General features: G+C 55.8%; 2 protein-coding genes across 4 annotated transcripts; both read right to left on the bottom strand.

Moving 5' to 3' along the window:
* Nucleotides 1-892: 892 nt before the first annotated feature.
* On the bottom strand, nt 893-21,741 carry ZNF385A (zinc finger protein 385A). 3 transcript variants are annotated; one of them, XM_058558064.1, is made up of 8 exons: nt 21,672-21,741; nt 15,093-15,229; nt 7,152-7,262; nt 5,366-5,528; nt 3,253-3,495; nt 2,732-2,901; nt 2,394-2,489; nt 893-2,244 (listed from the first exon to the last, which is right to left on the bottom strand). In XM_058558064.1, the coding sequence occupies exons 1-8, from the start codon at nt 21,679-21,681 to the stop codon at nt 2,014-2,016; spliced, it is 1,161 nt and encodes a 386-aa protein (XP_058414047.1). In that variant the 5' UTR covers nt 21,682-21,741; the 3' UTR covers nt 893-2,013. The 3 variants fall into 3 exon arrangements, with proteins under 3 accessions (XP_058414047.1, XP_058414049.1, XP_058414048.1); XM_058558066.1 differs by lacking the exon at nt 21,672-21,741 and adding an exon at nt 15,353-15,410; XM_058558065.1 differs by lacking the exons at nt 15,093-15,229; nt 21,672-21,741 and adding an exon at nt 10,399-10,504.
* A 3,661-nt stretch (nt 21,742-25,402) lies between these two features.
* Nucleotides 25,403-46,374, bottom strand: ITGA5 (integrin subunit alpha 5). The gene is made up of 30 exons (XM_058558063.1): nt 45,945-46,374; nt 39,296-39,426; nt 37,855-37,967; nt 37,620-37,740; nt 37,356-37,417; nt 37,221-37,266; nt 36,833-36,958; nt 36,533-36,577; nt 36,348-36,391; nt 34,529-34,585; nt 34,308-34,360; nt 33,765-33,973; nt 33,297-33,488; nt 33,023-33,068; nt 32,747-32,848; nt 32,493-32,548; nt 32,235-32,389; nt 31,783-31,920; nt 31,582-31,649; nt 31,074-31,224; nt 30,897-30,989; nt 30,672-30,751; nt 30,463-30,543; nt 30,247-30,352; nt 29,683-29,835; nt 28,734-28,820; nt 28,510-28,623; nt 27,805-27,906; nt 27,120-27,242; nt 25,403-26,474 (listed from the first exon to the last, which is right to left on the bottom strand). The coding sequence occupies exons 1-30, from the start codon at nt 46,328-46,330 to the stop codon at nt 26,391-26,393; spliced, it is 3,324 nt and encodes a 1,107-aa protein (XP_058414046.1). The 5' UTR covers nt 46,331-46,374; the 3' UTR covers nt 25,403-26,390.
* Nucleotides 46,375-60,130: the final 13,756 nt, after the last annotated feature.

Raw genomic sequence — 60,130 nt, 5'->3', positions numbered from 1 at the left:
GAGGGGGAAGTGAGCAAAGAAGATGCAACTCAGGGGGACCCCGCAGGGATGCTGGCTTCTGGTCTGGCTTCTCTGTTTGAACTTCTTGCCACTCAGGAGGGCTGGAGGGAGGGGGTCACGGAGTCACCGGCTGCTCTTGGTGTTGTGCTGTTGAACTGAATTCTGGAAATAAAGAGGAGACTCCTTCCCCCCACAGCAGGTGAGAGGAAGCTGAGCAGAGTGTGCTCCCCGGACCCACAGACCATTTAGGGGACAAGATGAGATGGTATTCTAGCATATCCGTAAATGGCACGGTCCCAGTTCTTTAGTCTTGGACACATGAAGTCTCACTGAATTTTTAAGAGAGACCCAAGTCTGCTCATTTTGCAGATGGGGAAACAGGGGTCCACAAAGGGGAAGGATTAACCCAAGGTCACTATGTATATGGGGCCGAGCCGAGCCTAGAACCCAGATTTCCCAGGCCCTGCCCCCACTTATTCCCGTGCCTTGCGTGTCATTGGCGTGGGTTTCCCACCAGAGGCACAAAAGCCCGCATTCTTTCCTTTGTCTGAGACTGGGTCGAGACCTGTCTGCCTAGATGTAGACACACCACAGGAGCGGCTTAGCCTAGGGGGGACGCCTTTTCCATGTCGTTGGCGCCGCCTGGTGGAGCCGCCGAGAGTTCGCAACAGCCCTGGCTGCAATCCGAGACCTGGACTCGAAACAATTCCCCAGGGCCAAGAGCTGGGCGGGAGAGAGAGTGGGTGGGACCGGAGCCTCTGCTCGTTTTGCACAAGCCTCGGGTTCCCCTCCTCCTTCTGGCCCCTTTCCTGTGTGCCGGCCCGCCTCACCATACAGATACATCTCCCCATGGAATTGCTCCCAAAACAGCAGGCCAAGTTGCGAGTCTGAGTCTGGGGGGCGGAGGGCAACGAATCCAGACTTTATTGTCAGGGAAGGGGAAAAGGGAAAGACGTCGGTAGGGGGCCGGGGTTGCTACATCGTCAAGCAGAAAGAGTTGATGGGGAGGGGAAGGCCAGTGGGGGCCGTCCCGCTCCCGGGTCGGCTGCTGGAAGGGCTGACGATACGGAAACCACAGAGGTTGGGGGGAGGTCACGTCCCCGCCCGAATTGTGCAGTGGAGGTGTCTGGTGGGAGGGGACAGCCATGAGGTCTATAGGAGGTGGGATGGGGGAGGCTACAGACTCTGCGAATCCTGCGGAAAGGGGAGGGGCGGGGGCGAGGCTTCTATTGCTTTTTGCTCACAGTTTTGCGGAAGGCGAGGCGGGGGTGGGCTTGGACTGGATACCCCTTGCCCCCCTCGGTACCCCTTGGGCGATGGGTGCTGGTGAAAAGAATGGAATCCGGACTGGGGAGGAAGAAGGTGAGGGAAGGGTCTATAAGGGCATCTACTTGGTCCCACCCAAGTGCCAGAGATGCCCCCAAGTACTGCCCCCTGCGACGGGTCCGGCTAGACCTGGGGCTGGGGCATGGTGCGGGGCGGGCAGTGAGGTTGCAGGCGGTAAAACCAAAGTGCTTTATGAGGGACCCAGGATCCCGCCTGCACCCCTCCCCCTGCGGAGGACGGGGGTGTTCACGGAAGCGCTTCAGTTTGGGGATAGGGGGCCGGAGTCCCAGAGTCCGCTTATTGCCAAGAAAATCCATTTCTGCCCCCTGGACCCCGACCATGGCTTGTGAACCCCGTTTTGTGCTAGGTTTGGGGGGAAGGGCTGGATGGACATGGCTTTTGGGGGGGGTGTCTCCAAGGGGGCTCGGGGGTGAGACGGCCCCCCCTTTTCTAGGGGAGAGGAAAAAGGGCAGGGGGCGGGGTTCCCTGAGATCTGGGGTGTTCCCCCCCTTCTGAAGCCCCCCTTCCCCGCTACCCCTCCCCTTTCCTGGAACCCCGTACCTCGGGGTGGGGGGGAAGGAGAGAGATCATTCAGGGAGTGCCGGGAGGAGGGGCGGGCTGGGAGCCCGGAGGCCTGGGTCCCGGCTGGAGGTGGGGGGTTGAATGGGAGGGGGTTCAGGGTTCAGGTCAGTAGGGGGAGAAGAGGATGGGTCCGTGCGCAGTTCGGATGGGCCCGGGGGCCGGGTGGAGCAGGGGGTGGGTGATCGGCGGTCCCTGGAGAAGAGGTGCGGCTGGGGCCGGGCGCAGAGACAGCGGGGAGCCTGCTGCCGCTGCCATCACCGCAGCCACCGCCAGGGGGCTGGGGAGCAGGCCGCCGGCCAGGGACTTGGGCAGCTCCTTGGAGAAAGTCAGCGTGCCCTGCAGGGGGGAGAGGGGCGGGGAAAGAGAGAGAGGGAGAAGTCATTCTGCGATCTTGCAAACCGCCCCCTCTCCTGGGCCCGCCCGCATCCCTTCGCCTCCCCGCTCCGGTCCCTCTATTGCCGAATTCTCCAGCGCCCAGGCCTCACCGCCAGCTCCCCGGCGCCCCTAGGCTTCTTGTGACGGCTCAGTAGCGGGTTGGGCTTCCCGGCCACGCCATCTCGGTGCCGCCGGCTGGAAATGTGCTGCGGGGGCGAGTGGGTAGGGGCCTGTGAGCCACCGGGAAAGGAGCAACCGCCAGAGGACAGGGCCATAACGCCGGGAATCCCCCCGGGAATCCCCCCCCCCCCCCCCGGCACCTGGCCCCGCCCCTTCTGTGGCACCACGGGAAGACCCTGAAGAAGAGCCCTCCCCCAAGCTCCCTGTTCACCCTCGCCCCTTTGCGGGTGGAGCTGCCTAGAATTCCTGGGAAGGGCCTTGCACACACCTGTTTCAGTTGGACCTCCGAGTTGACCTTGACATTGCAGATCTCACAGTGGAAGGTTCGGTCCTGGGCAGGGGCCTCTGGTTCCCCGGGAGTGGGAGGCCCCAGCCGCGGGTAAGCTTTGATGGGGCCCAGGCCACTGCGGGCCTCCAGAATTGTCTTGTGCTTGGTACCTGGAGCCCACAGAAGGCAGGAGATAAGGGGTGGAGGAAAAATTCTCCAGGCCTAGTAGGCCTGGATACCCACGTTCCCAATTACAATATGGGGGGGGCATCAAGTGTAGGGGTTTGCCAAGCCCCTTGGGATCCTCCCAAACACAAGGTGGGTTAGGGGAGAGTCGAAGGTAAAAGAAGGTGCGGGACTGAGGAAGGAAGGGGCTAAGGAATGGGGGAGATGATTAGGGAGGGAGATAGGCAGGTAGGTCTTAAGGGTCCAGGGATGGTGGAAGCCAGGGGAGTTAGGATTTAGAGAGCAGGAGTGGGCTGAGGACAGGGGCCTGGGGGTGGGGGCAGGGGCGTCCGTACCTTTGTTATGCGCCTCCAGCTGGGACAGGGAGTTCACTGCCACCTTGCACAGAGCACAGTAGAGCAGCCGCTTGGCCTTCTCCTCCTCTTCCTTGCTACCTCCAGGCAGGGAAGCTGGGGCTGGAGTGCCCCCTTCCCCCTTGGTTGCACCCTGACCAGTCTCCGGAACGCTGGGAGGGGATGGAGAGCCAGGCTGTTTCTCTGGGGATCCTGGGGCTGGACCCAGTCCATTCTCCATGGAAACTGTTGTTGGGGGAGAAACACAGGGGTCACCCCAGGTGGCTTTTGGAGAGGACTCTTTATATGGAGGAGACCCACCCCCATTTCCTGGAGGGCAAGGGCCCAGGAGTCCCCACCCTGTGACAACATGCATGCTCTCATGCCCTGGGCCAGAGCCAGATGTGGTCCAGCTGCCGTAGGCTGGGTGTGAGACTCTTATGCCTGGCTCATTCTCCATAAGCTGGGAATGGCTGAGGGGTCCCGCCCCACCAGCCTCCTCTTCAGGGTGAAGCTGGCAGCCAGCCTAGCCAGGGGGAGAGGTATGGAACAAGGATTCACCCCTCAATGGCCTGCCAGCCTGGGCTTCCTGCCCTGCCAGCCCCTTCCCAGAGTCCTGCCCAGTCCCCAGGGAGGCATGCCAAAGAGCTCTAGGAAGGGGCAGAGGCAGGATGAGGAGAGGTCGGGAGAGACAGACACAGACATGGCAAAAGGGAAACAGAAACAACAGAACCTGAGAGGGAAGAAACAGGGATGCGGGCTGCTCTATAATTCATGGCTCGATTAAAGATGCACAGGCCCCAGGCCTCAGTGCTGGGTTCTGGCCTCTGTACAGGGGAAACTCGAGCGCTCCCATTCCTACTCCAGCAGCCGATCCAGTTTCCGGGTCATGAGGAGGCTGGCAGTGGGGGTGGGGAGCTGGTGGGAGGGGACCTCCTGACCCCTGCAGGTGTCCATTTGCTTGTCCATCCTGTGATCTTTCCTTTTATTTCTCTTACTCATTTCTGACATTCTTTACCTCCATTCCCAATCCAGACAGCACATTCACATCTCATTCTGGACAGGACTTCATGGCTTACAAAAGCAGGGCAGGTATTATTAACTCCTTGGAGAGATACTGTAGGAACTCAATGAGGTAATATGCATACAGTCCCTAGAACAGTGCTATTCAAGAAACATTAGCTACCACCACCACCACCATCATCCCCATTTTCCAGAGATGTGAATAAGCGTTCACCCAAGATGATCGGGCTAAGAAGCAGCCTGAGCACAGTTAGAACTCAGCTCGCCTGACTGCCCTATCTGTGCATCCCTGAGGGGGTGTGTGTGGTGAGAGAGGGGGCCTGCTTCCCAAGCTGGTGGTGCAGATGCTTGGTTCTCATCCTCCTCAGGGTGGGGCAGGAAGGACAGGCAGGGATGTGGAGGAAATGGGGATGGGGGTCTCGGGAGCTGGCCATGACTGACATGTGACATGGCAATCCCAGGGTGGGGGGGCTCGTATCTTCCTGTCTTGATATTCCTTCTTCCCAGTGTCTTGGCTGGGAGTATGGTTGAGGATGGCCACCAGCCATGAGGAAGAAAGAATCTCAGAGCTGCTTTTTGTAAACCTGGAAAAGACCTCACAGATCTTAAAGTCTTACTCCCCTATTTCCCAGGAAAGAAAACTTGGGCTCAGAGAGGTCAAAAGATCCACCCAAGATCATCAGGGGGTTGCCTGGGTTTTTGGACTCTGGGTCCTCCCCCAGGGGAGCCCCAGTGGGCAGGCCCTCAGATATCCTGATTCCCTCCCCTGCCCCCTCCTCAAGATGAAGGGTTCTCTCCCTGGATATGATGGCTCCCTTTTTCTTGAGGAAGTTTGCCAGGTGGCTTCACCCTAGCCCCTCTCTGAGTCACTGGGCGGTGGGGAGGACAGACAGCGGGGCCTCTGTTGAGAGGAGCTGGGGTAGGAGTGGGGGTGACAGGATGGAAATGTTGCATCACTGTGCTTGGTGCCAGGACTCACCTTGGGGCGGGGGGGATGAGGAAGGAGAGACGAAAGCAGAGGAGAGTTCTGGGAAGTGGAGAAAGGACAGAGGAGATGAGCTAAGGGGAAGAATGTGGGGGGAATCAGACACACCTGGACGGGGGGCTACGCCATCCCCATTTGGGGGGGTGCTGCCTGGGGGAGCTGGGTCGCCAGGTTCCCGGATGCCAGGCTCCCTGCCCCGGGTCTTGGCAGCCTCAATGCCTTTGACTCTTCGAGCATGGCGGTTACCCTTGTAGTGCGCCTCGGCCTGGCTCTTTAGGGATGGAGGAAGAGAAAGGAATCTGAGATTACCTTTCATCTGACCATTCTCCCCACAGAGCTCCTTCGGGTCCAGGGGTGGTCCCGGGAGGCTGCAGTGAATCTCTCCCTACACCAGCGAGATGTAAAGCCCCATGCCAAGGAGCCCTGGTTACTCCTGGGGTTCAGACTAGCTTCTCAAGCTTGAGTTCTTGGGAACCTGGATCCCCGCCTAGCCGAGCTCCACCCCACCACCACACCCGGGGCCTGGCCACTGACTCAGGCTTCCCACCTAGTCCTGGGGTGAGGCGGGGGGACCCCAAACCTATAGTAGACTCCTAAATGGGAGAGGCCTAGCAGTCCAGCCAGTCAGCATCCTCTTAGACCCCCAGCCTCCTAGATCGCTGGCCCAGGATCCAGCCTTCGCTGCTTCCACTCGCAGGCTGGGAGTCCCAGGAGCTCTGAGGCCTGGGCTCTACCCTGACTACTCCCCGCTGGGTCTCATTTTCCCTGAAGCCTCTGTGGATACCCTGGAGGACCCTGGCCCCAAGCCCAGCTCTGGAGACAGAGACAGCAGCAGAGACAGCTGTCAAAACAGAGCTGCTTGGTGGGGGAGGGAAGAGGAGGACAAAAAGCAGGGGGGCTGCCTGCTCGTGGCCCCCCCGCCCCTCCAGCCTTCCACCCACCCCCACCAGTGAGTGGAGCCAAGGGCGGGAGAGGGGAGGCCTGGGGTCCACGTGAAGGGAAGGCCTAAAACTGGGTTGGTCCTGGCTCCCCCCTCCCCCTGCATATGACCCCCTGCTAAGAACATACAATCCTGGAGCCACAAGGTCACCCAGACAAGGGGAGAGTAGAAATAAAAGGTGTGGATAGGCAGGAAAAGAAGACTGACAGCCCAGGGGTGGGGCGGTGGTGTGCAGAGCCTGGCAGCATGGTGTGTGCGTGTGTGTGGACTGGGTAGAGAAACAGAACATGCTTTATTTTCCCCCTCTCAGCGGAATGAGGCTCTGCTGTTTTCCTCAGAACCTACACCCCACAAAGCCCTCTCTAGACCCACACAGAAGTCCCAAGGGAGCCTTAGAGGGAGGAAATCTGGGAGGCCAGACACCTAGGTTCTGAGTTTTGGGTGGCTTCTCCCCTTCTGAAAATCCCATGGGAAGGGAGTCAGGGCCAGGCCTTGTGTGTGATTTGGAGGGAGGACGGTAGAAAGAGGAGGAAGCTGGGAGGTCAGAGGGAAGTGGGTGGCCGGGGAGGAGTTTAGCAGAGGCCAGGGAGGGCACAGGCTCTGTCAGGGGGCCAATGACCTAACTCAGCCCTGTGCCCAAGGACCCGTGGGCCAGAGGCCACACTCCCACCCAGACACTGACGGCTACCTGTGTTCCAAGAACTTCTGAGCCAGGGATGCCCCAGTCCCCAAGGAGGGAGGGGTCAGCCTTAGAGGACTGGTTTACTTCATGTCGAAATATACAGCCACCTCTTGTCCCTCTCAAGTGCCTTCCCTCAGCTCCTGTGCCTCCTGCAGTATCCCCATACCCTGCTCTTCCCCTGACACCCCCTTAATCCCTCACCAGAGCTCCCCCAAGATCCCTTAGCTGCCCCTGCCCCACCTGATAGGTGGGTGAGCAGCTGGGCTTCTTACCTGAGAATTGAAGCGGATCTGACAGACATTACAGGAAATGATGGGCCGCTTGGTCTTGAGCAAGGGTCCCCCAAAAGTGTGGGAGAGCACAGCCTTCTGCACAGGGTCCATCTGTGGAGGCAGGCTGGGGTGAGCCAGGAACCCCAGCACAAGCTCATGTCCATCATCCCCCCACTGGCAGCAGCTGGGTTGAACCAAAGTCCCCAGAACCTCCTCCCTATCCCTCAGCATGCCTGAGGGCGCTGGGCCTCCATCCCCTGATGTCTTCCCAGCCCAATCTTCATAGCACTGGAAGGGACCTGAGGGATCAACGGGCCCAATGCTCCCATTTGACAGTAAGTAGAAGTGGTTTGCCCAAGGTCACACCATGAGTTAACAGCAGAGCTGGAACTTGAACCTGGACTGCTGTCTCTGTCCATCATACTGTGAAGATCCAACTCTGGCCCCTTGACCTATCTCCTACAGCTAGGCTGATCCACCAGAGGCCCACTGACGGGAAATCCCAAAGCACTCCAGATTCTAGAGCCTTCAGCTGAGGCCTTTGAACTCTTTTGGCCCCCTCTCTGAGGCAAGGCTGTCTACCAAGCCAAGCTCCTGGTCCCAGGAGACAGATGTTCCCAGCTCCCCATCTCTGGGCCCCGGGTTGCCCTAACACACTCCCTCCCTGGACGTCTTTAAGGCAGCAGCTTCTAAAGGGAGTAAAAGAACTCGGGAGAGAGTAAGTGGCTCTAGCGAATAATGGGGAATAAGTGGGGGGAACCTAAGAAGCTGGGCTGGCCTGAGGCAGCCCAGAGATGATCTGAGCTCTCTCTCCGGGATCCCAGTGCTTCTGGGGCAGGGCTCTGGGGCTGGGCGGGATCAGGAACAGTCTCTGCCCCCACCCTGGGTCAGCAGATGTCTTTGCAGTCTCCTGCCAAGAGTTCACATGAGGAGGGGAGAGGATGGGAGTTGCTCTCTGAGGCCTTCTGCTATCAGGGGATGAAGCCAGGGGCCTAGAGGCATGAAAACTGCCTCCCTGCACAGTCCTCCTCCCTTCTGGCCCCTAGGCAGCCGGGGGAGAGGCGAGACTGGAATGCAGCTGAGGCTGAGGACGATTGGGTGATGGCTGGGACCTCTCTTAAGAATGGAACCAAATTAGAGCCGAAGCCTTATCTTCCAGGTGGAAGGATCAAGTAAAAAATAGTTGCTGAGGACTTAGGGGTCCTTAGCTCCTCAGCTGAGCTCCTCCCTTTACCCCAGGTCTTCATGGTTCCCCGTGAGACACCGGTGAGAGACAGGAACATGAAGCAGGGGGAAGAAGGTTGTTGGAGGCTGGAAAGCCCATGTGTCCTGGCTCCCCCCTGCTCCCCCCTCTAGTCTCATGGGCTGGCTGGGGTTAATGTCAAGAAAGGGGCTTTAGCATCCCTGTGAAATGGGCTGCCTTGTTTCGTAGTGGTGCCACTACCTAGCAGCCACATCCAGGTTCAGGTAACTGGTCTGACTGACAAGCGTTCATCTCTTGGCCTGCCCTTGGCTGGAAGAAGCCCCTCTCGGAGACTCACTTTTCATCTCCTGGAAGCCCAGGTCCTATTCAAAGAAAAGTCAAACAGGGAAGAATGGGTGTGTCTGTGTGCGTCTAGGCAGGCTGTGATCAATCTGTGCATGGGTGGAGTGTGAAGGAGTGTCATGTGCTGTGTGTACATCATTTATGTATCAACATTTCTGTGTCAGGGGCTTTGCTGACGCCATGAATGGTCAGGTTGTGTAATCTTCAGCTGTGTGTTTATCTGTGTGAATGTATGATGTGTTTGGCAGAAAGAAAGACAGACCAAGTTGGAGATAGGCTTTAATCAGAAAGGGGAGACAGATGACTGCTCTCAGCTCCCAGTCTCCAGGCGTCAGTCCTCCCTTCCAGAGACCCCCAACTCTGCCCCAGGTTCTCCTCAGCCCCCTGGCTTCCACATGCTGGGTGGGGAGTGGAATGTAGCCCAAACAGAAACCCAGTCTGGACCAGGAAACCTAAGTCGATGAACACAGTAGGGAGAGAGGAGTGGGATGGAGAGGGGAGAACAGAGGCCCCTGGTTCTGTCTGTGCTCCACCCCATCACCCTGGCCTGCTGCCCAGCGTGGCTGAGGACCCAGTGCCCTGAGGATGACTCGTGGCTGACCATCCCAATGTCCATCCCCTGAGAATGGTCCCCGCCCCACATGGGTCCTTCCTCCAGGGTGAGAGCCTTTTCTCTTGCACAACCCCCGCCCCAGGTTTAAGTGCATAAATACCAACTAGGGGTGGGGGTGGGCGGGGACAAGGGCAGTAACCCAGTCAGGTGGGTTCTCCTACCCTCTCCTCCAGGAACTGAGACTTCAGGCTGAAGAGGAGGGCTCCCTGGACCCAATCCCTGCACAGGTGGAATGTGAGCCACTCAAGTGCGGCTCCAGGCCAAGGTCAAGAGGCCCTGGTGACCTAGATGAGGGCTCTCTGGGCAGGGTGGAGGCCAGCTCCCAGAGCCCATCTTACTCCTGAGCCCCTTCCCAGGATTTTGGCCTAGACACTGCCTGGACAGGTCCACAAAACAGTCCCCTCCCACCTGCCCTCCAACAGCAGACCTGAAGGGGAATCATCCCGAAGCTGGGGCAAAATGAATCAGGAAGGGCAAGGGGGAGGGAAGGGGGAAACCAGATCAGGAACACAAGGGGGGGCTATGATTATATTTCCTTCCATTGCCCTTTATCTGATGGCACCCGCTGCCCCTTGTCTGACCACCCCACTTCCCCATCCCCCCCAAATAAAGGCAAAAAGGGAAGGGAGTGGAAGCTCAGGGATGAGAAGACCTGAGGGACAGGAAGGATTGAAATAGGAAAGAGAGGGAGCTAGGGGGTGTCTAAAGGGCAGGTGGAAGCTGGTGGGAGAGGGATGCTGGGAAGGGGAGAGAGACTGGGATGGGGTCAGGGCTGGATAAGAGGGATCTGAGCAGCATGGTAATTTGAGGGTCAGTGTAGGACCTGGTGGGAAGTCTGAAGATTTGGGGGACTCCAAGGATCTGAGAAGCAGAGGCCGGGGTATCCAGTATGGTGGCAGCAGTCTGGGGGCGCCAGCTGGGATCCAGAGATTGGTTGGGGCTGCGCCGGTTGTGGGGGATGGGCCGGATAACCCGAGGACCGGGCGAAGGGAGAGGTAGCCGGCCGGGCAGGGGCGGGCGGGGATGGGGTGGGGGGGCGCTGCGGCAGCGGCGAGAGCCAGGGAGAGAGGAGGGGCCGGGTGGCTTACCCTGCGGGACCCCGGGGGCCGCGGCTCCATGGCCCGGGGTGGCGGACCCGGGCGGGGGACCCGAGCCTGGCCGGGCCGGGCAGGCCGGGGACGCGGCGCTGGTTGCCCGGTTGCCCGGGTGGCTCAGGGCTGTGCGGCCGGGCCGGTCCGGAGACTGGGAGGCGGCGCCGGCCAGAACCGGAGCCCGCCCCGGAGGCGGGGCCGAGGGCGGGCCGAGGACGGGGGCGGGGATAGGGACCCGCAGAGGGATGAAGAGGGGCTAGGGCGAAAAGAGGAGAGGAGGGGGTGTCCCTGTTCAGAGACTCGTTCCAGGCAAGACCTTGCCCTGGCGAGGGGCACTGACCAGATGGCCTCGGCTTCCTCCACTGGGGACACTTGATAGGTCCAGTGTCCCCACCTATCCTATGGATAACCGTGTTTCTCTAGCTCGGACATTTCTCCTTTCTTTCATCCCTTCTGCCCTGACCCTCGCTCCCCTGCTTCTCTTCCGAGTCCCCAGACGACCCTTCCCCTGCTTCCTCTGCACACGGCCCCTCTGCCCCTTTTACATGTCACTTCCCCTACTAGGAAGGCGAAACCGAACCCAGGTACCCAGGTGTCAGGCACTGCTCTCTCAGTGACTTCTCTGAACGGTGGACCTAGGGGCGCCCAGGGCAGAAGCGACCTCAGATTGGGGACATCGTTCCTAACTTCTTCCCACCTCCTCCCCTCGCCCGCCACCTGCTGGAGAACCAGGTTCCCGAAGGGCGTATGTTTCGTGCACTTGCTGCCCTCTGGCGGTCGAGTCGGGGCAGCACTGCGGGATGCGGGGCAGGAGGGCAGAGGAGCCCAGCCCACTGCCCCAGACACCTCCTCATCCTCTCCCGACACGTCTGAGGATTCCCACTCTCCTATCTCTGGATCTCATCCCCTGCCATCCCATCTATGACAGAGAGATGAGGGAAGCAGGGGACTGGATGCAGAGGGAGGCTGTCTTTGGGAGACAAGCCTTGGATGTGAGGGACATCCAAGGGCAGTGGGAAGCATAATGCCAGGAGGGGTCTAAGGAGTAGAAAAAGTCCAAGTCGAAGAAAGATCTGGAGGTGTTAGTGTAGGGAGGGAGAGACTCTGCCGTGAATAATACCACCACCACCACCACCTAATGCTGACTGAGCCCTTGGGATGTGCCAGCCTCTGTCCTGAGCTCTTTGCATGGATTATCTAATTTAATCTTCGCAGCCACTATTGGAAGTAAGTGCTATTATTATCTTCATTTTATAGATGAGGGAACTAAGGTTTAGAGAGGTGAAAATTTGCCCAAGGTCATAAGCTAGTAAGTGGCTGAACTGGGATTTGAATTTAAACCTGGGCAGCCTGGGGCCGGCCCGGTGGCTTAGCGGTTAGGTGCGCGCGCTCCGCTACTGGCGGCCTGGGTTCGGGACCCCGGGCGCGCACCGACGCACCGCTTCTCCGGCCATGCTGTGGCCGTGTCCCGCATGCAGCAGCTGGAAGGATGTGCAACTATGACGTACAACTATCTACTGGGGCTTTGGGGGGAAAAAAAAACCCTGGGCAGCCTGACTCCAAAGCCGTGTGCTCAACTGCTGCACAGTACTGCCAAGGGCCTGTCTGCAGCCTTTCTGCAGCCCTCCTTCCCCTGCAGAATCTGACACTATCGATGCAGCCCGCCACACTCTCTCCCTTGGCTTCTCTAACTCTACAGGAACCCTGTTCCGTCCCCACCCCCTTTGTGTCTCCTCCATTTCCTTTGCTGGAGCCTCCTCCTATTCCCACTGCCTAATTTGGCTTAATCTCCAAGGCTGAGGCCTTCGTCACGCTATCTTTCTCTCTCTGATCCTCCCTTAAATAAAAACAATAGCAAAAACATAACAATCATAGCAGCTAACACTGACTGAACACTTACTTTGTGCTCGGCATTATGATTATGTAATACGATTCTCACAGCAGCCTGTGAGTTGGTACTATTATTCTCATATATATATATTTTTTTTTTTCGTGAGGAGATCAGCCCTGAGCTAACATCCGCCAATCCTCCTCTTTTTTTTTTTTGCTGAGGAAGATGGCCCTGGGCTAACATCGGTGCCCATCTTCCTCCACTTTATATGGGACGCCGCCACAGCATGGCTTACCAAGCAGTGCGTCAGTGCGCGCCCGGGATCCGAACCAGCGAACCCCGGGCCGCCGCAGCGGAGCGCGCACTTAACCGCTTGCGCCACCGGGCCGGCCCCTTATTCTCATATTTTACCGCTGGTAAAATTAAGGTTCAGAATGGTTAAGTAATTTGCGTGAGGCCACACAGCCGGTACTTTTGGAACGTTGATTCAAATCCTGCCAGTCAGAGGCCAAAGCTGGTGCTGCTCAACACCCTGCTACACTCTCTAGGCTTATCCACGCTCGTGGCTGTAAACAGCTCGTCCCCACTAGAGGCAGTGGGCCCTGAACCTAGGTCAGAAACCCCAGGTTAGCCATGTGAATTGACTAAGTAGCTTTGTGACCTTGGGCAAGTCACTTCACCTTTCTGGCTCTGTGTTCCCTCATCTATAAAACAGGGATGATGATAGGAGACCTGAGGGTAGGTGTCATTCTGGTATGTAGGTGGCGGGGGGTGGGGTGGGGGGGGGGTGGTGTTCCCAGCTCCTTCTGCTCCAGTCGCATCCAATCAATTGCACTTTCTCAAGTGCTCTCTTCTAGCCCTTGTTCATGCTACTTGCTTCAGTCTAGAATGTTCTCTAAGGCCCCTTTTAAAATCCTACTCATAATTCTTCAAAGCCTAAATCCTATGTCTCCTGCTCCAGGTTCAACCCCTTTTTCCCCTGCTCTCTTCTTTTCCTGCTTAGCTCTGCTTGGTCCCTGAGGCGCCACCACATCCCCGAGCCTTTCTCGAGACCCCTGTGGGCTCCTGTGCAAGCTCAATGCCTCTGACATGGCTCTGCTGATACTGGAGGGTGACTGTTAACTTAGCTTTCCTACTAAACCGTGAGCTCTCCAAAGGCACAGACTGAGTCCCGTGTTCCTGACACCAGGCACAGTGTTCAGCACAGATTGGCTGCTCAAAAACTTTGTTTTTTGACAGTTGAATCTTTGTTAGTGTCTGTGTCACAATATTGATCATCTGTTTTGCATTATGATCGCTATAAACATGTCTCTATTTCACCCCTGAATATAAGCTCCTCCAAGATGGGACCATATCATATTTACCCTCATGTCTGCAGTGTCTCTAGAATACTGCCTTGCTTATAGTCAGTACTCAATTTTCTCATCTGTAAAACGAGGATAAGGCAACAGCTCCCCCATAGGGTTGCTATAAAGATTGAGATATGAAAAACACTTCTCAAACTTCAAACTGCTATGCAAATGTTGGTTTGGATTCTTTGGGAGGAGCCTGGAGGAGGCAGCTGTGGTATAAAGAGAATTCTATTTGAAGTCAGACACTATGGGTTTAAATCATACCTTAGGCACATACTGTGTCGACTTAGATAAATTACTAAACCCTTCTGAGCCTTAGTTCCTGTTTTCCCATATATCAAACAGGAATAATAACACCCATCTTGTTGGGTTGTGGTGAAGATTAAATGAGGTCGTGTATAAAAGCATATACTGCAGTACCTGGTGCATAGTTGATGCTCAATACACGTCTGTAGCTGATATGGTTTGATAGTGGATTATTTGAGTTGAATAAGGCTGACTTCCCCCGAACCTTTAGATCTAGCCCACTCGCCATGCCCCAAATTCCAGCTGTCTGTTGGGCATTTTTGGCTCAATGTCCCACTGGTACACCAACTCCCCATGTCCTGAAGTGAGTTCAGCAGCCTCACTCCAGACCAGCTTCTTCCTCCAGCCCCCTACCCCTGTCAGGATGACTTCTTTCTCCCAGTCACAGAGGCCTGAACCCTGGAGTCATCCTTGACTCATCCTCTCTCTTCTCCCCCACCCCCAAACACCAGCTGGTCACCATGGCCTGTCAATATTTCCTTGGAAACACCTTGCCCATCCTCTCTTCCTTTCCATTCACATTGCCACTGCCACTGGCCTGGTCTGGCCCTCCAGGCTTCCCTGCAGGCCTGCATTGCTCGGACAGCCTCCTAACTGGCCATCCTCCTCCAGCCTCCACTCCCTTCCATCCAGCTGCCCCACTCACCTTCCTCAAACACTGCTCTTACCAAGTCACTCTCCTGCTCAAGATTGGAGAATGGCTCCATATTTCATATTGCGTTATATCTAGACAACTTTGCCAGCCCTCTAAGCCCTGCCCCACTGACTCTACCCACCCAACTGCGGGCTCCAGAGGGCTGGGACTTACAAACAGGCATGCTTATGCCCCTGCTTGTTCCCTCTTTCTGGATTCGGCACCCGTCATCCCTCCCACCTCCCTGTAGTCACAACCACCAGTCTAGGCCTCACTGCTTCCCTAGATGGTGGCGTAGTCACTGGAGGACTAAATGAGATGATGCATATAAAACACCCAGCACCGAACTGGCCCGCAGCAAGACCTCAGCAAATATTAGCTGTTGTTATTGTTGTTAATAGTATACCAGATAGCCAACAATACTTGTAATTGACTAGAAGTAAGGGAGATGGGGTCCTAAAAAGAGATAAGGAATTAGATACAAGAGGAGAAGAGGGCAGGGCGGTCGGAGGGAGAGAAGGAGTGGGGGTCACAAGAGGGTAAGGCAGGCAGGCAGGCTGCTACTCACAGTGCTGTAGTTGCTGAAGAGGCCCAGGGTGGGGGCCGGCTCCAGTGGGAAGGGCAGGATCTGCTTGAGGTCCAGCGGGGGCTGCATGATGGGGGGCTGCCGTAGCAGAGGGAGGGGCCCTGCCCTGCTCAGGCTGCCTGAAGGGCAGAGAAAACATTATGTGGCGCAGGAAGATTGAAGCCTGGGGGCCCCACCCAAGCCTGTCAGTCCCACTCCCCAGGTGGGGCCCCCACACTCGGTAGTGTGACCCCCATACACACACACTTCCCCTGCTTGCTGGCTCCGGAGCAATGGAGCACGGTGCCCTGTGGGCCTGGGGGAGGGTGCAGACCAGTCCTTCCCTTCTGGGTGGTTTTCACTTCCCCCTTTTCCAGCCTCCCTCCCCCAAGACCTTTAGGCATTTTACAGACCCAGGAAGAGCACAGACCTTCTCTGCAGGCCGCCTGCTGGAGCCCTGGCCACTCCCTTCTTCTGGTTTTGCTTTCCCCCAGGGAATCCCAAAGGCTAGGTCTCACCCCAGAGAGAATAGTCAGGTGGGTGATTCATTCCACTACCCAGAGGGGAATATTGAGGCCTAGATTTGGAGAAGGGCTATTGAATCTTTCAGGCTCCCCGAAGGGTTACGATTTTGTCCCAATGGCAATTCTTAATTAACTTTTGACATCTGGCAGTTGGGGGTAGGTGGTAGGTGAGTGGCATTTGCTCTGGGAGGTGGGCTGCCTGGGGCCATTCTCAGAGCCTCTTCTCCCAACCTTCCCATATTCCCCAGGCCCCGTTGTTGACTGGAGTGTGCGGCTCCAGCTCTGCAGGGGGAACCGCACCGGCTGATGGGAGGGGAATGCCTGGGTCTGACCCCAAGGGGAAATGAAAGTCCAGGCTAGCCACTCCACTACCCTCCCCTGAAACCTTTTCTCCTCCCCTCAGAGCTATGGGAGGAGCCCTGCGAGGCTCTAAAGGGGTGGCCCAAAGGCCCTCAGGACCCCTCTGGGCTCTCACTGGCCCAGCTCCCTTCAGCGACCTCGCTGTCCACCAGTCAGGGAACTCTGGCTGCCCTTCGCTGCTCTAGCAACCCCCTGCCAGCAACGGCGGTTCCCAGCAACAAAGGCAAACCCAGGAGGGTGCGGGCTTGGCCCCGTCCTCCCTTGACCTTACTGTGGCAGAGGGTCCCCCTGGATCCTTTCCTGCTCCCTCCATAGAGACTGCCCCTTTTCATACCTTCAGTTTCTGGTGCCCGTTGCCCCCAGGCAGTGGCCTGGCCCTGGCCCCCCAGGGGCCTGGGCCTGACAGCGTCCCCTTCCCTTGGTTCTGCCCCCTGCCCCCTCCCTTCCCACCTTCCCAGCCCCCTCCCCCCGAGTCCAGTCCGTAGTATCAGCCAATCAGAGTCTTGGAAAAGTGGGGCAGAGGGGAGGGCGGGGGAGCAGGGATTAGGGGAATCGGAGGAGAGAGGGAGGGGGTGGGGAGGGCTCAGGCACAGCTGGGGGCAGGGAGCTGGTCCAGAAAGGTCTGGAGGGGTCTCTCTCTTCCACCCACTGCTAGGATTGGGTGACCAGGGTGCCTGGGGCAGAGGAGGGGTCAAGGCTGCTGGGAGCTTGGACTCCAGACATCTAAGGGTTGAAGGAGATGGCAGGATGCTTGGCTTCGGCCCTTGGGCAGCTGGGGGTCTGTATGCCCTGTGTCGATTCCCTCCTCTGCCGCCTCAGGGTTGGGATGGGGTAGTGGGAGAGGAGCGAGAGAGAGGTAGACAGACAGACAGACCAAGGTGAGTGAGAGAATGGGCAAGACTGACAGAAGCAGGAATAGGCAACTGAGAAAGGGACATAGACACTGAAAGAGAGAAGGATAGAAAACAATGGAGAGATGGAAGAGAGTGAAGTAAGAGAGAAAAACAGAGACACTGCAGAAAAGCTGGACACACACAGAGCTAGAGACCAGGGTAGAAAGACCGAAGGACGAGAAGAGAGAGTGCAAGACAGGGAGACAGAAGAGAGGGACAGACGGACTGATGGGGCAGTTCGACCATCTCCCCTTCCTGGTCTGTCCCATCTTGGCTTCCCCCCTCTGCACTCCACCCCCCTCCTGCCTGGCACACAAGACCAGGGCAGCCCTAACGAGCCCCGGGCTGCGGCCTCAGGCATGGTGAGAGAAACCTGAGCGCTCCCAGTGCCCGCGCCCAGCACCCACTCCTAGCAGCTGGTTTGGGGCTGGCACTTGCCCTGCCCAGAGCACCAGAGGTGGCAGCTCAGCTCCCTGCCTCTAGACCCTCTAGGCCCCCACCCCACAAACACCCATCTCAGAAGAGAGAGATGAGTTCCGGAAAAGGCAACAGAAATCTATGTATTGAGGACCCGCTGTGTGCCAGGTACTGAATTCTGAGTCTTATCACATTTAATCTCTGAGGTAGATATGGTTCTGTGGGGTAGCTGATACTATTTTTTTTCCATTTGACATATGAGGAAACTGAGGCTCAGGGAAGTTAAAAAAACCTGGCTGATGTCACACAGTCTGTAAGTACCAGAGCTGGGATTTAAATCAAGATCTGTCACACTCTGTAGCAAATTCTTTCTCTGCTCCATAACCCCAAAGCGCTCTAGTCTAACTCGGAAGCAGAGATCTCAGCACAGGCTTCCATTTTGTTCAAGGAGAGGAAGGGGAGAGCAAGTTCCGTGCACTTCCTGGGGCTGGAGGAAAACAGGTAGCAGCCACTCAGTCCCCTGTGGCCGGCAAGTCATCTTTTCCATGACAGGAGCCCTGGTGGGGGGCGGAGGGAGGGAAGGGGAAGTGGCAGGAAGTGGAGAAGTGAGGGCAGAGTGAGGCAAGGTGGGCAACTAGAGGTGCATTTGTCTCCGCCTGAGATCTGGGGTGGGGGAGGGGCGGCTGGCAGCTTACGGCCGAGTGGGCAGGAGCATGGCTCCTGGTTTCAGGCAGCCCCAGCCTCTGTCCCCTCCCCCTTTTCTGAGAATAATGAAAAGGCCACTTTCTGAGGCCTTGCTATATGCCAGGCACTTTCCGTGCCGGGTCTCCCTGCGGATGGCTCCACTGCTCAGGAGCTGGGTGACTAGCCAGTTTCTCCGACTCTCTCAGTCTCTTTTCTCATTTGTCAAATGACAACAACTACCTGCCTCACAGAGTTGTTGAGAGGATGGAATGAATCCATGTAAAGTGCTGGCATGGAGTTCAATACATCTCCGTTAAATAAAGGAATCCTCGTCTTATAGATGACGACAGTCAGCTCAGAGGGGGGTTGTTACCCGACCAAGGTCACACAGCTAGTGAAGGATTTGAACCTGTCTGTCCAGCTCCAGAGACAGGCTTTCAAGCACTACACTCTTCTAGACTGGGAGTGGCTGGGGAAAGGCAGGAATATAGTAAGGGCCGGGGAAGCAGGAAATGAGGGATGAAATCCAGGGCTTCTGATATCTGCCAGGTGAGGGCTTCAGGGGGGTTTGGAGGAGGGGGTGGAGAGCAAACTGGAGTGCCTGTGTATATATGTGTGTGTGCGCATGCACAGCACACATGTCAGACAGGGCAAGGAGGAGCTGGGGCCTGGCTGGGGCAGGTCACTCTAGAGGGAAGCTCATTAGAGTAATTACCTCCAGCAGATAGAGCTCCACCCAGCTCTGTGGGGAACTGCCGAATGCTGTGTTCAGGACAGTTCCCAGTGCGCTTTAGAGGGGGTGAACTTTCAGACCCTCGGATAGGTGTCCATCTGGCCATTTCTGTGCCCTACCTAGCCCCGGGCACTTGGATCCTGCTCAGCTTTCCTCTCCAGCACCAAGCCACAACCAAGCCACATCTGACTCCTTCCATCCCATTGAGGTCTGGTCTTTTCCTTCCTCTCTTCCCCAGACATTCTGGGCAGGTTGGAAGCCCCAGCCCCTTGGCTATCTTAGGTCGGGTCTGGGGCCTGAAGGCCTTGTGGTAAAGCCACAAGGGAGTGTCCGCCTGAGCTGGCTCAGGGAGTGGCTTCATCTGGGTAGGAACAGGAGCCAGGAAAGGTGCTGGGGAGGGCTGTGGGTTAGTGTTGGTCTGGAGATTGGGCCAGGATGAGGTTCAGATCAGAGAGAGTTATCGGGGTTAGGGCTGCAAGTAGTGTTCTGGCCCAAGGTAGGGAAAAGCACAGGGTTAGCACTGGGTTAAAATGGGAATTAGACTCTGGGCCGAGGGGAAAGTTGGACAGGAGTCTGGGCTGGGATCTCATCTCTAATCCATCTCTGTTTCTCTTCAGGCCTTTTGGCCTCTTCTCCCTCCCCAGAAATGCCTAAAATTGGGGGTTGAGGGGAGAGCCTTGAACCCCTGGGTCTTGTCTTCTTGACCAAGTCTCATGTATCTGTCTCCTTCTGCCTCAATTTCCCGCATCTTGGCAGGAGTCAGGCTGAGGGCTGGAAAGGCTTTGAAGTCAAAGATGAAAGCAACAAGGGGATGATTTTGAACAGCGACTCAAAACATCATCATCCCTAATAACCCTAGGGTGGATGTGGGTGGGGGCAGGGCCTGCAGGGAGGAGGTGGCCAGGAAGGGAAGAGAGGGAAGGTCCCTGGGAAATCTTTCCAAGCTGACGGGAAAGGGCCTCCTTCAATGTTCCCCCCCAACACACACACCAGGGGCCCAGGTGGAGAAGATAGTAAGATAGGCTGGGAACAGGGAACCTGAGCCCAGAACCACCACCTCAAACCTGGGCCCACACTCTAGATCTTGAGCAGAAAGCCTGGGCCTCCCCTGCTGGGTGGGGCCCCCATGCACATGGACTCAGTGGATCTCAGCATTCCGGACCTAAAAACCTAGTGCAGCCCGTGAGGGTGAGCGCTGAGCCCTGGCTGGCAGTTTCCTCCCTGCCTCCTTCTTTCCTCAAAGAGGGCTAAGGTGCGTGGGCCTCTAGGCTTCCTCCCCTCTGTGGGCTGGGCACAGGAGGGAGTTCATCACAGTGTCCTCCAGGGAGCTGTGGTAGGGATCCAGCTGGTGGACCAGGACCTTGAACAGGTCCCTGAGGTCCTCTTTGGGCCTACGGACCAGGGGAAGTCAGCGTGGCTCACACTGGCCTGTTCTGGACAAGCATGATGCTGTCTCTGGGGCCTGTGCCCAGGGTGGGGCCTGTGTTCAGGGTGGGGCCGGCGTGCAGGGATTGCACAGGTTGGAGGAATGTGGAGCCTGTGCTCTGGGGACCCGAGTCCAGGGTGTGCTGGTGAGAGTCACTTAGGGTAGGGATAGTCTTCCCAGGTGGCTGGGGAGTCTCTTCCCTGATAGGGATACTCTTGGGAAGGAGGCAGGCAACCAGCCATTCATGCCTCCTTCTCTCATTCATTTAATAGATATGATGGAGTGCCAGGTGGAGGGGGCAGACAGAGGCGTGAGAGAGCGAGGGGATACCGGAAGGGAGAGAAAGAGATGGAGGAGGGAGAGCAGGGGGGGCGGGAAAGACAGGGGAAGTCAACAGGGGTCAAATGAAAGAAGAAAAGCAAAAGAGCCAAGGAGGCAAACAGCGGAGGGCTGAGGCAGGAGCTAGGCGAGCCCTCGGGCGCCAGCGTGGAGCCAGGTGTCCCCGGTGGGGGGCAGGGAGACCACAGGTGTCTGGGCCTGGTAGGGGGGCTCCCGCCATAAACAGGGCCCAGGAACCGGCCTAGCCAGGGCAGAGGTCAGAGGTCAGAGGTCAGAGGACAGAGCTGGCCTGCGACTGTTGTGGAGGCAGGGCCCTGGAGTCCAGCTGATGAGGAGTCCAGCGCGCAGCTTGTCCTTCTCCACCCCCACCCAGGGCTCCCTTCCGATGTAGGTCATGAGGATGGGGTGGCTGTGGCTGAAGGGCTGTCAGAGCCCCGCGGGGTTCCCCTCCCCCATCCTTACTGTCCCCGTTGCCCCTTCCTCTCCAGGTGTCCCCGGCCCGGGGTGGGGCTGGGGGTGGGGGTGGGGGAAGAAGGAAGAAGGAGGAAGCCGGGAAGGAAGGGCCCAGGCAGCCGGAGCGGGGAGAGAGAAGGGCAGGTCCCGGCGTGTTGGGGCAGGATGGCTGCGGAGACAGGATCCAAGCCGCAGGCGCCCTGGGATGGACAGTTTCCCACCCCTTCTTCGCCCCAGCCCCCTTATCTCCGGCCCTCAGGTTCCCACCTCCCACCACACACACCTCGAAGCTACACTCCCCATCTTCTCCCCACGCCGGCCCCCCACTTCCTCCTTTCCCTCTTATCCTGGGCCCAGAAGGATGTCGGAGAGTCTGAGCTAAGGGTGGGGGAAGGCGCTGGGGCCGGGGGTCAGAACCTTTCCCTCAACTCCACCGGGCCAGGGCGAGCCCCCTCCCCCTGCCTCTCTTAGATGTCATATAATATTCATGAACCTCATGAATACGCAATATTCTCCTTATGGGTCGGGGGTCTCACTCGGCTCTGCCTCCCCCTTTACTCCCTAGATTACCGGGAGAAGGGGCAGCCTGGGGAAGAGGGGAAGCAGAGACCCCAGATGTGGAGCCAGAAGAAGGGGGAGGGGGAACCGGTCGCTGACGGGCGGCCGCAGTCACCGCGGTGCCGGGAGGTTGGGGAGGTGACCTACTGAGAGGGACCCAGGAGCCTGGAGCTTGGAGCCGCAGGACCCACTCACCGAGGATCATGCTGGGGACCCAGGCGCCCGGGGTTCCGCGTCGCTCTGTCCCGGGGGCCGTTCTGGCCGGGCTGGGGGTGCGGGGGGAGGAGTCGGGGGAGGAGCCGAGGCCGGCCGAGGCGGAGCGGGGGCGGAGCCCGCAGCAGGTGAAGCCGGGAGGAGGACCCGGGCACCCAGGGCTCCAGGAGGGGGCGTCCTGGCGGCTCCTCGCCTCCTGCCGCTTTCTCTTCTACTTGCTGCCCATGGGTCTCCTGGATTTATGGTGTCACTGCAGCCAGGGCTGGGGGTATAAGACATCTAGAAGACGGTGTGCGGTGATGGAGGAAGCTGGAAACTAAGATGCCTGGGTTCCCGGGAAGGGCTGAGTCTGAGGGGGGAAGTCTGGTCATGGGCTGATATGGGGTGGGGGATGCCTAAGTACTCAGGGGAGGGATGGGGCCTGGGTAGGGAGGGACACCTGGGTCCTCTCCAGAGTGATGGGCTGGGCTGGAGGTGGGGTGGGGTGGGGGCAGGAAGTGTTTAGGTCTTAGTTTGTTTTTCTGATTTTGGAGCAGGATGCCTGGGGACTGGGCCTCAGAGGTGAAACGTGGGGTTGAAGATGGATCCTAGGTTGATCTCTGGCTGGGGTCCAAATGCCCTGGTCCTTAGGGAAGGTCTGAGTGAAGAGATTGCAATCAATGGACCCAAAGAGGTGGAAATAGAAGCTTGCAGCTGAGATCATCAGGGCAACCAGAAGATGACAGAAGATCCAGAGCTGAGGCTCCCCCTTGTAGAGATGACCTGGATTGGGAGGGGAGCATCTATCCAGGGCCTGAACCCAGGGCATTCCCCACTAAGGGGAGCTTGGATTGAAGAGGACTAGTGTGTGTGTGTGTGGGGGGGTGTTTGGTGAGGTGGAGGGGAGGATGGAGGATAGGACAGAGTGTATGCGCTGGGGAGAATGTCAGCAGGGAGGGGGGTACAGGATATATTCTAAGGCCCAATGGGGGGACTTGGCTGGAGGCAGGCACCTGGGACCCCAGCACGAGGAGGCTGGAGTCTGAAAGTCTGTGAGGTGTCTGGGGAGGATGCAGCTGCTGCAGCCTGGACCTGTCTGTACCTGCCCCAAGAGGGAGGGCGGCAGAAGGACTTCCCAGAATGCCAAGCAGCCAGCTTCAGGCCAGCCCCAGCCAGAGGGGAAGGAGGTGTGACTGGGAACTAGAGCACTTGGGATTTAGGGAGAGGGGAGGCAGGGAGGAAGAGGTTGGCGGAAGGGTGGCAGGACTGGAGTCCTGGGACAGTCTGGGAAGGGGAAGGGGACTGGGGACTGGCATTCCTGGGTTCTGCAGGGAAGCTGGGACTAGATGGCTAATTAAGCTACAGGAAATTCAAGTTCCTGTTTCTGGGCCTCAACAGTCTCTTGCCCTCACCCCACTGATCTGGTTTGAAGAAAAGATCTGTTTTTGCACCTGCCAAGATAATCAGGCTCAAGGGCAAGAGAATGCTGAGGCTGCCAAAGCCTTGGTCTTGTTCTGATCTAGAGGCCCAGAGACCTCAGAGGTCTGTGGCCTTGCTGCCCATGTCTGGCCATGGGGGAGAAGCTGGGGTCTCTGAGTGCATCAGAGGACATCTTCCTGCTCCAGATCAGACCTATCCCCACACCATTCACCCCTAGTATCACAAAGCCTGCTTCTCCCCAGACCCTGTTTCCACCCCCACACATACACCCCTTGCCTCTTCCCATTCTTTCTCCTCCTGGGTGGACTCTGAGAACAAACAGGAATCAGCATCAGGCGTGGCTGATCGGTGATAGAGACCCCTTTGCCGTCAGCCTTGTCCACCCTCCCACACTGCCCCCAGGGACTCTGAGTTAGGGAGTTTCAGAAGAGGGGAGGCAGCTGGCTGGAGGCCAGGTGACCTTGCAGGCAGCTGGGCGGGGGCAGTGTGCGGGGTGAATTCATTATTGATGAGCCCTGCACCCTAGGCTGCTAATGAGCCCAGGCCGGCTGCTCTAATTGATGTCAAGAAATTTGAGACCCCCAGATCAGCTTCCCGCCTGCCAGCTGCCTCTCCTGAGCCCCCTCCTCCTCCCTGCACCCTCAGCTGCTCTGTTCCCTTCCCAGGGCCTCCTTTCCATCTCCAGCAACACAGACAAGCAGAGGGCTCAGCCCTTCTAGCCCCCCATCCTCCTGTCCCTCTGGATCGCCCAAGTCTCCAGATGGGAGGCAGACTTGCTCTGGTGGGGCTGGGAGATTTGGAAGGGGAAACAGACCAGAGCCTGAGAATTACAGTTCAGGGACAGAGAGCCTGGTGCTAGATTCCCTCTGCGGCATTTCTGAGCCCAAGGAATTCCTTTCTTACATTGTGTATCCTCCGGGGAGACCTTGTCACACTTTGAGACCCAAGGTACAGGCACTACACAGACACACCCATAACACCAGCCCAATACAGCCCACTTCCCCTCCTCATTTCCTCCACACAATAGTGTAAGAAATCTCAGATGCAGCCCCTCGAGTTTGACTGATGCCACTCCCTCCCCTCCCCCAAGAGGGCGAGGATGGGCTTTCCCTCCTGGAGAATTCCCAGTGCCTTGTTATGCCATGGCTGCCATCCTTGGAAATACTAGGTGGCTCTTTGCCTCCTCAGGTCTCTTCCTCCCCATCGTCCCTCTTCATTTATGGGTTCTGGGAAGAATTTCCTGAGGTACAGAATTATCCAGAAGTCACAGATTGGAGTGTGGAGCAGGCTTGGTCTCCCAGGAGAGATATTTTGAGGTGATGCAGGCACTGCTAGGCAGGAGCCAACGTTAATAAGAATAGCCCTCGTGATGGGGGAGGAGGGTGAGGTGGACCTCATACCCTCCCATCCCAAAATTCCCATAAATTTGTGGCTATGCTGCCCTCTGGTGGCTGAATTGTGGTCTAGCATGACGTGGACATCTTCGCCTCCAACAAACCGGTTAGAATTTCAGCACCCCTCTCCTTCCTCTTGCTGCACATTAGGACAGGCCTGGAGGAGACAGAGGACCCTGAGAGGCCCCCTTACTTTGATTTCTCTTCAAAGACCTGAACCCTAGGGCATGTTGGTTAAGAATGAGGGCTTTCACAGTCAGACTAGGCTGAATTTGACTCTGCTCTGGCATTTACTGAGTGACCTTGGGCAAGTTACATAACCTCTCTGGACCTCAATTTCCCCTTGTGTAAATGGGGTTACCACACAGGATTATTGATAGAAATTAACTGAGATAATGTATTTAAACTATTTAACACCCTGTCTACCCACCAGCATACAACAAGCAATAAAAACAAAACAAGAACCTAACTGGCTTTCTTCTGATTTAGTTCTGTGGCTCTTTTGCTCAACCCATTTCATTATTCTGATTTAGGGAAGCCTAGGTGAGTCTTCTGGACCATCTTCCCCCACCTTCAACTTGGACCTTCCCCTTTGCCTTCTTCCCTAATCCTCAAACCCATAGAGAAGAGATTCCTTTCCCTTCTCTCTTGGAGGTATTGGGGACCACATCCGGTGGGACTGGGTGATGGGCAGAGTCAAGCCCTCTTTTCTCCCCTTCCATCATCTCTTTCATCTAAGAGAAGGGAACCCAAAAACTAGTTCCACAGTTCCTGGAGGGCATACTCCTGGCTCCCAGTGGAAAGAAGCTGCAAGAAACACAGGCATTTCCTACCCACCGAGCTGTCTGGTTCCAGGGTGGGTTTGGAAAGAGTGGGGTAGGACACAGATTCCAGCTCTGGTCAGTGGGGGCACCGGGCCGGGTTTTATTGCACTTGCAACCGAGTTTAAATAAGTCCCGGGGGTCCGGAGCCGAGGGGAGGGGAGGGTCGGGCAGAGAGAGGAGGGGCAGCATCAGTGCAGCTGGTAGGCAGAACCCAAATCCTGCAGGCCCAGGAGGTGGGCTCCCCTTTCTCTGGGGACTGGGAGGGCCTGCGGCCGGCCAGGCTGAGGTTCCAGATCTATTGCCGTCATGGCTCCTTCAGGGTCCTGGGCAATTCCTGACTTCTCCCGAGTCAGAGGTGGATTGGGCCTCCAGGCCCAGGTCTGGAGCAGACTCAAATGTAGTCCTGGATCTGCCCGGTTAGGTTACCAACGTCTGAGTCTGGGTCCCAGATCAACCCCAGGCCCCAGGTTGGATCCGGCCCCGTTAGAGTTCTGATTCCCCTTGGAGCTGGTTCTGGGCCAGCGCCGATCCCTGTGTGGGATCTGTCCTGAGCTGGGCCTGGGGCGCCATCCATGGTTAGTGTTCCTTGTTGGCCCTCCAGGGTAGGGGCTGTCCAGAGCTGCCAGGTCTCACTCCCCAGGTTCCAGGTTCTTAGCTGGGGGCTTCTTGTGGGTCTCTGGCAAGGCTGAGGACAGATCTTTGTAGGCTGGAGCTGGACAGGAAGTCCAGAGAACTGGGATTGGATCCCCAGTTCTGGTTCCAAGTTGTTTTCAGGAAACTCTCTCCAAAATGCCAAGGGAGGCTGGGGCCTCTGTCCCTGGATGTGGGTGCCCCCATCCATGAGGAGGTCATGTGTAAACGAGGGTCCTTCACAGTGCATGGGGGGAGGGGATCCCCAGCTCCTCGCCTCCCGGCTCTGGCCCTTCAAGTATGTCTCTGGGCTGGGGAGAGGAGCTTCTCCCTGGCCCTCAGCACCTTCAGGAAGCGCCCAGCCTCCTCCCTGTCAGTAGACTGCGGGTGGGGGGACTGGGCCTTCAGGATTGGGAGTCTGGGATCGGGAGGAGTCAGGCATCAGAGGTGGCTGGAGGCTTGAGCTGAGCTTTTTCCATGGCGGTGCCGTACGGGAGGGAGCGTTTGAAGAATCCGAGCTAATGAGGGGGGAAGGAGGGAGAGTTTAGACACTCTGGCTCCCATTTCTGCCCAGACCTTATCCCAAGAGGGAATGAAGAGGCTCCTAGTGCTTCCAATCTCCCCATCTTGCAAAAGTGGCCCAAATTCAGGCTGTTAAGACTACCTCTCCAGGAGGTCCAGTGGGCCAGGAGGGCTAAAGCTGGGAGTGCTTTGGTAGAAGGGGGTCTTTCATTAGTGCCATAAAAATGCCCCAGTTAAGCCAGGGATGGCAAATAGGTTTGAACTCAAGTTCCAAGTCTGATTGCCTAGTAGTGGCTGCCTCTTGAGAAGGATTCTGAGGCCATGATCAACTAGTGATGGCTGCTGGATTTTTGGAGGAAGTGACAGTACAAATGCCACATATTTGCCACCTGTGAGTAACATTAATTTTTCAAGTATAGGCAAACTTATTAGCTTGACTCAAGAGACTCTTTCTAAGCTAGGGGCTATGGAATGAAGGGAAAGACCCTAAAGGTAGGGTCAGGACGGGATGCATGTGGCCAGGGCAGAGGTGGGGGCATGTGGCTGGAGAATTGGTCTGGAGGTAGATGCTTGGGACTGTGCTGGGTCAAGGGCAGAACCTGATGAGAGGGTGGCCAAGTCCCGGGTAGGATGTGGCTGACCTTGTAGAGGATGTAGATGAGCAGACCTAGGAGCAGGAGGCCAATGAGGATCGCTAGGATAATGATCCACAGCGGGACGCCGTGGCTGCCTTCTGCCTTTGTCCACTGCACGGCTGTGGCTACCTAGGGAGCAAGTTAGGAGAGGTCACCGAAAAGCCATTAGTTCTTCCCACCCTACACTTGGCTCCCACTTGCCATCAGACCTAGACCCACCTCTCACTCCCATCTTGGGCTAACAGAATTCTGAACTTCAAAATTTAAATTCCTAAAATGTGCATTACTGTCTTGCTTTTGGGCTTTCACATCTGCTAATTCCCTCTCCCCAGAGAATATTCTTTTCCTGACTGCTTAGCCTGGTAGTTCCTATTTATTCTTCAGGTCTCAGCTTAAACATCACTTCTTCCAGGAAGCCTTTCCTGACTCTGCAAGACTGTGTTCAGGTGTCCCTGTGATGCGTTCCTGTAAACATCCCGGCACTTGTCACACTGTATTCCCATTGCCCACTAGACGTGAACTCCAGGAGTGAAGACACCCCGTCCATCTTGCTTACCATCATATCCCCAGGACCTAGCACAGTGCCTGGCACATAGTAGATGCTCAAAAAATATTTGTTACAATAACGAGGCCAGCCCCCACTCACGTCCCAGTCCTAGCGCCAGGCCAGCACGCGGAGCCCTAGACACACCTGAAGTTCCTTTCGGGGAAGCTGCCGAGGCAGGATGCGATAGGGCATCTTCAGGGCGTCGTACACAGCTTCACACTGCAGGCTAAATGGCTGGTGCTCCCGCTGTGGGGGTGGGGGGGTGGGGGAAGTTGTTCAGGGCAGCCCCTCTTGGGACCTAGGGGACACAAGCCTCCCTATGGTCTGGCTCAGGTTGTGATCTTTCCCTGTTTTGGACTATTCTCTCCTGAATCTCTGTGTTCCTTATATGAGATAATAAATATGCAATTGAATAGTTATAACTAAATAATGTACAATGAGATGACTGCATGTTCAATAAAACATTTCTTTGAATCATTAATGTGGGTTGAGCACCCAGGACAATGCCTGGCCCATAACGTGCGCTCAATAACTGACTGCTCTTTACTATTCCTGCATCTGCTTGCCTCTCCACTACAGATTCATCTTCCATCTGTTTTTCTATCATTCTCTGCACGCTGGTGTCCTGCTCTCTCTCCTCTGAATGGGCCAGGAAAGGGAAGCGGTCACTCCCAGTGTGGCCACTAGGTGGCGCCAAGGACACACAGCGCCGTCCAAACAAGGGCGAGGCGGGGAGCTGGAGGGCCTGGGTTCCACTCACCCAAGGAGGTGGCTAGGGCATTGGGGAAAGGGAGGGTCAGCCCAGGCAGGCCCGAAGGTCGGGGTCAGGGCTGAGGTAAAGCTCCTCACCTGCAGGAAGGTCTTGGCCCACACTCGGAAATGCAGTTGCAGACTTCGGCTCTCCTGCCGGTGGAGCGGCCCGAGCTCACAGCGCAGCCGGAAACACTCCGCCTCCGGGCATTTCTGGGAAGAAAGAGGAGGCCTGAACCCGGAGTTCTGCCCTTCTGGTGGCTCTGAGGACCCAAACGGGTCCTCAACGCTTGGGCCCAGGCCTCATTCCCAGTAAGGCTTACCAGGATCCGAGGCCCTGAGGAGGCAGGGCTCCGGCCTGGAGCTTCCCGTCTTTGCAGCCGGTGGTGCTGGGAACCCTCGGGATCCAACTGGAAGAGAAAAGAGACCGTTAGCTGCCCCTCCCGCGTCATTACAGCGTCTAAGCAGCCTGCACCTGGGTTCCAGAGCAGCCTCAAGCCGTTCTTTCATCCATCCAGCTGACCACCGCCTATGGCAAGACACCAGGCTCAGTGTTGAAATACGGAAACGATAAGACTTGGTCCTTGGAGTTTATAAGGAGGAGATGTGTAAATAAATAACGAGGTCCTTGCCTTTTATGGCCTTTGCACTGGCTATTCCCTCTGCTTGGAATGCTCTTCCCCGAGTTTTCACAGGCAGGTTCATCCTTGTCTGTCAGGCCTCAGTTCAACTCAGTTCAGCTCAAGAGCTGTTCCCTGAGGACTCGACTTATTGTCCAGTCCCGGCCCGCCCCAGCCTGTTAGCACTGCACTGTCGTCGCTTTTCCATACCTGTTAATCTCTCTCCTTTTAATTTTTATTGTCTATTATCCACCACTAAAATGTAAGCTCCACGGGAGTGGGGACCCTGTTAGTTTTGTTTGGTGTGATATTTCCTGAGCCTATAACAGTGTTCAGTGCGGACACTCATTTAATTAAATGTCAATGAGGAAACGAATTTTAAAACAGGCATTGGGGCCCAGGGGAACAGTCTGAAGAAGGCTTCCCAGAGGAGGTGGCACAGGGCTGGGCTCTAGGAGTATGCCAGGACAAGAAGTAAGAGACTTTTTCCCTCCCAGGGCCTCGAGGTGTCTGTGGGCCTTCTGATCCTCTTCCAGTGGCCTAGGTCCTAGCTTCAGGCAGATCCTCATTGGCTCTTCCAGGCCCCCCGAGACCTTCCCCAACCCCTCAGCCTTGGTTCCCCCCACCCTTGGTCAGTCTCCAGGCCCCTCACCTCCAGGCCTTGTGCGTTCGGGGGGTGACTGGTGGTGCAGTTGCTGAGTCCTGTAACCCTGGTCACGTAGAGGAGCTGTTGACCTTCCAGAGCTTGGGGGCAGCTGAGCTCCAGCACGCCCCGGCTAATGGAGCTGGGTCCCAGGTTGATGAGCTGAGGAGGGGAGAGCGCAATCATGATGAGAAGGAAGGGAACGATTCTGCCCCGCTGAGACCCTGGATCACTAGGGCCCACATACCCTGCTGGAGTCTCCTACCTCAGGAGTGAAGGCGGAATCAATGGGCAGAGACGAAATCCTCTCCAGCCAACACTCTAGGGGGCAGCTCCATCGTTCCTTTCCAGTCACCCAACTGGCCTGTCTCTCGTCTGGCTGTCTATCACACTGACCCTGCCCACCTTTACATATCACTTCCCCCTCCTCCTCTCTTCCTCTCAGGCCCTCACTCTGGTGCCAGCATCTGTCACTCATACTAGCTCCTCCTTGTCTGTCATTCGTTTTGGCCCCGCCCGTCCACTCCCTGTCACCTGCAGGGACCAGCCCTCCCTGGCTCTCTCTCTCCTCACCTCATAGACGTGGTGGACGGCCGGGCCCACATCCCCCTCCTCCTGGGGCAGGTCTCGGGGGTGCCAGTCGCTCACCGGGAATAGCACTGCCTCAGGCTTGGAGACACTAAAGAGGAGGGGGGTTTAGAGGACAGTGGACCCCAGCACCCCACATGCATCCTTGGGATAAGTCTGTCTCTCCTCCCAGAAAGGCCCCATTTTGCCTGGGGCACTGACCCGTTAAGGGAGACCTGGGCCTGAGCCTCCACTGAGAGCCGGAAGGACACCACGTCGCTTTGCGAGTTGTTGAGATTCTTGCTGTGGGACGGAGGAGAGACTGAGGCGGCGCTGGAGCCGGGAGCCATTCCCGCGCCAGGCTCCGCCCCCTGCCCCGCCCCGGGGCCCGCCCCCACCTCAGCCGCAGCCTGGCCCCACCCACTCTCTACCTGAGGATCTGGAAGTCGAACTGGATGGTTTTCTTCGTGTCCCGGAGATGAGGGACTGTGAAGCGAAGGCCACCCCAGAGCTGCGGGACAGGGAGGGAGGACAGGGCAGCGGTTGGATTGGGCATTTGCCTCACGCGGGTTCCAGCCCTCCTTCCCTGTCCCACAGCTCTGCTCTGGACGGTGGGCCACTGTCCTCTCAGGCCCTCACTCCCATCCCAGACTTACGCTGGCTCCTGCCTTCATGGGGTTGCCCAGGTCACACACCAGCAGGCGGCTCTGGTTCACAGCAGAGTAGTCACAGCTCAGGCTGGAGAAGTTCTGGAGGTTGGGGGGTGCAGGTCAGGTTTGGGTGCCCCTCTGGCAGGGTCTCCTCCCAAGCCCCACTTGGGAGTCCCCTCTCACCCCTGGGTGTCTGACAAGTCCTGAGTACTCAGCTTCTGGAGGGGCCGTGACCCGAAGCTCGGCCTCATAGGCGCCGCCCTCACCCACATTCTGGGCATGGAAAGTTAGGTTCAGAGCGTTCTTGTCACCCAGGTACACGCGGTTCTGCTCCCTGGAGGGGGTACACAGGGTAAGGGACAGTGGGGAATTAATCCCCAAACCAGGACAATGGGCCATAATAATGATAATAATATAATAATAATAGACAACTCGGCGGCACTAAGGCTAGATGCTTTATGCAGATTTCATTTAATCCTTCCAAAAAGCCAGAGAAACAGATGCTATTATTCCCTCTATACAGATAAAGACGCTGAAGCTCAGAGAAGTTGAGTAACTTCCCGAGTTCACACAGCCAGCTAGCATGTCTCTATTCTACTTTTTCAAGTACCAGGTGCTTCCAAGCTCCACAGGTCCTGCTATGAGACCTTGGCATCTGGACTCCCCCAGCTTGATGTCAGCCTTCACTTACCCAAACACTTCCAGCTGTAGGTCTGGCACACAGATGTTGTCTTCTCCACAGTCCAGCAATATCTGAGCCTGGGGAACAGGGCAGCCTTGAGAGGGGGAGTTCAGATCCCCTCCTGGGCTGTAGGCTCCCCCCTCCAGGGCCCTGTCTCTTGGTGCGCAGGCCCCTCTCCTCTTGGGCCCCGCCTCCTCGCCCTCTCCTCACCTTGTCCTCTATGCGGCTCTTGCTCTGGTAATGTAAGACTGGCCGGAGGCCATGGCTGTCCACAGGGGCTTGAGGGTCCAGCGAGAAGTTGAGGGCGATGTGAATCGGGGAGAGTTTGTCTCGGAATTCTGACTCATTCTAGGGGCAGGGGAGAAGGTTCAGAGTCAGGGGACACTGGGGACATGGTGGCCCTGCTTCTCAGCCTCTCACATCTCCCTTCGTCTGCTCAGGGCCCTCAAGAATCCAGATGTCCAAACTTGACCATCCTTATTGCTTCAGAGGCCCTGGCAGCCTGGTTCCCAGCTCCTCCGACACAAGGGCTGCCTTTCTTAGCCCCCCAAAGACCCAAGTCCTTCACTGGAGTCTCCCAATCTCTTTCCTTCAGGAGGGGCCCCCAGTTCTATGTGGCCACACTCCCCGGGTCAGTCCACACCCCATGCTTGGGGCCATACCCTGAGGTAGATCTTCATCTCTCTACAGTCCTCCCGAGCCCCGTTCTGGATGAGCAGGGTCTGGGTCAGGGTTGCCTGTCGGGAGGCCAGAAACAGTGCTCGCCGGACTCCCCCCTTCTGCTTCTGCCAGTCCAACTGGAGCTCCACTGTGAAGCCTGCAGCCAGGGGTGTATGTTAAGGAGAATCTGCCTCTTACTCCTAATCTAGTCAGAGAGAAGGGAGACACCCTTCCATCCCCTGTACCAGTGTCTCACTCACCGATGGAGTCAGGAACATGTTTTCCAGAAGCATTGAGGCAGAAGCTAAGGTTGATGCTGGAGGAAGACCAAGAGGAAAGCTGGTATATCCAACCAGAATGGGCATCCTGTCCCCCACCTACCTCCTGGACAGTCCCAGACTAGGACACCCCCATCTGTCCCCTTCCTAAGACAGACCTGGTCTCCCTGCCCACCCCAGGCACAGACTGAGGTATCCGAGACTTGGTCCCTGCCATTTGCTGGGCCCCAGCTCACCAGGCCACAGGGTTCCCCTCCAAGCTGCAGCTACGCTCCTCCGGGTTGAACATAGCAGGGAAGATGGTGAGGGAGGCACTGGCAGACACGATGGGGCGACCCCTGTCAAGAGTGAGTGTGGGTAAATAGAACTAAGACTTCTCTGGAACGTGGGCACAGGAAGCTGATGCCCACGCCCCAGGGTCCCAGGGGCCTTTGTACACCTTCTCAACCTCAGCCTCGTTGAGAAATTCCCCACTTCCCACTTCTCCCAGGCTGCCCCTCTGGAGTTCATACCTGTACACCACAGCCTTGTTCACACCAAAGGACCCCACAATCAGATCTGCAAGAAGTCAAGAGACTACCCCTTACAGCAAGCCCCAAATCAAGATCCTTCCTTCCCTCAACCCCCTCTGCTGTCATTGCTGGAGGAGGCTGAAGTGAGGGGACATTGCCATCTGGTGGCAGTAGCCTAGAACTGCACCCAGGAGCTCAGCAAAGGTGGAGACAAGGAGGTAGGGGTCTGTGCCCAGGGAATTCTAAGGTGAAAGGGGCCTCGGGCACAACTCACCAGGGTATCCGTTGCCATCCAGGTCTCGGCCTCCTCGAAGGGCAGAGCCAAAGAAGTCCGGGCTGTGGTCAGCTGCCCACAGGGGCAGCAGAACCTGGGAAGGCTTAGAGCCCAGTCCCCCTGGCCCCCCAGGGAATACAAACACCACTCCCTGCTGGGTCTCCCCACCAAAGGGGGCCCCAATGGCCACATCTGCAAGACACACAACACACACAGTCAGCAGGCCAGGAATCCAGGAGTCCAAATCTCTACCACCAGCCCCAGGACCCAGGATCCCATTTTTTAAAATCTGCCATTCCCATATTCTAATCTCTTCAAGTTCCAAAACCTAGACATTGGGATTAAAGTCTACACAACTCCTTGAGAAGCCACTGGGGGTCTGGGTATCTTAGCTGACAGCCACCCTCCACCCAAATCCCTTCTGACTCAGGCCCCCGACTCCTCCGCTCCTTGAGGCATGGTACTTACCATTGTAGCCATCCTGGTCCAGGTCCCCCAGGGGGGTCAAGGAACTGCCGAATCGGCCAAACTCATCATGGCCAGTGAGGGTGAGAGTGGGTGTGGGATCCATGCCGGCCAAGTGCTGCAGGTAGATGTAGACCCTGCCCACCTCCTGGGGCCGCCCATCAGCTGTCCGTTCCATGAGCAGGGGTGCCCCCACCAGCAAGTCATCCAGCCTGGGGGTAGGGGAAAACCCAGGCATCCTGACACCTGCCTTGCCCCCTCCCCTCCCCAGTCCTAGTGTCAGGATATCCAGGCTTCTTGGATCCCTGGCTCCCTCCGACCTAGGTGAGAAGACCTGAGGTCTCCTGGTCCTCAGCTCTCAGCTCTCTCCTCGTCCCTGAGCAAGGGGAGTGCAGGCAGGAGTGAGGAGAATCCAGAGAAAAGAGCCCGGAGAAAAACTCTCCTTACGTTTTCCTGTCGTCCCCCCCCCCCCCCCCCGCCACCCCCGCCACCCCTTCCCTCCTAGATCTGGGAAGGGAATCACAGTGCCCCCTTCTCACTACTCACCCGTCCCCATTGACGTCTGTGGCAGCCACTGCATAGCCAAAGTAGGAGGCCATCTGGGGAGGACAGAGGGGCAGTTCTGGGTCAGGATAAGCAGGATCCGCAGGGGCTGTGGGGGGAGGTCAGGCACTCCAGCGAGCCTGAGAAGTTGGACTGAGCTTATTGGGTCAGGGCTGGGGCTTGGTTGGCAGAGGGCCAAGCTGGGTTGGGTGGGGTGTCCTCACCTGCTCCCCTGAGAAGTTGTAGAGGGATCGGATGTCTGAGCCATTAAGAATGGTGACCTGGGGATGAGGAGACATGCCCGTTGGTCCTGGACTCCCAGACCATCCCATGGAGGGAGGGCAGATGGGTACAGGATACCCAGGGGCAGGCATTCTTTGGAGACACAGACCACTTGTCCCCTAATTCCCTCCTGAGCTTTGCCCTCACAGTCCCGTCTCTATGCTGGGCAGCTCCATCCCGCAGCTTCTTCACTATTTCTCTCCATGTCACTCATCAACCGCAGACAGACTTCACGTTTATCTGTCTGCTGTCCATCTCTACCCACTAGAATGGAAGATCTATGGAGGCAGGAGCTTGGTTTTGTTCTTTTCTTCTCCCCAGAGCCTACAGTAGTGGTTGGCGAGCAGGAGACAATAATTATTAGCTGAATGAGTGAATGCACGCTGAGGCCTTGGTCATCCCTCACTCTCCACCCTCCCAAACCAAACACTGACGTCTCCTGTCTAGTCCCCCTTAGTGGCTCACCCCACTAATCCCCCGACTCCTTGCTGCCTCCCCCTTCTCGCTGCTGTCGCTCTCATGGGAGCCCTGTCCCAGGTCTGCGGGACAGCTCCCTGGCCATCTTCCTGCCTCAGGCTCTCCCCTCCTCTTTGCACCCTTCCTCCCTCGCTGCAGAGGGACTTCTTGTCCTAGAGTGGATCTAAGAGGGACACGTCTGGCTTGGAAAGCCACAGTGGTGCCCTGCAGCCACTGCCCAAAGTCTCATCTTCTTGGCCACCCTCCGAGGCCCTGGAGAATCTGGCCCCAACCTTCTGGTTTTGCTCAGCCTTTTCTTATTCTCTTCACCCTCCATCAGCCCACACATCGGCTACACTGGCCTGACTTTTTTCCCTTTTCTTTCACGCTTCTGTCTAGGATGCCCTCTCACCTCATCTCCACTTATCCTTCATAGAAACTTCTCTGATCCACCCCCGCCCTAGAAAGGAGGTTATTCCTTCCCCTAAACTGCTACATCATCTTAACCACTTTTCTGAAATTTATCATAGTGCAGAAAGAATGTTGACTTTGGAATAAGGCAGATCTGGTTCTAAATTTCTATCCAGCCATGTACTAATTGGGTGATCTTAAACAACTTACTTGGTCTCTTAGAGCCCTCAGCTTTCTCACGTGTAAAATGTGAATGGTGATATCTAGCCCCTAAGCTTGTTGTGAAGAATAGAAATCACCAGTGGACAGTGCCTGACACATTGAGGGGTTCGTGAATAGCAGCTTGACCTCAGATTAAAACTGTGTGTATCTTATCTTACACACTTGATTAGAGGCACCTGATGAGATGGGGTATGATGTCTTATTCATCTGCTTCCTCTTCTCTTGCCTTAATACATGTTAATTGACCAAACTCCTGTGGCATTCTTATCTGTATCCTTTGGGAGCACTTGTCGTGGTCTAATAATAACAGCTCCCAGTCGTACAGTGCCCAACAGTTCACTAAGTACTTTCACATGCGTTATCCCATTTCATCCTCACAAGAGCCTTGTGAGGTCAGAACTATTATTATCCCATTATACAGAGAAGAATGAGGCTCAGAGGGGTTAAGCAGGCTCAAGGTTTTTAGGGAATGCAGTGGGGTAGGAATAAATAACAGAAGTTCTCATCCAGAGTGAGTGCCAGAACTTGAACCCAGGTCTGACTCCAGAGCCCAGGCTCTGAGCCACTTTTGAACCCTCACAAACTGCCAGGCATAGTTCTCGGTGACTAGCGGGGGGGGAGGAGGTGGTGGGGTGGGGGTTGGGGAGAAGGGAGTGTCAGGCGGGGTCTTACATAACCGTAGGTGAGGTTCCCTTTGGGCACGCCTGCAACAAAGTCTGTGAAGAGAAGAGAAAGTTGTGGGCCAGGGGCAGGGAAAGGGGACTCAGAGACAAATGCTAAGTGTCTAGTTCGGGTGGCCCTAGGTCCTGGGTCTCCATCTGCCCCCTCCCTTGGCCCCATCCTGGAGACACACTCACCTTCTGTGTCATCACCACTGAATTCACCCACAGCCACAGAGTATCCTGGGGGACAGAGTGGGTGGACATTAGTGTTCCTGCTTTGGGGACCCCTCTGCCCTGGCCCATCCTTCAATCCCTTTCCCCCTACTGTGCCTTCATAGTCAGCCTGCATGTGACAAGTCTGGCAGAGGGGTGGGGGGTGGTGGGGGAGGGCGGGTGGGGAGGTGGCTGAGTGGGAGGAGGGAGGCAAGGGGCTGAGTGAGGACAGGAGCGCCTGAGGGTCCCCCCTGCTGTTCTGGCCCCACTTTGCTGGCTCACCCAGGTAGCTGTCATCATAGATGGAACTGGCCTGGCGAGTCTGCAGCTGCCCCTGAACCAGGTTGATCAGGTACTCGGGGTAATAGGATTCTGCAATCTGCTCCTGAGTAGCGGACAGGATCTGGCCTGGGGAAGGAGATGAGGAGGGGATGGGTGGAGGGAGAGGTGGTGGGGATGGGGGCCCTGGGGTTGATGGGGTAGGATTTTAGAAGTCTGGTCCAAGGAAGGGAAGCTTATGGAGGGTGGTGGAAGAGGACATGTAAGTCTCAAGAAAGGGAGAGGAGAATTGGGACGGGGTCAGAGGAGGCAAGGATGGTGATTTCAGGCTGGGAGCAGGGATGGGAGTCTGTGTGCCAGGGGACTAAGAGACAGCAGAGGAAGGACTTACCTTGCCAGAAATAGCTCCCTGGTCCACCCAGGACCACACGCCCAGTCTGTGGGGGAAAGGAGGTGAGTTGACATTTGGTCCCGATGCCCCTGTGTCCCCCACCCACAGCCACTTCCTCCCAGATCACCCTCTCACCTTGGTGAACTCAGCACTGAAGCCCCCTTGGCAGTAACCCTGTCCTGCTGCCCAGCTGAAATCTGTGAGGGAGAAAGTGCTGAGAAGTAGCCTGTGCAGATGGGCCCGGCAGGAAAGAAGAGAGAGCTTAGGGAAGGAGGTGGGAGAGGGAACCAGAGAAAGGAGCTCCCTGGACTAGATAGGGAGCATAAAGCCTGGGGGGTGGGGGAGTGGGGACTTAGAGAAGAAAGGCAGACACAGGGCACACACGCCCTCTTGCCCTACCTGAGCGGCAAGGTGCGTACTCCAGAATTCGGGTGAAGTTGTCTGTGGAGAGGTAGCAGGTGCCCACGGGGTCGCTCAGCGGTTCCTTCTCTGTGCGCCAGCTGTATAGTGGAGCACAGGCCTGGGACCCAGGAGGGGGGCGCTTCAGGTTTAGTGCAATAGGAACCCACCTCCCTCCGTCCAGGCCTGTGCCCATCCCCTAGCCACCACACCACTGAGTCTGCTGGCCGCTCACCAAGATGGAGGAGCCATGGGCTCGAACCGTCGCCCCAAACCACTGCAAGGACTTGTACTCCACAGGCTCCTCTCCCTCCGGGCTGGACAGGGAGGAGTCCAGGATCCGTGAGCCTTGGGGAAGTGAGAAAGGGGAGTCAGACCCTGGGCAGCTGACCCTGGAGTGGCCCCCACCCTCAGCCTGGGGGCGCCCAAGCACTTGCAAGGCCAGAGCCCCATGACTCACTGGAAGGGGGAGTGGGGAAGGGTCTTTAAAGTCTGCTTTGTGTAGCCTGCCTCACCTCTCCTCTACACACACACACACACACACACACACACACAGAACCTGGGTTTCTAGGGTTGCCTCCCTGGTCCCCTGCCTCCTCACCCGGCTGGGACAAGGATGCTTGCAGTGAGGTGGAGGCAGGAGGGTGGTGGGGAAGAATGGCTGTTTCCCAAGAGGGTAGTCCTCTGGCTGCACTTCTCTAATAGCATCTTGTTCCATCTTTCTTGACCTTTCTCATATCCCTGGATTTCTGTCCCCTTATGTGTCTCTGTGTACACCTGTCTATCTCTTTCCAAGCCCTATCTCTGCCCTCTATACAACAGCCTTCTTTATTCCTCTGATTTTCATCTGTCTTTCAGGTTTTTAAAAAAACCAGTCTGTTTCATGATCTCCCCCCCACTGCTTCATCTTCTTATGCTCTCCTCTCTTTGTCCCCTCACCCCAGTCTTTGTCTCTGGCGCCACACCGCTCAAGTGCACATCCTCGCTCCACCATTTACTAGCTGTACGACATTGGACAAGTTACTTAACCCGTTTCCTCACCTATAAAATGAGGATGATAATACCTCCCACAGTTGTTGAAAGGATTAAGTGAGTTAATATATGTAAAGTGCTTTCAGCAGTGCCTGGCACAGGGCGAGTGCTCTGGAAGTGTCAGCTGTTATTATTGTTTATCTCTCGTCTCCGTCTGTCTCCCTCCCTTCCGTCTCTGCATCGACTCCGGATCTTGAGCTCCTGAAGGGTGGTATCTTCATCATGTTTCCGTCCCCTGCAGCACCAGCACAGGGCTTGGCATGCACCATCACTTAGTCAGTGCTTAGCTAAATGAATCGAACAGTCTGAATCGAACAGTCTGTGTGACTCTCCCTGTCTTTGTCTGTGTTACTGCCCTGGCCTCCCTGAGTTGTGGGTGATTCAGGGGAAATGAGAGCCACATGTTTCTGAATCATGCCCGCCCTCCTTGGGCTGGGCTGGACTGGGAACGTGGTGTGAGTGCCACGGGGAGCCGCTGCTCTGCTGCAGAGCTGGAGCATCAGAGCTCCAGTGCTGGGAGGGCACGTGGCCGTCGGGCTGGGTAGGCTCCACTCCTGCTCCAGGCACCACCCGGGCCCCGCCCCCAAGCTGCAGCCCCACCCCCAGTCCCTCCCTGAACTTCCCCGGCCTAACAAGGGGGTTACCTTTGCTGTCAAATTCAATGGGGGTGCACTGTGCGGGGCTGGTGCCCCAGGGACAGAGGTAGACTGCACCCCCCTGCAGCACTCCCGGCTGGCTGGTGTTAGCCTTGGGCGCTCCCACCAGCACGCTGACCCTGTGGACAGGAAAGGAGAGGCAGTTCAGGGTGGCTCCTAGCTCTTCTCCAGTCTCCCAAGGCAGGAAGGACCCAGGCCTCTGGGCCAGGGGCTGGCTGGGGGTGGGGTAGATACCCCTTGGGTTATATTTATATCTCAGAAGATGCCACAGATGCCAGAGGCACAGGCTGGAGTCAGGCGGTCCCCATGTGCCGCTGTCACTAACACAGCCCCTCCCCTCCTCCCCTCACTCTTTCTCTTCTCCTACCTTCCTGTTATTCAAGAGTGGAGGAGCCAGAGTCAGCTCTGGGAAGGGGACAGGGGCCAGAGGGCCTGGATCCTAGCTTCTTCATCTCCCCTATGGACCTGCCAAGATGGATGCACAGCCTCTGGAACCCCAGGGTCCTCTCACCTAGCCTGTACCCTCTCATCCCAAGCCAAAGCCCTCGGGCCAAGACTCAGGCGACCCGCTGCCAGGCTGCCCAGCTCTGGGGCGTGTAGGGGGAAAATGTGAATCTTGGAAGTCAGGCAGTAGAAGTGGAGAGGGGAGCCGGAGGATGATGAAAACAGCTCATCCCCTGGGCCTGGGCCTGCCCTCACCCTGGCCTCTGGTGTGACCTCCCCATCCTGGCTGGTCTGCCTCAGCCCCTGAATCCCTTTCCCACATACCATCCCTAGGGGTCTGAATTCAGATTCTGCTCTACTGCGATCTTAGTGCTGGACATGGTGCCTCGGTTCCCCCTGAGATGAGGAGGAGAAGGTGCCTTTGCTGGGGTCCTATGTAATGGGGTGGTCATAGTTAAGGTCCTGGGTAATCTTCCTGCCTTTGGCTCTGCCTCTACCATTCCTAGGTCCCTTTCCACCAAGGCCTCCGTGCAGCTGTCAGCCCTCCTGGCTTTCTCCTCCAGGGTCTCCCATGAGGACTGCATCTGGCAGTGGGGGCAACTGGACCCAGCCCCTGGGCCGGCAGACCTGGCCCCTGCCAGCCTTGGCCTCCGCTCTCCTCCATATCCGCCTCTGGCACTGCTCCTTAATCTCTCTGTCCCTTGCCCCCTCTGATCACGTGCTCTCTTGGTTTTGGTTTTTGGGTCCTCTCTCTCTCTTCATCTCAGATCTTGGGCTTCTCCATCTCCATGGGTTTCTGGCCCCTTGCAGCTTTCAACATTCCCAATACCACCCCTTCCTCGATATTTGGAGACCTACCTCAGCCTTTCTGACCAGGAAAGAGTGCCCAGGGCGGGGTTATGGTTGAGGTCACAAGAGCTGGGAGTGTCTTCCAAGAAGACCAGGTGGGGGAGGGGTGAGAGGGTGGGGTCCAAAAGGAATAGGGGATGGGAACACAAGGGAGACGGGCCAAGGGACTGAAATGGGGAGAGAGGAGTGGTGGAGGAGGGCGGGAGGATGAGAACGGAGGAGGGAGAAGGCCGGGTCCAGAAGAACAGGAGGGGGGCCGGAGACTGAGAGTTCCTGGAGTGATGGGGGGTGGGATGCCAGCCTGGTTACCCTGGGGACAGGAAATGTTTACTGCTTGTGGCTTCCTGTCTGTTTCCAACCTCTCACTTCACCGTTTGTCTCCCACCCGCAGGGCCCCACCCCTCTCACTCAGGCCTCACATCCAGTTGGGGGGTGGGAGGTGGCTACTCTGAAGGCACCGTGACCTGGTCAGTTGCTAGGCCCAGTAGGGGAGGCTGGTGGTAGGGAGAGGTTGCAGTGTCCCAGGGCTGAAGAGAGCCCCTCCCTCAGCAGGGGCTGCCCCAGAGAACAGCTGTGCTGCAAGAGGCCGTGAAAAGAGCCCTGGACCAAGAGGCAGGAGTTCTGGGTCAGGCACTAGCTCAGTGTGGCCTTGGGCAGTACCCTTTCCCTCTTTCTCTGGGTGAAAAGGTTGAACAGGTTATCTCCAAGTCTCCCAGAACTCTGATATTCTATTTCCAGGAGAGCACAGGGCTGCAGCCAAGGGATCCTGCTCTCATTCCCAATTTTTCCAACACTCTCTGCTCTTGGGGAGGAGCCGAGCATGAGTGCTCCTGGGATGGCCTAAGGAAGAAGCTTGGAGTTTGGCAGGGGTGGAAGGTGAGAGAGAGGCCTTACAAAGCTTGTAAAGGCCACAAGCTCACAGGCCAGGGGCATATGCATTGTGGCTGTGTGAGGGTTCAGGAGATCTGGCATGCAGGCAAGGGATCCAGACCTAGATCCAGACCTGCCTCCCACCACCCATGGCTTATACCTCAGGGTTCAGTGGCCCTTCCCTCCCAGCTCCCCCAAGTCAGTCCAGTAAATGGTGCACTCCTCCATGTGCCAGACGAGGCACCTAGTGTCAGGGATGGCCTGTCACAGAGTTTATCCTTATTCTTCCACTCCTAGTTCCTGCTTCCCAAATGCCGCAGCGGTTGGGCCTCTTACCGGTCCAAGAATGTAACAACGGAGGGTCCTTGGGCTATTCTCAATATTTCAGAAAGCCTAACGGAAATCATGCATTCACCTGATAAGGCGGCCTGGGTGAATTAAAACCTCGAGTGTAGGGGCCGGCCCCGTGGCTTAGCGGTTAAGTGTGCGTGCTCCGCTACTGGCGGCCAGGGTTCGGATCCCGGGCGCGCACTGACGCACAGCTTCTCTGGCCATGCTGAGGCCGCGTCCCACATACAGCAACTAGAAGGATGTGCAACTATGACATACAACTATCTACTGGGGCTTTGGGGAAAAAAAGGAGGAGGGTTGGCAATAGATGTTAGCTCAGACCCGGTCTTCCTCAGCAAAGAGGAGGATTGACATGGATGTTAGCTCAGGGCTGATCTTCCTCACAAAACAAAAACAAAAACAAAAACCGTGAGTGTATTTGCTTTTGGCTGGAATTATATCAGCTCATGTGAGAGCCTGGTTATCTCATATTGGTCAGAAGCTATAGATGTCTTCTTGTTTTAACTTCTAGTTGGTAAAAAACAGGAAAAAGGAATTAATTATTCCTTACTAAATGCAGTTGGGCAGATAAGCTTTTCCAAACTATAGAGTCCAAGGAAGAAATAATTGCCATAATTTATTCTGAAGCCTTAGATCCCTGAAGTTCTTGAGTTGATTCTTGCAGACACAGGCTACCACAACTGGCAGGCACTGCCAAGAGCATCTGCTGATTTGAAGACTTGCTTGTAGATGCCTCAGGGCTGCCACATGGAGTAAGGGGAGGTAAGTTTGGCCCTGACACTCCTTTCTATCTTCTTTTAGAGTAATCTCTTTTCCCTGTTTTATATAGAATGCCTGGTAAGATATCAAAAATAAAGAAAAAACTTTAATAAAAAACTGCTGATCTAGTCTCATATCTTCATTTTACAGATGGGAAAACTAAGTCCCAGAGAGGTTAAGTAACATGTCCAAGGTCACTCAGAATCCTTCCCAACATAAGAACCAGAAGTCAGGGATCCTGATTCCTTGGCTGTGTTCTGGTCTACCCTGTTGCCACTTTATCCCCTCCCCTCCTCTCCATTGTCTCCCGGGCCAGGCTTCTGATTAACCAAGCTCCGGTTCAATACGTGTTACTGTTTGACTCTGCTGGCTTGACAAGGTCTCGGGTGGAGAGCAGCAAGTGGGCCAGGGCCCAGCCCCTGCAGGTCTTACAGCAGCCCTGGCCAGGCAGAGGAGGACACCGAGTTTTGGGGCCTCCAGTGTATTCTCAAGGGACACGCCTGACTGGTTGGGGAGGCAGAGCTGCCTCCATTTGTGGCAGCGCCGGAAGGGGATAAGGAGCTGGGCTGAGGCTGGTCCTCCTCTCCAGCTCCTCTCCTGGGCCAACTCACTTGCCCTCTCCAAGCCTTGGACTCTCTACCCATAAATGATGGCGTTGCCCTTGAATGGTCCCTAAACTAATTTCTAGTTCTCAACTTCCATGACTCCTGAAGCTTCAGTTTATGTACTGAAGGAGGGCAATAATGCTTCCTTTACCAAATGCAAGGGTTTTTGTAACGATCCAATGGAAAACTTGATATGAAAGTGCTGTGAAATGTGAGGGACTATTATTACTATCACTGCTATAAGCAAATACTAAAAACAAGCAAGAAATGGGGAAAAACTTAGACAAAGAACCAGGTGGTATCCAGGGAGGAGAGAACCAGAAACAGAAATCAGCTACCTCATAAAAATCAGGCCTCCCATGTATTTATCCCCCACTATGGACCAGGTGCCTTTTATATATATTATCTCATTTAGTCCTCAAAACAGCCTTAGAAGTTAGGTGTCTGATTTTCATGAGAAGACCAGGCTCCCAGAGTATAAGTAACTGGCCCCAGGTCACACAAAGAATGAGTAAGTGGTGGGGCCAGGGCGCACTCCCAGCCCTGCCTGACTTAGAGGTTGGCCTCTCCTACTGCACAACCTCGCTTGTGCTCCCCCTGTCCTTTGATGCTGTTTTGGGGTCCACTGTGAGAGGCGATGCAGGGAGACCGGAACACTGAGGCCCTCCCTCTCCAGCCCCAGGTGAAGGGCTCTGTTTGTCCCCTGTGGGGAGGAGGGGTTGAAGGCCCAGCTGTGGGAGGAGGGAGGTCACTGGGGAGGTGGAATGTTCAGAGTCCTGCTCTAAGAGTGTATTGTAAAGAGAAAATGAGAGGGGGAGGAGTGCAAACCGGACACCTGGGTTCTCTCGGGAGGAGAGATGAGCAGAAGGAGAGGGGAAGGGATGAGAATGCTGGGTCCTATTTTAGAAGAGGGCTTTAGGGGCTGTAGGATCAGGCCAGGGGCCAGACAGACACCTAGGGAACTGGTAGTATGTGAAAGTCCAGATGTTTTAGAGGAGTGTTCTAAAAGGGAGATGACAATCTTGTTAGGTGGGGGTGGGGGTGGGGTAAGAGGAAGGTTAAGAGCCAGATAACTGGATACCCTAATGTGGGGGAGGATCCCATTCCCTCCCTCCCTCCCTCTTCTCTACTCCATTTGGGTTGTGGTAAGCAGTTTGAAGGGGCCTGGGGGGAGGCCAGGCCTGGCAGAGGCTTCAGGCCAGGGTGATGCAATGGGGTTTGGGCAAGAGGCCAGGGGGGTGGGGTGGGGGTTGGGTGGGGACCTTGAATAGCCCAGAACCAACAGCTGGGATCTAACCATCTTTCTTTTTCCCCATCCTCAAGTCGTCCAGACAAAGGAGAAATTTTACCCCCCCCCCAATTGAATTAGCTAGATTAACCCGTCTTCTCCAAAAATTAAAGAAAATGAGTAGAGATCAGTTAACTGCATCATGTGTAAAAACAGCTCACCTCTGACAGAGGTCCTATCAAACCCTGAGATACTAGGGGTTGGGGTGGGGGTGGTGCTGGGGAGCAGCGGGAAGCTCAGAGCCCAGAGACATGGGAGAAAGAGGATTACCCCAGTGATTGTGGATGATGGGGAGTCTGGGATCCGGGAGTCCCTGTCCCAGCCACAGCAGCTACCTTCCCCTCTTACTTCCCAACCCCGCACATTTAAACAAGCACCCTTGTTCTAATGTTGCCTCAGCTCTAACTCCCGTTCCCTCCAAGCCTGTGGGCTCCCTATTTTCCAGGCACTCAGGGTCCAGTCTGCTTGTCACCCTGCTGAGCTGGGAATGAGGATCCTCCTTTGAGGCGTCCCCAGCCTCTGCTGTCTGTGTTCTGACACTCGGGCCCAGAGAGCCCGCGTCTCCCCGGCTTCCGACCCCAGCCCCATAAGTCCCAGTCTCAGTTCAGCTCTAGCCAACAAGCTACAGGAAATCAGCTTTTCTCTTCCTCCCAAGAGCTAGAGGAAGAGGGAAACCGCCCACCCCCCTTCACGCGCACACACACCCCTCCCGACACATCCGAGCACCCGCCCTTGGCTGAGCCCGCCCCCAGCCCCGGCGCCCCCAGGGCCAGGGTCCCGGGACAATCCCCAAGTTCCCGGATCCCCTCGTCTGAACAGAGATTGGGGGTGGAGGGCGGAGTAGGAGACCAAGTAGAAAGGAGAGGGAGACACCGTCCCGCTCCCGGGTCTTTCCCAGTCTGAGTTGAGGGGGGAGGGGAGGATGAGGCTGGTCCCCATGTAACCTCCGGACCCCTTCAGTCGTCTCTGACTCCCCTCTCACTACACACAGCTCATTCTGCTTCGACCCGTTCTCTCTCCACACAATGGCCCCCAGGAGTTCCGAGGTCCCCCGGTGCTCCAAAAAGCCGTTCCCGGCCTCCGCGCCCCCTCTCCCGCTGCCATCCGCCTCGGGTCCCGGCAGCTCACTGATCTCAGGCAGAGACCCTCCGCTCTCTATTCACGCGCCCTCCTCTCCCCTGGCCCCGAGACCCCTGTCCAGACTTCTCCAGCCTCCAGCTTCGTGTCCTCTCCCCACTCGACACATGTCTCCGCCCCACCGATCTCTCTCAAACTCCAGGCCCCCCTCCACGCCGGCCAGTGTCCCCTCCCTACTCCAGCGCGGGCCCCCGACTCTAGCGTGGGCCCCCAACTCCAGCCCTGGTCCTTCCAAACTCCGCCTCCCAAACTCAAGCCTTGGTCCCCTCCAGACTCCAGCCGCGCCCCCCGTCTCCAGGCGCCCCCCTTCCCGCCGCCAGCCCTCCTCACTCACCCGTCTGTCCCCGGCCGGTAAAACTCCACCGAGAAGCCGAAGAAGGAGCCCGGGGGCCCAGAGAGCACTGCTGGGGCCTCCGCGTCTAAGTTGAAGCCCCCGACCCTGGGTGGCGGCGGCAGCAGCAGCAACAGCAGCAGCGGCAGCAGCAGCGGCAGCGGCAGCAGCGAGGGTCGGCGCGGGGGGCCCGAGCGCAGCTGCACCGCGTGGAGAGGGGACCCTGGCGTCCGGCTCCCCATAGCGCCCGCTCTTCCCTGTCCTGGGGCCACCGACCCGGAGCCGCTTCCTAAACCTCCCAGAGGCGAATGACTCAACGCGGGGAGGAGTTTGCCAAACTCCCGGCTGAGCCCTCCCCCCGCCTGCAGGGGGGGCGGGCGGGGGGGCATTCCCGGGTCCTAGGAACGCCGATCCCGCGCCCCCCACCCCGAAGGGGCGTGGGGGGGCCCGCACCTCTCCACTCCCCTCTCCCCAGCCCCAGCTGGAGGCCGGTTGTCTGGACTGGGTCAGACTGGGCGGGTTTGGGCTCTTCCCCCTCCTTCTCTCTGCTTCCCCCTCCTTCCTTCCCCCTCCTTTCCAGATGTACAACGTAAACGCTCGGAAAAGGAGTCGGAAAAAGGGAGCGGAGAATTTCCTAATGAGGAAAGGAATCACCTCTGGAGGGCGGAGGGAGTCTGTATATGTGTGTGGGGTCTCCCTCACTTCTTCAGGGAGGAGACTTTGGGGTCTAAAGAGACAGAAGACGCCTCTGGCATCTGGCCAACTGGGATTCCCCCTTGCCTTCCGGTGCCACCGGGCGCCTGGGTTCCGGCCAGCTGGATTAGGGACTCAGGAGTTGAGGTACAGAGAGCTCAGTCAGCCTGATCTGATTGAGCACCTACATGGGCTCCTCGAGTTCCGCTGCCCCCACCCAAGCTGCTAGAATTGAAAATCCTGGAGTTTGGGGTCACTCCCCAGGAGGATTCTGCTCCAGGTCACCCTCTTCTTGGTTGTAGGATATGGAAACCTCTGCTGAGCCCCTTCCTGGAATCTGGCAATTGACCAGGAGCCTGGGGGTTGTAGGGAGGGAGTGCTTTGGCCCCTCAGTTGTCTTCTTGATCAAACTGGTCTAATTCCTACAAACCTGGAGAATTGTAAGGTGGGGTGGGGAGGGGGTGGTGGTGGTGTCTTGCAAAGGGGCCCAACCTTTAGCTTCTATTGTCTTATGCTCTCAGCTGGAACTCAGGACCCCATTCTCCCCAGATCCCCTGTGGATGTAGAGGAAGGGACTTGAGCAAGGGAAGGCAGTGACCCCCTGCCCACCCCTTCCCCCAGCCCTGGCTCTGTGTGATGAGATCACCTTTCAGGATTCTAGTCTTTATCTTAGTCTGGGGGAGGGGGACAAGAGGCCTAGATTCTCTCCTAACCTCCTCTCCTTTCCAGCCCCTTTCTTGCCTTTTTCCTCCAGGACACCTCCCCTTCCAGAATAATAATCCCCCAAATCAAACCCTGTCCCCTCTCTTCCCCAGTCCCCTGCCGCACTCTGGCTGGGGGACTCAGAATAAAAGTGCCCAGAATTGATGCTTTTCCTTCACATGCTGATACTCTACTTCCTGTCCCAAATCACCCAGCTGTTTTTTTAAAAGCCTCTCTCCAGAGCCAGCTGCAGCCCAAGGGAGAGGCCAGCTGGTCAGACTGAGGGGTGATGCCGGCCCCCATCACACTCTCACATCTGTAGGTCCTGACCCTTTCTTAGGCGAGGAACCCAAGGAATCTCTGGGTCAGGATCTTAAGCACAGCACTGCCGCAAACGTAACCTCTAGGAGAAAACTACTCAAGCCAAGGGCTGAGAACCTCCTTTGGGAGGAGAGGGGCTGAGGCCCGGCTCCTGTATAACCCAGCAAAGCACATGTGTGTGAACCCGGCTCTTTCCTTTTTCAGCCCAGGAACAAGCACTTTAGATTTTCCCAGGATTTGGGAGCTTGGGGTGGGGGCAGGGAGGGGTACAGGGAGGGAGGTGTGTGACTCAGCTCCTCCCAGGAGCCTTGGTGGGGGACAGGGGACATAGCGTCCTGCCCTAGTCCTCCTCCCCACTCCACCCCCCCCCCCCCCCCCCCCGCCTTGGCCAACTCAAACAGGCCCCCTCCCTGTCTATTCCCTGCTCCTGTTTACACCGGGAGCCCCTTAGTCATTCTCTGGCTGGCTTTTCTACTCTCCCCAATATCCCTCCTCTCTTGGCTCTCTCTGCCCTTATAAGTCCTCTCCCAGTGGCCCCAACACCTCCTGCCTTCCCTTTCACATGGCTGCCTTTGCCTGGCCCTCCCTTCCTCTGCTCTGGGCCAGGCCTGAACTTGGGGTTCCCTCCTAGTTGGAGCTGCTTCAGTACAGCCCTCCAGGTCTGGAAGCTTCTGGAAGCTGTCCTAGAAAGGTCAGCCAGGAGGGACTCCCTAGACGTCGTCAGCCTAACCCTCTCCTTCAGAAAAGGAAATGAGTATAGAAAGATGAAGTGACTTGTCCAAGGTCACGTGGCTAGCCAGTTAGTGGTGAGTCTAGAACCTAAGTGTTTTGACTGTAAACCCAGGCCCTCCCCTCTCAGTGCACTGCCCTCCAAATTCTCCGTCTCCTCTCAGCTTTTTCTCTCTGTCTTTTGTATCTCTCAGCTTGTCTCTGGCCCAGCCTGCGCCTCCAAGTGTCTCTATTTCCTCTCTCAGATCTGGCCTCTCTGGCAACCTCTGTGCCTTCATTGCTCAATAGGAATGATTTGCTGTGATGACTGACTATTATTAATCATGGTCTGCTTGACGGAGGGGCAGAAGCGGTGAAGGGCAAGGGCAGATACTCACCAGGATCCTCCTGTCACCAGCCTGCCTGCCCTAAAGGCTGGAGCTTTCGAACCAGAAGAGTGAATTTCCACAGAGGCACTCAGGATACATGTGCAAGATCTACAGCCAGGAGCCGTGGTGAATTTCAGTAGAGTGGACGAGGGGTGGGGACTATTGATAATGGTTTATTTAGCATATGCTATATGCCTGGCACTGGGCTTAACCTTGAACCCATCTTTATCCCATTTAATCTCCTGAACTCTCTGGCACTGAAGATATTATGGTCCTCGTTTTACTGTCAGGAAACTGAGCCCCGGAGAGTGAAGTGACAAAGCCAAGATCAACAGAAAGAAAGGGGCAGAGGTGGAATGCAAATTCTACCTCAACTGATTCTGAAGCTGTGGCTTTCCCCTGCACTTTTATTTTTTATTTTATTTTTTTGTAAGGAAGATCAGCCCTGAGCTAACATCCATGCCAATCCTCCTCCTTTTTTGCTGAGGAAGACCGGCCCTGGGCTAACATTTGTGCTCATCTTCCTCCACTTTATATGGGACGCTACCACAGCATGGCCTGACAAGCAGTGCATCGGTGCGGGCCCAGGGTCTGAGCCCCGGGCTGCCAGAAGCGGAGCACGCACGCACGCTTAACCGCTACGCCAAGGGGACAGCCCCTCCCCTGCACTTTTAGTTTAGCTCTCTGCACCGGGCTGGGTTTCCACAGGAGGAAGATTCTGGAGCATGGATCTTTAACTTGGGTCCATTGTCCCTAGGGTGGGGTGGGGGAAGATTGGGTACATGATCCATTAATTCTCTGAAACTGGAGGGAAGTTTTTGTGTGTATGTATGTGATTTCTCTGGGGTGAGACTCCATTGCTTCTTTTTATTTTCCCTCCCCTCAGCCCCAGTGCATGGTTCTATATCCTAGTTGTAAGTCCTGCTCGTTCTTTTATGTGAGCCACCCCCACAGCATGGCAACTGACAGACAGGTGGTGTGGTTCCGTGACGGGGAAGCGAACCCAGGCCCCTGAAGTGGTGAGAGTGCCAAACTTTTACCACTAGACCATCAGGGCCGGCTTTATTGCTTCTTTTAGATTCTCAAATGCCTGGAAATTCTGAGAGCACTGAGGCTGGATGTCTTGATTTCAAGGAATAGACTCAAGCCTTATTGAGCTTATAAGAAGCCTGGTTGGGTGGCATAGGCTGAGTGAGGTCTTGGTGAATTAAACTTCCCAACTGGTGTGTGGTAGCACACACAGATGGGTTGTAGGTGTGCTGAGACAGTTGTCGGTCCTCTCAACCCTCCCAGCCTGGAGAGATCTGGGACTGCCAGAAACCCCAGGCTTCTGGTGAGAGTGACCTCTCTTGCTCATTCCAGGGGATTGTACAAATATAATGTTCTCATGGTGATATGATGCAAAAAAGATTGGGAAGAGTTCTCTGCACAAAGGGGTCAGAGGAGCTTGTTGGTTTGTGGCTCCTGGATTTGGCCCTGGGCCCCCTCCTCCTGCCCTGTGGTGGGGTGAGGAGTGGGAGTCAGATCTCACAGAGGGAAGGAAGGAGGGATGCGTATGAAGATTATGGAGCTACAGGGGGATCTCTGGAAGTAGAGGAGGAGCCCCGTTACCCCAGGAGTCTGGGTCCAGAGCCTGCTAAAGTTGGGGTGTTGCTCTGTGTGTGTGTGTCTAAGAGAGAGAAATCAAAAAGTACAGGAGCAGACCATCTGAACCCTCAGGCTCTGTCATTGCCCTGACTCAGGTCTTGGCCTTGGGGAACTGATGGCTCCATCATCTGTGAGTCACCACCCACCACCCCCACTTCTTGTCTGACCCAGGAGAAACCCCTCCTCTGTGTCCCAGACCTAAAATAAACGCAGCCTCCCCTCCCCTTTCCACCCCCACTTTGCTCAGCATACAGGAGGGGTGGGGTGGATGAAGGATGTTTGCTAGGATGACAAGACCAGTCCTGGGAGATAAGATGCTTGGGTTCTCTTGGTACTCTGGGGCTCTGAACCTAAAGATTGAGATTATGCCCAGATATCTCTGTAGGGACCAAACTGAGAGTTTTTCCAGGACTAGGTTGCGGAGGTGAAGAGGAACAGGGATTAGGGGAAGGGCACTGACAGGAGAGGGGCAGGGCTAAGGGGATACCAGAGAAAACATATAAGGCCCAGAGTTCAGAAGCAGCAGATCAATGGGAAGCAATTTCCCCCACCCCAGCTAGTGTCTTCTCTTCCAAACCTTCTTCAGTATTTCTATTCTTTCTTTTTTTGGCATTTTTTGAGGCAACAGGACTCTACAGCAAAATACAACCACCCCAGATAGGAAGTTAAAAGGGAAATAAGATTCTCTGGGGTGTCCTAAACATTGACCTCATTTTATTTGCTCACCCACCCCACCTCCATTACTTTCCATCTTTTTTCTCCCCTTTGCTGCCAGGTACCTGTCTCTGGAGAGGAAAGGAGTTCCTGAAGCTTCTGGGCTCGAGGGCCTGGAAGCTGGACGAGAGATCCATCCGGGGTGGGAGCTATGGGCGGGAGCATCGGTTTCCTGGGATGGCCTTCCCAGATGTACGCACATCTGGAGCCCATCAGGGAGGGACCTGGAGCACCAAGATTCCCAGTGCACATCCGACTGGGGCTGTGAGGGGCTGAGGATGAGCCAGGCGTTCCCTCCCACAGCCACAAGTTTGCCTGCCATTTCTAGCCCTCTCTTGAGAAGGATTACCAACCCCAGACAGGAAGTTAGGGCATTGGAAGAGGCTGGGAGGAGGGCAAGAGAGCCAGGGATTGCACCCAAAACCCAGACGTACTGTTTCACTAGCTTCAGCTCTTTCTGGCTCGATAGAGATGACAGCATCTCTGATCAGTTAGGAATCAGGGAGTGTGTGTGTATAGCATAGGTGTGCCATTTGTCCTTAACACAATAATAAATTTGCTGTGGCATCAGGCTGGGGACGGGGGCCAGCCTGTCCCCCTCCTTGCTTTCCATGAAGGTTCCCTGGACCTCTGGCACTCCTCACCTCTCCACCCCTAAACAAACACACACTCTCCTTCCCTGGCTGCAAATTCCTCTCTGTCCATCGTCACCTTGTAATGAACACATTTGTTTTCCAGGGATCATGTGCAGGGCTAAGAATAGGTCCATCCCCTTGCCCTTCCCTTCAGGGATCTCTAACTTGTTGGGGTGCTGATTTAGGGAGTAAATGGGGAATACAGTGATCCCTGCAAGGGATCCAGGTGTTCTACCCTGAGGGTAAAGTGGAAAGTCTCTGGGGCTGAGATGCAGGACCTCAGTGACATAGAGCACTCCTGGGTGCGGGGCCTTCTCCCTTTTTTCCACAGCTATAGCTTGGGGGGGAACCAAGCCTTAAAAGATTCTTAAACAACCTCTGGACTCCACAGTTGTGGCTCACTGAGTTGAGATAATAATATAATAGGAGGTAGTATTGTATACAATTATAAATGGTTTATTTCTGGGTTTAACGTACAAAAATATATTGGGCTTCCTGTCTTACCTGCCGCAAAGGTGGAACGGACTATGCCCTTTGAGCCTCCACTCCTTCTCACTTCTGGCCTCAACCCTTCATTGGACTGCAGAGCCCCAGAGGAGAAGCCAAGAGGAGGGGCTCCCTGACCTTTTGGCTTAGATCCCTTTCAATAGCTGTCCAGCAGCTCAGAGGCTGGGCACCAGAGACCTCTCTGCCTCAGTCTCTGATCTAGGCTTGGCTAGAGGGTCCCAGCTGACAGAACTGTGGGGCTGGGAGGAGTGGTAGGGCTGGGGCCCTCAGGTCTCTAGGACAGAGAAGGGATGTGTGATAGAGATTGACCTGGGAAGAAGGGAAGTTTGGGGTTTGGGTAGAGAGCTGAGTGGCTGATGGAAGGAAAGGTGGGATGGAACTCTAAGCTTTCACCCTGGGGGATCAGTCCTTCAGGCCACACCCTCACACCCAGCCTGGCAGGGCTGGCCACACCCCCACAGCTGGCTGGGAAGAGATCTCAACCCTACCCCCCCACACAAGCCGATTGCTTACAGATGTTCTAGGAAAGGGGGGGTTGAAAGGAGGGAGTGTGGCTAGGAGGTACAGGGAGGGAAAACTGAAGAAAGGAGGGAGAGATCCAAGGAAGGGAGAGCGGGAGTTGTGGTCAGGTGGGGGAGCCTGTGAAGATGAGGAAGAGTCAGAGGGAAACAGTGGGAGAGGGAGAGAGGAAATGAAAAAAGAGGGTCTCATTCCCCTCACTGCTGGCAAATTAATCTTCTTAAATCAAGGCTTTGATGATATTACTTCTCAGCTCAAAACCTTCTATGGCTCCAACCTTTAACCAATAAAGATCTGTCTACTCTAAAGTGCCTAGAACCTGCAAGGCACATAGTAAGTGCCACTGACAGAGTGCAGTATACATATTTGACTGCTAACTATGTACAAAGCTCAGTGGGCCATGGTTGGGGGAGAAAGAGGGAGAAGAAGGAGGGGGAATTGGGCTAGGATGGAGCCATAAACAAGGGCAAAGAGGTGGACACAGAGAGAGAGAGCTCAGAAAGAGAGAAAAGGCAGAGCTAGGAGTGAGGGAAGGAGAGCTGGGAGTGAGGAGTGGAGAGTGAAAGAGAAGGGGGTGGAGGAAGCAGGAAGGGGGTCCTGGGAAGATGGGAGGACAGAGGGAAGGCGAAAGGAAAGGAAGGAGAGAGAGAGGGAGAGGAATGTGCAGAGAGGGAGGCAGGGAGTGGAGTCACGGAGAGTGGGAGATGGATGGAAATGGAGGGACAATCCTTTCCTCTTGCTGGGGCAGGAACTCCCTGCTGGCCAAGGAGAGGCAGTTTGGAGCGGGCAGGAAGCCTGCAGGCCACTGGTCTGCTCCCCACCCCCTTCTCAGTTAGGACCCAGTTTTCTACGTCCTTTGCCATTTTGGGTCCTTGAATTGACTCTATTCCTCTAGTTGCCTGACCTCACCACCCTCACCACTTGAGTACAGATTTCTGGAGTCAACTTCCTCCCCACTCATCACACTGCAGGCCAGTCTCCTGTATCCCTCTTCTAGGGGTTCTTTCCCTGAAGGGGGTGGGCAGGGATGAAACACACCATGAGTGTTTCCAGCTCTGGTCTGCTCTCCGTTCAATGTCCCCTATCCTCCGCCAAACTGGTCCAGGGCTAAGATGTTTGCGTCAGAAGTCCCTTTGGCCCCTTTCTGGCTCCTGAATCCCAGGGGTGGTATTTGGGGGTGGGAGGAGGGGTAAGGTCTGAGGTGGAAAGTCTGACGCTGAGTCCAGGCCCCCAGCCCCACTCAGACTGGCTGAGCTCATCTCTCCGAGCAACCACAGCTGGACATTTTCCATGTGATCACCTCAGGGAGGGGGGCGGGTTCCAGAAACCCAGACAGAGCTGACTGAGTTTTACAAGCAGCAGGCTTGGGGTTGGAGCACCCTCAGGTGCCCCCTTTCCACCTCTGTGGTGCCGTGCAGGGAAAGCCCTGCGGGAGGAGCAGGGCAGAGGAGAACCAGGCCTGGAGAAGAGCCAACGCTGGAATAGATGCCGGGCCCGTGTTGGCCCAGGTTTCTTTATCCCCGCATGTGAATGTTCACCATTTGCGCTGGCTAGGCTGGAAAAAGATCCTGTGTGATGTGAATGTTTATGTGAGGTGAAAACCTGTGTGTGCGTGTGTGTGCGTGTTGGTGTGACGGTATGCACCGGTGGGGCATCTGTGTCCTGAGCGGTCAGTAGGCCAAAGCTGGGGTGTTTGTGTGTGTGTGTGAGGCTGTGATTGCCCCCCTCTCTTGCCAGCACAGTGGGAGGGGAGACAGCCACCTAGGGATGAGGGCTGCCTGTTTTAACTCCCCCATCTCCCTCCAACCCTATCCATTCTCTAACCCATGGTCTTTTCTTTCAGCCTCAGATAACTGGAGGCCAGAGAAAGCAAGCCATAGAACAGAGAGAGGAAGGGGTCACTTTCCACCCCAGCAGAAGATATTGGGGCGAGGGGCTTCCAGGACTGGCTGGAGTGGGAGCCATCACCCAGCAGTGGATGCGGGGGCTGCTGTAAGAGTAGCCCCTGGCCCCCTGCCATGAAGGCTGCTGAGCTGGAGGTATTAGAGGGTGTCCAGTGTGGGTCTCTGCACCCCTTTCCACCCTCTCCCCCCTCCATCTCCCTGAGATGCTGGGACAGGCTAGAGGAGGTTGGTGGGGAGTGTTAGTGGGGAGGCAGGGAAGGGGGTGGGCAGGAAGCACTTGGCTGTTTGTTCCCTCTCTTTCCTGACTTCTTTGTGGCAGCAGACTGGCTTCCTTCCTCCCCTCAGCACCTTGGCTCCCAGCTCATTTCCGCTCGCTCATATGGCCTTAGCACAGCTCTCAGCCTGGCACAGTGGAGTTTATCCAAGCTGGGTCTTCTGGGAATGGGGACCCCTAGATGAGTGGGAATAGGGGCTGAGGGATGCAAATGAGATGACAGTGTGTCCCTCCCTCAACCTGGTCACGGTCAGTAGCCCCGGCTTGAACAAACTGTGGGAGGAGCTCACTGGCCAGCTGACTGGAAGCCTTCTGAACAAAGCAGGGACCCAGGTGTTTGGTTACCTGGGGCCTGCTTCTCCTTCAGCCTGGGATGTGGAAAGAGCAGGGCTAGAGAGACACCCCACCCCCACCCAGCCTAGCTTCCTTCTCTGTGTCCCTACTTGGCTGTCCTTGCCTCAGTCTGCCCCTGCCCCACCTCCCACCTCCATCCACTGCCCTACAAGTCAAGGAATGTAAGTTTCCTCTCTCACTCTCTCATTGATTAGTCATGGGCACCCCGATCCCCGCGGGAACCGTTACTCACCCTTGGGCCCCCCCTCACGGGCAGTCGTCTCCCCAGAACTGGCTGAATTCCTGTAGGAGGAGCTCACAGTGTTGGACTTGGGAGGGAAGCGGTGGGGGTTGTGGGTGGTGGGCAGTGTCCTAGACACAGGCAAAGCAGGAGCCCCCCCCTCCCCAGTATACCCATACACAAGGGGAGATCATACTCCTGGTTCTAGCTACTTTCATGGCCATGGAGGTTTAGGCAGCAGGGGTGGGGTTGGGGTAGATTGTGTGCTGTGACTGTGGAGAAGGGCCCAAAGCAACTGAGCATCTAGTCCCTTCACCGGTACTGGCTTAGGGGCCAGGATGAGGGCCTGGGGCCCGCTCTTTGGACTTGGCTGAGTGCCCAGGCCTGGCCTCTGTCTCACAGAATCAGACAGGGGCCTTTCCCAATAAGGAGCCTCCCAACTCTGGGTCCACTCCCCTGCTGCCCCCACTCCCTCTCCCCTCTAACAGCTCCTCTGCCCTAAAATGGCCACATTTTCCCTCCCTTCCTCCTTCCCTCCCCACACCCAGGTTCGGGCCCCAGGGGAGAGCAGGGGGCTGGGTAAGGGTAAGCCTGCACAGGGACCAGATGGGCAGGTTTGGAGGAGGGTAATGGGATCCAGGAAGAGAGGGGAATCAGGCCACATGACCAGGTATGTATGGGGGTGGGGTGGAGGCACAGCTTCCTGGAGTTATGGTCTTTCCTATAATACTAATAATACTAATAATAATAGCTTATGCTATTATTATACATACTCTATAATATATATATATACTATTATACATATTATAATACATACTACATATTCTAAGAGCTTTACATGTATTAACTCACTTAATTGGCACTGCCACTCTATGAGGGAGGTGCTGTTGATCTAGCTGGTAAGATGAGGAAACTGAGGCACAGAGGTTGCCTCAGTTTCCTGGGTAACTTGCTCAGGGTAAGTAGAAGAGCTGGGATTCAAACCTAAGCAATCTGGCTTCACTTTAGGAGACACCAGCCCACTCGATTTATCTACGGAACACTTGAGCCTCACTGGCAGAGGCATGAGGAATGCCCAAGTGGCTTATGTGGTGGTGATGTTCACAGAAGCTGCCCAGCAGATGTGACCCACTAGGGACCCATGGATTCAGACTAAACACCCCCAGAGAGCCACTGATCCATTTCTTAAAAAACAAAAAATTTTTTACACAATACTATTGTTGAGTGACATGCAGGTTAGCACAGAAACCAAATAAGTGTGACTAGAGAGGGGGAGGGGATGCAAGAAGGGGCGGAAATAAAGAGTTGGGTAAGAGCTGGGAGAAAGAAGAACAAACCACAGGGGCTGTATGGAGGGACTTCCTTGAGCCCTGTTCTAGCCTCTGCTTATGTTCCAGGCAGTTAAAAATAGTGATTTATTCTGCCCACTGAGGGGGAGAAAGGAAGAAGGGGACGAGAATTTTTCGAGCCCCCACAGCAGACAGGGACCCCCTGGGATGGATCCAGGTATTTGACTTGGAAGTTCCAGCTTGAGCAACACTCTGCCCTTTTCTGGCTCTCAATTTCATCTTTCCTAAACCAAGGGAATTGAACTGGATGATCCCTGAGGGTCCATCTCCAACACATTCAGATTCCTACATAGGAACTCAGTGGGGAAAACCAGCGTGGGGGCTGGAGTCCTTTGTGTGGGGGCCAGGACTAAACAAACACTTGGTAACTAGGATGAGCTCAGGGCTCTGGGGAGAGGCTCTGCAGGGGGTGATGGGAAGGAAGCCAGGGCAGCAAGGCCAGACCCCAGAAAAGCGAATGGAGGATTTCTCATTCATTCATTCATTGTGTGCCTTCATAAATTAAAACCTAGGACTCTGAGCTTCCCATCCCAGGGGGCTATAACGACACTGTGGGCTCTAGATGTCTAGGTGGGACAGACTCTCAGGTCCCTCCCCAGCTTTTGAGGTATTATGGGAAAAATTAGCTAACAGTTACAGATCTAAGCATTTTACATATATTACCTCATTTAATCTCAAATAATCCTATGAGGCAGCATCTTACGTCTTTCAAATCGATTTCCCTATTTAATCTTCCCAACAACTCTCTAAAGTTAACAAGGCCATTTGATTTATGAACAACCTGAAAAAGTACGAAAGGGGGAATTAGGTTTCTAATAAGACTTTCTAACTGGTAAAGGCGGGACACCCTGGAAGGAGTTGGGGGACTCTTACTTTCTAGGAAGATCTTTCCTGGCTCTGGGTTTCAGGATGGCTTAGCTGGAGAGAGGGTGGGGTACACTTTCCAGCCCTTGACAAATGGGAGATGAAGAAACACACCAACTTCACCTGACACGCTACTGATTAGGAGGGAGAAAATGACATCCTGATATCTCTGAAAATGTTTTCGAGATGTCTTTAGAGTCAGAAACAATCACAGGGTTGCAGATTATCTTAAATCTGCAAAGGGAACTTGAGAGGCCAGAGGCAGATTTCTGCCTGAAGTGGCTGCCCTTTGGTTCCACCAACTACTGGTCTAACAGCAGGAGAGAAGGAAATTAGATGTAAAGAGGGACTTCCCTGTTGTTTGGGGCTGATAAGGGAATCTTGCCTCTTGTGGGTGACTGTAAAGTTAACACGTTCTTCCATCACAAGTCAGCAGGAGGTGGAGGTATGAATCCTAGTGGTGGAGAGGGGGGATGGCAGTGGAGATGGGATGGTTCGCTTGCATGACCTCTGACCAGCTTTTTTCGTAGGAGGAGGTGGAGGAAATTTGCCAAAAGGGCACTTGAGGGGAGGGTCCCTGTTTTTGGGCTCCAGCCTGGGGTGAAGTCAGAGACATAAATCACACCTCCCAACTGCCCATTTCCGTTTTGAGCTCAGTTCCCAGCCAAGAGCCCAGCTATCCTGCCAGAGGAGTTAGTGTGGGGATGGGGGAGGGACCAAAGAGCTGGAAGCCGGTGGTTGGGAATGGGAATCAGCTGGGAATGCAAATCTGGTCTCATCAGGGTCATGAAATGGGCCCACAGTCAAGGCTGGTAGGGCAGGGAACCTGGAGATTTTCACAGAACTGGGTTGTAGATCCCTCATCCCACTAGGGACACACCCACAGCCACACCCAGGCTGCTGAATTCTCCTCTCCCACAAATAAAACCACCAGGGTGTGCCTGGAGGTACAGACACTTGCATAGACACACCCCTCCACTCTTCCCTCATCCCGCTGTTGCTCACTTTTGCTAGAAAACCCCAGATCTTCCGGGGAGCGGCACTAGGAGAAAGGAGTGGGGTTGAGACAGATAAGAGTATCCTGGATTTTCCTTCAGATCCAGAAATATCCTCTTCTAGTGACCTCAAAGGCCTGCGCTATGTCATCTCTTTTGCTTTTTCCCACTGGGGACAGGTCTGGATGATCTTCCCTCTCACTTTAAGAGAATCTTGGTGGTCTGTTTCTTCTTGGTGTACAGTGCCTCCTAACCACAGTGATGGAGGGAGTGGAGGAGGAGGCAGGAGATTGGGTATGCACGTCGGGCAGGGTTGGTGTTTGAGGGCAGGAAGTTGAGAAAGCAACTCAGACAATGGCCTGTTCCGCTGGCTTGGGTCCAGGTTGCCGGGTCCTGTCTGACCCTAACAGCACCTCCTACTTCCTCCTTTGGTCAGCCTCCCACTCAATTCTCATTTGGGGGGAAAGACAGGAGAGGCAGGGCTCCTCTGAGGAAAGGCACCCCTTCCACAACCCCTTTTCCAGGGGACTGTTCTGGATTGACCACAGGGATTTAAGTAACTTCAGCAGCCTGGGACCATCCCACCCGTGCCTGGTGCTCTCTTCCATGCAAATGAGTTTGTCATATCCCCTCTGTGGTGTAGCTATAAGCACTTTGACATCTAAGGGGAATCAGAATGCTTTTAAATGTTTTTACCCCCCAAAGCCCCAGTAGTCCCAGTAGATAGTTGTATGTCATAGATACACATCGTTCTAGTTGCTGTACGTGGGACGCGGCCTCAGCATGGCCGGAGAAGCAGTGTGTTGGTGCGCGCCCAGGATCCGAACTCGGGCCACCAGTAGCGGAGCACGCGCACTTGACCGCTAAGCCACGAGGCCGGCCCAGGATGCTTTTAGTTTGGAAAAATTTTGCCCCATTCTGTTCTCTGAATTGTCTGTTTGCATCCCCATTAGACTGGAAGCCTTTATGGAACAAGGATAGTGTGTCTGTCAGTTGGAACAGCCCATAGACCAGCATTAGTAAAACGGTAGATGCTTCTTAATACGCAAAGTGACAATATGATAATACTGGAGGAGGGAAGATCTTGGGAATGCTGGAATATTTTTTTTTCCCAAGAAAAGGTGAGAGGCTAGGGTCACAGCTACCAGGGCCACTTAAATGGGGGAAAATTGACATCGAGGCCTTCCCTTTCTCCCACCCGTGAGAACCAGAAAAAACTTCCTTCCAATACGCCCTCTATTCCAGTCACTGGAGTCTCAGTATTTCAGTATTGTCTCACTGACGTGCCCAGTTTATCTTTAGTGTGGCTCCTGTGATTCCAGCATACACTGTCCTCTGCATCATTCGTCAAGGCCCACCTAGGCCCTGCATAAGCTTCCCCAGCTCATTCTAAC

Source organism: Diceros bicornis, chromosome 17 (genome assembly GCF_020826845.1).
Source record: "Diceros bicornis minor isolate mBicDic1 chromosome 17, mDicBic1.mat.cur, whole genome shotgun sequence".
NCBI lineage: Eukaryota > Metazoa > Chordata > Mammalia > Perissodactyla > Rhinocerotidae > Diceros > Diceros bicornis.
This window is presented reverse-complemented; position numbering and strand designations above follow the sequence as displayed.

What these genes read in the sequence shown, in the direction of transcription:
- ZNF385A (XM_058558064.1), bottom strand. An exon ending in AGATCCGCTTCAATTCTCAG is followed by an intron (nt 5,529 to 7,151) that starts GTAAGAAGCCCA and finishes CCATCCCTAAAG; the next exon opens with AGCCAGGCCGAGGCGCACTA. An exon ending in CGGAGGTCCAACTGAAACAG is followed by an intron (nt 2,490 to 2,731) that starts GTGTGTGCAAGG and finishes TCGCCCCCGCAG; the next exon opens with CACATTTCCAGCCGGCGGCA.
- ITGA5 (XM_058558063.1), bottom strand. Translation starts at nt 46,330, where the DNA reads ATGCCCCCCCGCCCGCCCCCCCTGCAGGCGGGGGGAGGGCTCAGCCGG. An exon ending in GGGCCAAGACCTTCCTGCAG is followed by an intron (nt 27,907 to 28,509) that starts GTGAGGAGCTTT and finishes CCACCCCCACAG; the next exon opens with CGGGAGCACCAGCCATTTAG. An exon ending in TTCCCCGAAAGGAACTTCAG is followed by an intron (nt 27,243 to 27,804) that starts GTGTGTCTAGGG and finishes CTTGCTCCCTAG; the next exon opens with GTAGCCACAGCCGTGCAGTG.